The following is a 72089-nucleotide window of genomic DNA, read 5'->3' on the forward strand; positions in this document are numbered from 1 at the left end:
AAGCAGCGTAACCGATCTTTGAGTCGGTCCCCTCTTTTGGGTGAAATAAAGTTTTGATCATCATCATCACCCGTTTTGCAGGGTGCGTCGCCGGCCCATGCGTGGTGGCTCTTTTCCTTTCGTCGTTGACAACCATCAGTCACGGTTTAAGTGCTCAAGCATAGGCGCGTTGCCATTAGGCTGTAATCATCGCGCGGATGGGCACGGCTGCACGGATGTGTGTCGGGGGCCAAAGAAGACTCCCATAGGAAGAAGGCTTGATTGTGCTTTCAAGGGGGACGAATAAAGCTATTGATTTTGCTTTGCTCTGTGTTATAGGTCGGGCCTTAAACTGGGCCTAAATTTTAAGGTGGTGGTCACCTTTAATGATATTTGATTGGCTGATCTTCTGGTGGCATTTTTGAATAACCGTCGCCACTGGCTTGTTAACCAATTTTTTTTTTTTTAACGCGAGCGAAATCTCGATAGCCAGTACAGTCTGAGCTGAAGCTCCATGCAAACCCTGTACCACGGCTATACTTACGCTCTAACCGAATGAACAATGAGTACAGTAGGTAATGCAAAGTTAGTCCTTTTTTTGTAAATTAATTTCTGCTTCTGATTACATAAATATATCCTCCGTCGTCAGTGTCGTCACTTCCTACGAGTACTCATCATGTCGCCTTCATACACGCTGTACTTCACGATTCTTTTATCAGGGTTTGGACACATTCCTAAAAAACTAACATCCACATGCAGTAGTATTTTATTTTGAAATGTTAGCGATGCGTATGACATTGCCGTAACATTAACTAAACATGTAAGCAACATAAATACATGACTCCCGAAAATGGTAAGGCGATTTCGTTTGCATGAGCATGAAGGCCCGCTGTTGTGAAGGTATAATCGACGCCTTATAAGGACCAACAACAAGGGCAATACTTGAGCTCCACAACAAAACACAGCATGCAACTTGTACAAGCCCACAAGCTTTCTGAGTGACCGATATAAAAGCATTGTTTGGGAGCTTGGGTGGTGAGAGGTGCGACGCCATGGGATATTGCTACAGTCTTTTAACGAAGTGTAGCGGTAATGATTTCTTGCTAAATGTACCCGTCAATTTTGTGAGAACTGAAGTTCTTGTGTCATTCTGCGTAAATCTCTTAGTTCAGGAAAAGAAAACATGAAACTTGTACCTCAGAATTATTCGCTATCTTCAATAGCCATCCCAGGCAGTCTCACAGCAATGACTTCACGTCTAGATTTGTCGTAGTCTGTAATGTGCTAAATTGGTTCGCAATCCTGAAAGTTCTTCCATAGAGATATGCGAGACCGAATAAATTATCCCTATATATATATATAGGTATGCCCACACATGGTCACAACGCGTGAATCAAAAGCAAACTTCTCAGATTTCAAATTCAACATCACCCAAAACCTAAATTGTGACTCCAGCAATGTGATATACATGTTACATTGTAACGTCTGCGGGCAAGAATACATCGGCCAAACGGACACGCCATTTCGGCTGCGGTTTAATAATCACCGGTACCACGCCACTTCACTGCCGAAGCTACCCTTATCCAGACATCTGCGCTTGCCAAACCACAGCTTTGAAAATATCAGCGTAACTCTTTTACAGTCCGGTTTCCAAAACACGCGCGCGCGCGAACAACGTGAGGCATATTTTATCTTTAAATTTAGAACATTAACAGCCGGCATCAATGAGGAACCTGGAAGACTCTCCTGCCTCCGAGAGATAAGCCAAAATGAATTTGGCAACACGGAATCATAATTGGGACCATGCCTGTTTCTTGACTGGCTCGTACGTGTGCAGTGTCGTTTACTTGCTTGCTTTTCTTGCTTTTCTTTCCTTTTTTGTTTATTTTTCGTTCACGTTTTTCAATACTTGTACAATGTAAAGCGCTCAAGAGCCCAGAAAAGGCAGTGTTAAGCGCGAGTGCGCCCTGAAAAAGTAATTACAGTATGTTTTTAAAAGCTAGTTTCGGTTCCTACTCTACCCTGACGTCACAACACGGTGTGAGCTTCTCGTCACGTGCTCGCACAATATATAGTGAGGTTTCCACGCACAAGCGGCCGTTTTGGAAGTTTTGATGACGTACAAGCAGCTATCTTGGAAGTTTCGGTACCTAACGTCATCACAACAAGCCAGACTGCTGCGTGAAGTCACCAGAATTTGTACTGTACCCTGACGTCAAGCTAGTGTCGATGTCGGTAGGTGCGCCATAGAAAAATTGACTTTAATATCAAATTAAAATATCTCATCGGCATTTGCTGAGCTTCAAACTTGCTCAGAGCCGTCTTTGCATACAGGAGATATGTGTGGCAGAGTAAACTCGCCTTCGAAAAAAGGTGTCAGTACCCCTTTAAGGGGACACTCTTCCCTCATGTGCCTCATTCTGCCCTCCGCGACAACAATTTTGGGTGGCCCTGCGCCCGACGCGAACCGACAAACACCTTCAACGACTTCATGCCATACACAGTTAACGTTTCCTTTTTTTTTCGTTTCCTCGTCTCGTTTTCTGACTTCGTCGGTGTTCTTCTCTCTCCTTTTTCTTTTTTCCTTTTTTCTTTTTCTCGTAATCTGTCTCCCCCACTCTCTGAAATGTCCTTGAAGGCGAGAGGGACGCGGCAGGAAGCAAGATCGAACTTGGACGTCAGTTTTAACTCATCCCCCGAGGAAGGGAGCCGCATGCAATAAGTAACGCGATTCATTATTGGGGAATTTCGGCATCTAAGCCAATGGTATTGTTATATTTTTACCTCTGTTTATCATCTCCTTGATATGTAATATACATTATAAAGTACTAACAAAAGGAGCTGAAAACCACGTGCTACGAAGACACTACCTCTTTTTTCTATGCAGTAAATTCAGTCGGTTTGTACTGCCCCCATAGCAAAATAATACTATGACGGGACTAAACTTCAAAAAATTTCTCTTGACTATAACAAAAACTAGTTCGATTAAACTTTTTGTGGACGAAGATGTTATGAATCTCAATCGTATGCGCTTTTCTGCTTATTTTTTCTTGGACCACCTTAAGGGGTATTCAGACGGGGGAGAAATGCTCGGGGGAGACGGGGGGATTGCGGATCACGTGACCGCGACGTCACGGATTAGCGAGTGGGCGTGCCCCCCCCGCGCCTCCTCGGGAGAGACGGGGACCTTTTTCCCGAAAGGACAAACAATCCCCCGGCGGTGGGGGATATGGCGGAATTTCGGGCTCTTGTTTGGCCACATTGTTGTACTTGCTCCTGCAGAGAGCGGCAGCGGTTGTACAGTCTACAGATGTATGGTCGTCTGCAGCTCGTCAAACGGGTGGTGCAAGCCACCAGAGTAGTCCAGTAACACTGGTCTCCCCCTCCGTTCGCCTCGTCCGTGTGAGTGGGGGGCATTTGTGGAGACTTCTCCGCGCGAGCTGACGTCACTAGGATCCGCCTTTATCCCCCGAGCATATCTCCCCCGTCTGAATACCCCTTTAGGGTGATACAGACGTCTGTACATAGGCCAGTGTAGCGTTTTTTCCAAGTTCAGGATTTTATTTTAGAACCTGTGCGCCGCACACAGGCAAAACAAAAACTTTAAGAGATAGTACGTTTTATGGAGAGGTCTATAAAAATAATTGATATATTTGGTCTACAATCTTATTTTGCAAAAAAATTCCCGAAAAAGCAGCAACTTACTCAATTTTACCTACGCGCCAAGGAGTGAAAAATATAAAGCTACTCTAAGCAACTGTCCTATAATAAAAGCGCGATGCTCTGAAAACACAAAAAAGCAAGTTTCGGATGAATGCGTGAAATGGTCTATTTATCGCGAATTTTTCTTTCGTACCTGGTCTTCCACCATATCGAGAAGTTCAAATGGCGCTCACGTGCCCGAAAAATTTTTGCCGCTCAAAATATTTTGAGAAAATACTGTAGAAGTAATGTCTATGTGTGTCTAATTTTCTCAGATTTTTTCAGAGAACTCGATTTTTGTCGAACGCCCAGACTGGGACAGTTGGCGTGGAATGACCCTATATATATACCGAATTCCAGGGGGGGGGGGGGGGCAGATGCCCCCCCTTGCCCCCCCTTGCGGACGCCCATGGTCATGTTATTCATACCATAACTCGTCCATCATGTTCATCATACACCCATGCCCTCGGGCAGCAATTTATTTTTGTTTATACCAATCAAGGAGGCAACCATGAGAGTGCTCAGACATATGCGGCTAGATAAATAATTAAATAGATAAATAGAAACGGTCAAAGTGACTTTGGTTCACTAAGAAATGCTTCGCATTAGATAATTGTTGGGATTTTACATCCCAAAACCACAATATCATTTGTCATTGGCTGCTCTGAACACTGGATGATAGAGTAAACATGCGTGGGATATGTCCCACACGAAGCAAAAATAAGCCGAGATGGGAGTAAATGGCTTGTCCTCTAGCGCACGCCCTGATGGGGGTTTTAAAAACACCGTCCGGACGGAGTAAAAAATTTACTCCCCAACAGGACGGGGTTTTTGGATGGACAGAGGGGAGTTTTTGTTTACATCCATAGGGGAGCTTTTCCAGGTAAATATGGGAGTAAATTTTTATAACCATCAAAAAGAAAAAAATGCTTTTCGCTCTTTAATTAAATTAGCATCGAAACACGCAAACTGGATCACACGTACACAAACATGCACACAACGTTCGCAAAGTACTACAACACTCACACTGACAACAACTCACCACCAGCGCTTCACAACCAAACTTTGGTCACCGAGTATATATAGGCACCACATCTTGACCTCCAATGTGGCTCAGATGGGACACTTCTTTCTCCGAAATTAAGCAACAAACATTCATGGCGTACGTGTAAATTTGTGAGGAGCTTATAGATACCACTGAGGCACACCTATCTTTTACTATAAACCCGCCTAACGTTCAACGCCTTCTTAATTAGCGAATTTTGATTATCAGCTGGCACTCTGTCGCATGGGATGTATCCGCCTTAGCAGTACTGTGCGTGAGTCTGTAAAATGCACATAATCGTACACGAACCACGAGCGGCCGTGCACGAACGCTTCGGCGGCACACATTCACGAGCAACACCGGCGAAGAAATGCGTCGCCCCGCCGGTATATACCGCGTTGTGGCCGACGGCGTCGCTAGGCCTCTCCCAGGAGTACGGCACGGCTATACGATGAACGACAGCTCGCGATCACAAAATACTTGCTGCTGTACAGTTTTCGTCGCCGTTTTTTTTACACACACACTGCCGCTGTCCGAGTCCGCTGTCCGCGTTAAGCTACGGAGCGGTGCACTTACAACGAACGAGACGGCTCGTAGTCGCGGTTCCTGTTGCTCGCAGTACATCGGCGGTCGCACGTTGGTTCAATCTGTCTCGTATCGGCGCTCGCCTTCTCGCTAGACGTTTGACAGCGGTGGTTGCATGGCGCAAAAGAGACAATTTAAGCTTATTCATTCCAGCAGCTTTTATTTTCTGTGAAACATATTCTTTGCTTCACCGGTGGCCGGTGCGAGCTCGTAGAACTCACCACGGCACCGGTGTGGCGGTGCGAGTTCGCTACGTCGCCGGCTTGGTACCGACGACGTAGCGAAGCCTTCTTACCGCTTAGAAGTTGCAGCCGGTGAAACATCGTTTCGGTGACACTCCGAGAAGCAAGCGTTGCCGGTGGTCGGAGCGAGCGCGTCGCCGGCGCAGCTCTCACACCGTCCGCCGGCCGGCTTGATGCCGACGACGTAGCGAAGCCTACTTCTTACTGCTTCGAAGTTTTAGCCGGTGAAACTCCAGAAACAACCCGCTGACGATCGCAACAGCTTACTTTTGTTACCGATGAAATTATTCTTCGCACTTCTTCGTAACTCGGCACGTTGAAGCGAGGTATCCGTGGCGTGTCGGAGGCTTGCACTCGTGTGCATGGGCATTGCCGCTTGACGGGAGAATAAACACGGGACAGCCAGCTCGATGTGTTCGCGGTCGGACGCTGGCGCGAGTTGAACTTGTCTCTGACCAGAACGGTTCAGTGGAGAAAATAGTCCTACACGTCTACACAAACCAACCGGCCGTTGCAAATCCTCGCTGCACTGATAACTTCGTTGTCTGTCGACAAATGCTCACACGGCGACCCACACAAGGCACTGGAGCTTCACACCGGCGTGCTACACGCACATTCACACACGCACGCACGTCACGACCAAAAATGGTTTTTAAAACTCCCATAGGGAGTTTTTAACCACGGCACGCACGTCACGACCAAAAATACTTTTTAAACCTCCCATAGGGAGTTTCTAACCACGTGACCTAAAACTCCGTGGGGAGTTTAACAAGGTCATGTCGTTCATAAACTCCCTCATTAAGCACGGGGCGTTTTTCGACGACATGTGCCGACTTCACTCCGCTACCACGGAGTAAATGATTGGGGCATGGGGGTTTTGGGGGCTCATGTGCTGGAAAAGCTCCCATCTCGGCTAATTTTTGTTTACAAGGGTCGATGTCCTCTGCTTCTTGGAAGCGTGGATAGACGCCCGCCTATATCAAGCTAGTGTTATGTAGCGGCCGTGCTAGTGGCTACACCGGCATTACTGTAATAACGTGGAAGCACGAGCAGGTGGGGTTGCCATGTACGTTAAAATCGGCAAGCCCGTCATACCGTTTTGAATACCTGCTCCAAACATGTGGATATGTGGGGCACAGCCGCCATCAAGACTCACAACAGCACCTTCATCGTCACAGTGTGCATTCAGCCCGTATCACCCAAACATAAAGAGAAAATTTCATCATTGACACCTGTTGCAACCTGACAACGACGATCAAACCTTTAACGTAGTTGTCAGAGATTTCAACGTGGACGTCTTGCCACTCAAAGGACGTTGGCTCATCACATTCATGTTAGAATGTTTCTCACTTCAATGTTACTCGCAAGCTAACATGCCCGTGACCCCAAGACGTATACCTGTATAGATTTAACATTTGCAAAGAATGTGTGCAACATCCTTATGCCTGAACCTCAATAGCGACCATAAGGCTACTTTACTAACTTGCTAGGTGAACCCATTCCTCTAGTGATTTGTGATTAACATTCTGCCCTTCCCTCATTGATGGCTCTTTCGCGAAGCTTTATGGGCGGAACTTAAATAAACATTGGGATAAATCCAAGCCAAAACATGTCTGTCTTCATTGCTCGGCATAAATGGGCACGCAAAGTGACGCATAACTGCGTAACACACTTCAGGAACACTGTAATGTACCCGTGTGATAAACCTCCGCTTCCGGTTGGGAGAGGCCGCGGGCGGCCCGGGGACGGCGGCCCGCGCGCTCGCGGGGGTGGTGTGTCAACAAAACCGGGTTTTTATCATCTTTTTTTGGCAGCTGGGCACGCCGGCGGCTATTCGAACACGTGTTTCTGTTTGAAAACAAGCACGCGGGATCATTCGCGTCGTTTTTGCGGCCCAGTACTCGTTCTACCGTGCTTGTGTAAAGATGGCTACGTGGAGCGACGATGCTACGTTATACTTTCTCCCATTGGTGGAGCAGTTCCCGACAATTTTGAACGAATATATCTGCAGATCCTCGTCGTCCTCAACCGATAGCGCGAGAGCCATAGCCGCCAGGGATTTCTTTCGCGCAACCTCCATGTTCAAACTGAGAACTTCCGTAGCGGTACGTTCTTTCCTCTTAGCTTTCGTGTTGTCACAGCTGGTATCAATTAGGTCTTTCGCGCGTCTCGCGCGGTTCTTCTCAGTGCATTTCTTTCCGTCACGGCATTTTTTTCTTGTTCGCATGTGAAGCGCTCCCGACTTTCGCCTGTGGGCAGTGCCTTTTCCAATTTTCCGGCGCTTCCTATCCTCTTTTGTCTAGCTCCGTAGCCTTCGCTGCTCTCCCCTCCCCCTATTGTGACCTCTGTCAGCGACTAACCACACGCCAACCCTTTGACTGACGCCACCAACCTCTTGGGAAGCCACACACCGTGCTCTGCCCGCTTTTACACGCGTTTGTTGATGTTGTTCGTTTCCTTAGTTTGTCAATTTTTTTTGTACCATCACTCCTGGCTTTATTTGTTTGCTTCTTTTGCAAAATAGGCTTTCTGTTTCTGCCAGCTCTGTGTGTACTGCGCGAATAGACAGACGGCTGAGCGGAGCCTGGGGTCTTGAGGCGTGTGAGAGGCACGCGCACCGCCTGTGAAAGTCACTGTCGCAGCGTCGCCCACTAAGCTGCGGCGAGAGGCTTGAACTAGCCTGGCCCACGCATCTCCCTCTCGTTTTGGTCCTCGCGTGTGTACCGTGTGTACGGCGCAAGCGGCCGGGCCCCTCGCGGCCCCGGCGTCACGTGACTCAGCCGCCCCATAGAATAAAGAACCGCCGCCCGCGGCGGGCGGCAGTTTGGCCCGTCGTCTGGATGCACCACGGCATCCGCGCTCCTCCTCCTCTCCCCTAGCAACGGCGCGAGGAGCGGAGAGGAGCGTCTGTAGCAACGGCGCCGCAGCGACGTCACGCCCCACGTGACTGCGCGCGCTCCGCCAACACCACCTCCGCTCCGTGGCTGCGCGCGCCCCGCGCCGGCACCGCACCGCTCTCCGCGCCGTGACGTCACAGCGCGTTGTGCAGCTGGCGCCGGATGGATGGATGGATGTATACGGCTGTGCCCTTTAGATCGGGCGGCGGCTCACGCCACCTAGCCATAAAGTTAAGTACTATCACTATGTATTGAAGGATTGCAATTCACTCGTGCCTTGATTGTAGCCACCAATCGGTTAGCCTCCTCCTGGTTATTTCTACTCGTTTAAAGTCTATTTTGCCTTCACTGTCCCTAAACCCCAATGCTTTGAAATATTCCGCGCCATTATCTTGGACTGTAGTTTGAAGCCCTTTACAGAACATTATCAAATGTTCAGCCATTTCCTCCTCCTCTCCACACGCACTACATAACGTGTCTGTGCCTTCGTATTTGGCTCGGTACGTCTTGGTCCGCAATACTCCCGTCCTGGCCTCAAACAGCAGAGAACTACCCCGAGAATTATCGTAGATCTTTTCTTTTGCAATTTCCTGCTTGAAAGTTCGGTAGGTCTCCAGTGATGATTTCGTAAGCATCCCCATTTTCCACATGTCCCTCTCTGTTTCCTTCACCTTCTTCTTAACCGATGTTTCCTTTTGGCTTGGTATTCTGCTGTTGTCTAAATACTTGCTTGACAATTTTCGAGTTCGCTTCCTCCATTTAGTATCAACATTCTTCATGTACAAGTAGCTGAAAACTTTCCTAGCCCAACGCTCCTCTCCCATTTTTCTCAATCGCTCCTCAAATTCTATCTTGCTGCTAGCCTCCCTGCCCTCGAACGATGTCCATCCCATGTCACCCTGTACCCCCTGATTTGGGGTATTCCTGTGTGCTCCCAAAGCAAGCCTACCTATGCCACGTTGTTTAATTTCCAATCTTGCTTGAACCTCTGATCTCATGCACAAGACCGCATTGCCGAACGTCAAACCTGGGACCATTACCCCTTTCCAAATCCCTCTCGCAACGTCATACCTATTGTAGTTCCACAGTGCCCTATTTTTCATTACAGCTGCATTCCTGTTGCCCTTAGTCATTACGTATCTTTTGTGCTCCCTTAGGTACTCATCCCCGTTGTTTATCCATACGCCCAGATATTTGTATTTATCCACTATCTCCAGCGTGACTTCCTGTATCTTATGCTCACTGCCTTCATTATCATTAAGAATCATGATTGCCGATTTTTCCCTACTGAACTTCAAATTTAACCTATCTCCTTCATTACCGCAGATGTCTATCAATCCCTGCAGATCTTCCTTGTTGTCGGCCATTAATACTATATCATCTGCATACATCAATGCCGGTAATGACTGTTCAACGTGTTTTCCTTGCTTGGCAAAAGAGAGGCTGAAGCCGAGTCCACTCCCCTCTAATTTAGCTTCTAATCCTTGTAGATACAGCATAAATAACAGAGGTGACAAGGGACACCCCTGTCGAAGCCCGCATTGTATCTCTATAGGTTCGGATACCTGTTGTTCCCATTTTATAACTACCCTGTTACTTTTATAGATGTCCTTTAAAAGATTAGTTATTCCATCTTCCACATCTAGTGTGTCCAGTATTCTCCACAAGTCTTCCTGAATCACACTATCGTAAGCTCCCTTGATATCTAGAAATGCCAGCCACAGGGGCCTGTGTTCTTTTTCCGCTATTTCAATACACTGCGTCAATGAGAACAGATTATCCTCCAACCTCCTTCGTTTACGGAACCCATTTTGTAGTTCCCCCAGCACCCCCTCATTCTCCACCCATGTCTGTAGTCTTTCCTTTACGATCTGCATCACCAGCCTGTAAACTACTGATGTCACTGTTATAGGACGGTAGTTGTTTATATCAGCCTTGTCCCCCTTTCCTTTATAGATCATGCTCATCCGGCTTAGTTTCCACCCATGGGGGGCTTCACCATCCATTATTGCTTTGCTCGTTGCTTCTCTTAATGTTTGCTTAGAGTTTGGACCTAATTTCTTTATTAGCATAATTAGGATGCCGTCAGGGCCTGTTGATGTGCTATTAGGAACCCTCTTCTCTGCCCTTTCCCACTCTCGTTGTCCCAGTGGAGCCACTGCGCTAATTGGTCTATCCTCATCCGTTAGGGTGCATGCATCGCTTCCTTGTTTAAATTTTTCTGTCATCATTGTTCTTATAAATTCAATTGCCTCATCCCCTTCTAGCCTAACCCCTTGAACTGTAGTTATAAACCTCTGTTCCATGCTTGTCTTATTACTCAGAGAATTGAGATGGTTCCAAAACTTTGCAGCTGCCTTTCTATCCTTTTTGTTTACTTCCGCCATCCATTGGGCCCGCTTTCTTCTAATCTTTTCATTGATCAGATTGGAAGCTTCCCTTCTGCAGCTCAAAAAGTTGCCCCATTTTCTTTCGACATCATCTTCCGGTTCACCCCTCTGTTTAGCATGCCTGTGTTCTCTGGAGGCTTCCTGACGTCTTACTATGGCTCTCATAACTTCCTCATCCCACCAGCTCTTGGGTTTGTGTCTCCTTTTCCCGGTTGATTTGGCTCGTACCTTAGCAAGCTCCAACTCAAACAGTCTAGTTAGATTTGTGTACGTCCACACTGTTTTAGTATCCTCGGTGATTACTTTCTCAATCTCTTTAGTTGCTATTTCTATTTGCCTTTCTGAATAAATATTACCCTGTGGTTGCTCATATTGCCTCCTTCCTATTTTCATTTCTCTTCCAAAACTCAGCTTGATACGTTTGTGATCACTACCCAAGCTTCTGGAACCATATTCATCTATGTTCATCACCCTTAGCCTATCATACATCCTATGTGACATCAGTGCGTAATCTATCGTCGACTGCAGCCTTCCCACCTCCCATGTTATCTGCCCTTCGCACTTCTTGGTACTGTTGCAAATGATTAAATCATACCTTTCACACATATCCAGCAGCATCCTGCCAGTTGGGTCAGTATATCCATCCATATCTTCTATGTGCACATTCATATCTCCTAATATAATTATCTCGCACTCTTCTCCTAGTTTATCAATGTCCTTTTCTATGCACTGCACCATTTCTTGGTTTTCCTCTCTGGCTTTTGCTCCTGTCCACAAGTATACAAAACCCAGGAGTGTCATCTGCCCTGCCACTTTCCCTTTTAGCCATAAATGTTCCCTGCACTCCTGCTTGACCCTTTGCCAGTCTGTACTTTTATGAATAAATGCCCCGATACCACCCCCCTTTCTGCTGCCTTCTGTTCTATTGCAATATTCCCATGCTTAGTCCGGATTGCTAGGTGGTTGTTCCATGTCCCTAAGATGTGTTTCTACAAACCCATATACCATCAGCTTCTCCTCCCTTAGTTGCTCTTCTATCTCTCCCCACTTCAACCTATTCCTGCCACCCTGCATGTTAATATAACCTACATCTGAATTTGCTCGGCCCTGCCTACGTCGATTTCTTCTCCCCCGGACTCTACGTGTCTTGGATATTGGTGCCACTTTGAAATCGTATCTGTCTACACTGGTGGCCTCAGGGCACTGGGTCCCCCTAAAAAAGCTGTGGCTTGGCGACCCATCCTATTACCTACCCTCCTGCCCATGGCACCACTGTAATGAATGCCATCTTGTGCAAAAGGGCGGAGGCCGGGTTCGTACACGTCTTTGTTTACCTCCATTACGCTGTAGCTGAGCTGCCGGCTCATAGCTCTGATGCACGGTGTAAGAATATTCAGGTGTTGACACTGCGCTCGCATAAGCGGCCAGAAAATGTTCGGTCGTCGGTCCGTTGAGCGGTGCGCCATCTAATGGCTTGAGACGGAGAGCGCCCGCGAGTAGCCGAATCACGGTGGTGTTACGTCATCGCCGCCGTGCTCGCCGTGCCCTCTCCTGTTGCTCTCTCGATCTTGCCCCTCGACGCCGCTTGGCGGATGCACATTATCCAGCAAAATGGCACAGAAAAATTCACGTTATCAGCAGCATGCGCGTTGCTATGGAGACGACTGCCCCGCTTTTCGTAGCGCCCTCTGCAAGTCATCTGATAAGAACCCGAACATTATCTGGACGCGCGTGGATTGCGGTTTCCCATGCATTGGGGGAAGAGTGTCATCACCTGAGTATATTCTTACACCGTGCTCTGATGACACAGTTAGCCTCTATCACCCTCCTTTCCATACCGCCAGATTGCCCCCAGACTTCCGCGCCGTGGCAACGCCACCTAGACAAATTTGTCTAGGTGGCGTTGGCCGTGGCTGCGCGCGCCGCGCCGGCTCCTCGCACCCTCTCCGCGCCGTGACGTCACGGCGCCATGCAGCTGGTGTGCCTCTCCCCCCGTTAGGTCAGCGCCCTCTAGAATATTAGGGGCGAAGCTCCTTAAGGCGGCACCCGTTCGTCCCTCGTAGTCGTAGTAGTAGTCGTAGTGCGTAACCAGTCTTACGCTTTGTCCTCCAAGGTGGTGCCGGTGGGAGATTTTTCCTGTGCGTTGTTGAACAATAAAAAATTCGCAGCGTGCGCGTTAACTAAAAGCCGAATTCTGTCTCTCATTCCCCATTAGCAGCCATTGGCATGTTCCAGTAGGAAACGTTAGTAGAAGTGTAAGTGTTAGCTAAAAGCCGACTTCTTCTGTCTCTCATTCCCATTAGCAGCCATTGTTTACCTCCAAGGTAGTGCCTGGTGAAATTTCTCCTGTGCGTGATTAAACAATAAAAATTTTGTTCAAAACGCCGTTGATTGATGAAATAAACCAACGAAAGACGCCATATGTTTTGTAAAAGCAAAACGAAGGAACGCCAGATGTTTCTAAAGCAAAACGAAAAGACGCCAGCTGCTTAACGAAAGACGCCAGATGTTTTCTAAAGCAATGGTTTTCTAAACAATGAAAATTCACAGCGTACATGTAAAATTAAAGTGAGCTGCAAGTCGTCATAACTCATCGAACCTTTAGTATAAACGCGCCCGATCTCACGTCGGTGATGATGTACTGGGCAGAATTCACGGAAGATTCACGGTTTACCGATGAGCCTCCGCAGCTTCGCCCACTCATCATCATTCACTCCGTGGATATGCTGTGATTTTTTTTTTTTTTCAGGCCTGCTCACTACTCCGGGCATGGCCTCTGACGTCAGTCATTTTTGACCCTCGTCTCCTGCTGAGTAGACGTGCGCATGCATGCTCACGCCGTTCGAGAGAGCAGGATTGCTAAGACTGACGATCGGCTTGAAGACCGTGGTATGCGTTTGTGAAGTGCTGCGTGGTGATGTGATGTGCTTCGTTCACGGAATGTTGTACACCTGCAAGCTCTCCCAATGGAGCAGTGCTGTGGACCCAAGTGTCGCCGATATTGGCGATGTACCGAAGGTTCCAGTGGTTTCATTCTCCCAAGGCGACAAAAAAAGAGAAATGAGAGCGTGCCGTTCATCGGGATGACATGCATTCTCTCCGTGATTCAAAGGTATGTGTAGTCTATGCTACTTGCTTTTCAGATGTTTTAAAGGCACCTCCTCTAACACGTTCAGTTATTTCGATAAAATAATGCCGTGTGCACTTCTGACTTGTTAGCGTAAGCCTTTACATGAGGCACATTTAGCTGAGCTATGGTTGAGCGTCGCAGACGCTCACCCCCGCGATGATGTAGCGTCTCTAGAGAGTGCATAGATTTCCCGTTTTTGACGAGCGCGTCTTGCCGAGACGCGTTGAGCTGGGCTGCTAAACGACGGCGAAACGAAGTAGACGCACCTTCATGCTTGCTCCAATCAAGCGACTTCACAAGCGGTGCGAGAGATGCCTTTTGCGTTCCGCTGCTCGCACCCCGAACTCATAAAAATTGAGCAATAAACGCGCGTGGCAGTATATTCTCAGAACAGGCGTTTTTTTTCCTCCAGGGTCGGTAAACATTTCGCTATTTGCGCGTATACTCGCGGACAACTTTTCTTGGCAATGAAGGGAAAGCTACAGGGGCGGAGCGTCTGCACATGTAGTGCTACGCGAAGTAGTCCGGTTTGGCGCGCGTCTCGTAACGCCGTGGAAAGTGATGGCTAGCGTTGCATTTCGATGCAAACGCTGCTTAGCGTCTAAAGTACGGGTAAAAGGCGCGACTTTTTCACGCACGCAAAAACTCAAAGTGACAACGTATAAAGTAAAAGAAATGCAAATATCTCGCTTGTGTGCGCTGCGTTCCGTCTCAAGAAGCTATATGTAGAAAATGAAAGAGTATTTTATATATCTCACGTAGAAAATACGGACGCAATTGTGGGACTACATTCCTTGGCGGTAGGATACGTGCATTGTGGCTCTGTAGCCTTCGCTTCATTGCCAAGAAAAGTTGTCCGCGAGTATAGCACCTCGGGCTTCTTTTGACTGAGAAACGCTAAGCAGTGGCGGTGCGTGGCGTCGTGCATCTGTTTTGTGTACATAGTATTTCTGACCGGTGCTCCGACCACTTTTTGCGGTATTATAATTATGCGCCAGTCTCGCAAGCACCTTCGCCTAATTTGTTTCCTTGAAATGTGTATTGCTGCAAGTCAGCCGAATTGGGATGCCTGTAGACACCTCATAGAATTTGTTGTTTTGTAACTGAGCAAATAAGTATCACAGTTGAGCGGAAAGCCTGTGATAAACCGCTTTTTTAAATGGTTTTCAGGTGTGCGAGCTCGATTTCAAGCCAGAACACTTAAGGACGACTACCAAGTACACCGATCCAAGAACCGGCAGGACAGTAGTAGCTCCTATGGGGCTACTCGGCTGACTCTGGACCTCTGGACGCAGTGCCGACAATGTTTCTCAGTTTACCAAATAAATAGGAACAGTTTCTGCGCATCTTATGGACAGTGTGACGTGTGTGCGTGTGTGTGTGTGTAAATAAAGAATGAAGTATGAATCAAACTTGCCTTATTTATTTCGTCACTTTTCGGGGCCATCAACCTTCGCATTTATAAATCGGTGACATTTTCGATAGCGCACAATCTTTTGTTATTTTTAAGTGGAATAATAAGTCGCTTACAGACCAATCACCAAAGACTCTAAAGCGTAACACATTCCTTAAGCCAGCGCCAATCCCGACGCAAAAGGCAAAATAAAGCTGTTACGCATGTAAAACTAGCCGCGAACGCTTTATCATTTCATGGGAGATGATAGTGGCAATGGCTTCACTGTCTCCCGCGCGTTCGCTCGCTCGGTCAAGACGCGTGACGTCACGGCGGCAGTGAGCAGGCCTTAATTTTTTTTCTAGGTGGCATTGGTTAGGTTTGACTGGTCCACACGGTGCACGGTGCAGGAGCAGCGTACAAAGAGATAAGTTTTTTTTTCTTTTTTCCTTTTATTTGTTCTCTATATTGCTCGTTGTGTTGTTGTGGTTGTAGAGATAACCGATGTAAGAACTATTATTTTGCGGTTTAGTGCATCTTTGGTAACACGCGAGTACCGTGCGCCACGGGCAACGATGCGGGAACGTTGACCACGTCGTGAACGGGGTAGGCGGCAGTTTTAACCCGTAGTAGGGTGTTTGGGTGCGCCTGTTTAATTATATTAACGGTGTTAGACTGAACTTTGTGTGTTCTGTTCGATGGTCGGGCGGGCGATGGTTAAGCGGACTGAAAAAACCACGGGCGCCAGTGATCTCGTGCAGTGCGGGGAATGCACGCGCTGGTGCTACCTAGATGAGACGGCCTTCACAAGTCTAGCCGACGCTGAGGAGGCGAGCTTCGTGTGCAAGCTGTGCGAGAAAGTGAAGGCGGCCGTGCAGCGCATGGAATCTTGCATTGAGGAGCTAAAGGGGGAGCTGAAGGTGGAGCGAGTAAAGAGAATTGAGCTCCAAGCGCAGCTCGGAGAGGCACGTGAGCGTGGGGAGGCTACCGCCAGCCTAGTAGAACAAATGGAGGCCGATCTAAGGAAGGAACGGGAAAGGCGGGCCGAGCTCGAAGAGCGAGTAAAGGTGCTTATGGCGCTTGACTCCGGTCCCGAGCAGTGTGAGGCAGGGGCGTAGCCAAGGGGGGGGGGGGTTCAAACCCCCCCCCCCCGAAATTTTTCAGTTTTGCTTGCGTACATAGGCATGCACACATACAAACGCACGCACGAACATACATAAAGTATGGTTGAACCCCCCCCCGAAAAAAATTTCTGGCTACGCCCCTGGTGTGAGGCGAAAGGCAAGGGCATCACGGAATCCCAGGCAGAAACAGGCAAGAAAGGGGACCTAGGGGCTGCAGTGGCACATGTAGGAATAGGCGACAGCAGGAGAAAAAGCTACAGCGATGTGGCGCGACAGGCTTCCGGCGGGGCAAAGCAAGGAGCACCGGCAGCGGGCTCGTTATCGCGAGTCGGGGACACTCAGCGAACGGGGGATCAGCGGGGGAGAACAGGATCACAGCAATCGCAAGCCGGAAGCCAACGACTGGACCGTAGAAGGGTCCTAGTGGTGGGGGACTCCAATGTAGCCAGAGTCAAGCAGGGAGTCCTTACGACAGTGAAGGCAGACAGGAGGGTAAAAGTGGAGGCCCAGTCAGGAAAGTGCATGACGGATGCACTGGCCAAAGCACAGGAAGTGGTGGGGGACAGCATGGAGGGTGAAAACCTCGTCATCATCCATGCTGGTCTCAACGATGTCCTGAAGGGAAAGAGCCAGAACCTTCAGAGACAGTTAGAGGATGGGGTGCGTAAGCTTCGAGAAGCTTCTGGGGGTGTGCATGTGACAATATGCACCATCCCAGAAGTCTGGGGGCAATCTGGCGGTATGGAAAGGAGGGTGATAGAGGCTAACTGTGTCATCAGAGCTATGAGCCGGCAGCTCAGCTACAGCGTAATGGAGGTAAACAAAGACGTGTACGAACCCGGCCTCCGCCCTTTTGCACAAGATGGCATTCATTACAGTGGTGCCACGGGCAGGAGGGTAGGTAATAGGATGGGTCGCCAAGCCACAGCTTTTTTAGGGGGACCCAGTGCCCTGAGGCCACCAGTGTAGACAGATACGATTTCAAAGTGGCACCAATATCCAAGACACGTAGAGTCCGGGGGAGAAGAAATCGACGTAGGCAGGGCCGAGCAAATTCAGATGTAGGTTATATTAACATGCAGGGTGGCAGGAATATGTTGAAGTGGGGAGAGATAGAAGAGCAACTAAGGGAGGAGAAGCTGATGGTATATGGGTTTGTAGAAACACATCTTAGGGACATGGAACAACCACCTAGCAATCCGGACTACGCATGGGAATATTGCAATAGAACAGAAGGCAGCAGAAAGGGGGGTGGTATCGGGGCATTTATTCATAAAAGTACAGACTGGCAAAGGGTCAAGCAGGAGTGCAGGGAACATTTATGGCTAAAAGGGAAAGTGGCAGGGCAGATGACACTCCTGGGTTTTGTATACTTGTGGACAGGAGCAAAAGCCAGAGAGGAAAACCAAGAAATGGTGCAGTGCATCGAAAAGGACATTGATGAACTAGGAGAAGAGTGCGAGATAATTATATTAGGAGATATGAATGCGCACATAGAAGATATGGATGGATATACTGACCCAACTGGCAGAATGCTGCTGGATATGTGTGAAAGGCATGATTTAATCATTTGCAACAGTACCAAGAAGTGCGAAGGGCAGATAACATGGGAGGTGGGAAGGCTGCAGTCGACGATAGATTACGCACTGATGTCACATAGGATGTATGATAGGCTAAGGGTGATGAACATAGATGAATATGGTTCCAGAAGCTTGGGTAGTGATCACAAACGTATCAAGCTGAGTTTTGGAAGAGAAATGAAAATAGGAAGGAGGCAATATGAGCAACCACAGGGTAATATTTATTCAGAAAGGCAAATAGAAATAGCAACTAAAGAGATTGAGAAAGTAATCACCGAGGATACTAAAACAGTGTGGACGTACACAAATCTAACTAGACTGTTTGAGTTGGAGCTTGCTAAGGTACGAGCCAAATCAACCGGGAAAAGGAGACACAATCCCAAGAGCTGGTGGGATGAGGAAGTTAAGAGAGCCATAGTAAGACGTCAGGAAGCCTCCAGAGAACACAGGCATGCTAAACAGAGGGGTGAACCGGAAGATGATGTCGAAAGAAAATGGGGCAACTTTTTGAGCTGCAGAAGGGAAGCTTCCCATCTGATCAATGAAAAGATTAGAAGAAAGGGGGCCCAATGGATGGCGGAAGTAAACAAAAAGGATAGAAAGGCAGCTGCAAAGTTTTGGAACCATCTCAATTCTCTGAGTAATAAGACAAGCATGGAACAGAGGTTTATAACTACAGTTCAAGGGGTTAGGCTAGAAGGGGATGAGGCAATGGAATTTATAAGAAAAATGATGACAGAAAAATTTAAACAAGGAAGCGATGCATGCACCCTAACGGATGAGGATAGACCAATTAGCGCAGTGGCTCCACTGGGACAACGAGAGTGGGAAAGGGCAGAGAAGAGGGTTCCTAATAGCACATCAACAGGCCCTCACGGCATCCCAATTATGCTAATAAAGAAATTAGGTCCAAACTCTAAGCAAACATTAAGAGAAGCAACGAGCAAAGCAATAATGGATGGTGAAGCCCCCCATGGGTGGAAACTAAGCCGGATGAGCATGATCTATAAAGGAAAGGGGGACAAGGCTGATATAAACAACTACCGTCATATAACAGTGACATCAGTAGTTTACAGGCTGGTGATGCAGATCGTAAAGGAAAGACTACAGACATGGGTGGAGAATGAGGGGGTGCTGGGGGAACTACAAAATGGGTTCCGTAAACGAAGGAGGTTGGAGGATAATCTGTTCTCATTGACGCAGTGTATTGAAATAGCGGAAAAAGAACACAGGCCCCTGTGGCTGGCATTTCTAGATATCAAGGGAGCTTACGATAGTGTGATTCAGGAAGACTTGTGGAGAATACTGGACACACTAGATGTGGAAGATGGAATAACTAATCTTTTAAAGGACATCTATAAAAGTAACAGGGTAGTTATAAAATGGGAACAACAGGTATCCAAACCTATAGAGATACAACGCGGGCTTCGACAGGGGTGTCCCTTGTCACCTCTGTTATTTATGCTGTATCTACAAGGATTAGAAGCTAAATTAGAGGGGAGTGGACTCGGCTTCAGCCTCTCTTTTGCCAAGCAAGGAAAACACGTTGAACAGTCATTACCGGCATTGATGTATGCAGATGATATAGTATTAATGGCCGACAACAAGGAAGATCTGCAGGGATTGATAGACATCTGCGGTAATGAAGGAGATAGGTTAAATTTGAAGTTCAGTAGGGAAAAATCGGCAATCATGAATCTTAATGATAATGAAGGCAGTGAGCATAAGATACAGGAAGTCACGCTGGAGACAGTGGATAAATACAAATATCTGGGCGTATGGGCGTATGGATGAGTACCTAAGGGAGCACGAAAGATACGTAATGACTAAGGGCAACAGGAATGCAGCTGTAATGAAAAATAGGGCACTGTGGAACTACAATAGGTATGACGTTGTGAGAGGGATTTGGAAAGGGGTAATGGTCCCAGGTTTGACGTTCGGCAATGCGGTCTTGGGCATGAGATCAGAGGTTCAAGCAAGATTGGAAATTAAACAACGTGGCATAGGTAGGCTTGCTTTGGGAGCACGCGGGAATACCCCAAATCAGGGGGTACAGGGTGACATATGGGATGGACGTCGTTCGAGGGCAGGGAGGCTAGCAGCAAGATAGAATTTGAGGAGCGATTGAGAAAAATGGGAGAGGAGCGTTGGGCTAGGAAAGTTTTCAGCTACTTGTACATGAAGAATGTTGATACTAAATGGAGGAAGCGAACTCGAAAATTGTCAAGCAAGTATTTAGACAACAGCAGAATACCAAGCCAAAAGGAAACATCGGTTAAGAAGAAGGTGAAGGAAACAGAGAGGGACATGTGGAAAATGGGGATGCTTACGAAATCATCACTGGAGACCTACCGAACTTTCAAGCAGGAAATTGCAAAAGAAAAGATCTACGATAATTCTCGGGGTAGTTCTCTGCTGTTTGAGGCCAGGACGGGAGTATTGCGGACCAAGACGTACCTAGCCAAATACGAAGGCACAGACACGTTATGTAGTGCGTGTGGAGAGGAGGAGGAAACGGCTGAACATTTGATAATGTTCTGTAAAGGGCTTCACCCTACAGTCCAAGATAATGGCGCGGAATATTTCAAAGCATTGGGGTTTAGGGACAGTGAAGGCAAAATAGACTTTAAACGAGTAGAAATAACCAGGAGGAGGCTAACCGATTGGTGGCTACAATCAAGGCACGAGTGAATTGCAAGCCTTGAATACATAGTGATAGTACTTAACCATGACTTAACTTTATGGCTAGGTGGCGTGAGCCGCCGCCCGATCTAAAGGGCACAGCCGTATACATCCATCCATCCATCCATCTTCACCCCTGCTCACGGGAGAGTATTTCGGCCGCGCGTTAAAAAAGTCACGTGGTACACAGAGCTGCTCCGCGCGCGGCGGTCGCGGTTGCCTAGACGACGAAGACGCGGCCGCGGCGGCACTCCGACCGTCGTTGGGTTCTGCGGCAGTGCCATGTTTCCTTTGGTATTACAAAGTATTCAGTGGGCATTGCGATGAAGCAGTGACTGCATGAGCTGCACGTCACAGCGCACAAATGCAACATTCAAGGGTAAAATTTAGCACAGCTTCACTGACTTGGCGTCGCGAAGACTGATGAAACTGCGGAGCTGGTGGCTTTTCCTTGGCTTTGGGGTGCGTTTTTTACTAAGTACTATTTTAGCTGTCGATACAGCGATGATAATATGACGCCGCTAAACGGTCCGTGAGCTCCTGCTTTGGCCACTCGCAAGTCAGGATCGGATTCCCTTCGTTGCTGGGCGGCCGACGTCTCTCTTCCCGACGAGTTTTGTCGGGCAGTGTCTCCTTCCACCGGGTGGAAGGAGACGTTAGGTGGGCAAAGCGTTCGGTTCACCCATATAGCCGCTTAAAACCGGCTTGACTTGGCTTGAAGTGTATAAGTAGGTGGCGGCAGAGTAGCGTTCAGGCCCGTTTGTATGGCTTGCGTGGTGAGTGTTGGCAGAGAAGGCACACTACTGTACTGATGTTGATATTGAGCGTGAACTGTGTGCATTAACGAGAACTGTGTGTGTTGTAGAAGTCGTAGCAAATCGTTGCCGCTTTTGTTGCGATGTCCTCCGGTTCAGTGGACCACTGCCAAATCTATAAGCAATGATAACGAGCTGTACGAGCATGAGATAAAGGCCATATGTTACGCGATTTGTGAAATGTGTCTGTTTGACGCACAGCTTGTACTGTGGCGTACGTGTATGTGTGGTAAGTGCGTGCTCTGCGTGGCCCGTTTGTGTAGCTTGCGTGGTGGGTACTGGCAGGGGAGGCACGGCACTACGCACTACTGTACTGGTGTTGATATTGAGCATGAACTGTGCGCATTAACGAGAACCACCTCTGACCGTAGGGACGTGATCGCGTTGTGTATGTTGTAGAAGTCGTAGCAAGTCGTTGCCGCTTTCGTTCCTGCGATGTTCAGTGGACCATTGCCAAAACGTTCAGTGGACCATTGCCAAATCTGTCAGATATGATAACGAGCTGTACGAGTATGAGATAAAGGCCATGAGTTACGTGATTTGTGAATGTCTGTCTGACGCACAGCTTGTACTGTGGCGGACATGTATGTGTGGTAAGTGCGTGCTTTGCGTGGATCCATCGCTTACAGTTGGAAAGTCATTTGGGCGAAGTGTACTTGAACCATCACTTTTATTTAACGATGCGTCTAGGGTTACGTCCAGACGTAACTGTAGCCGTCGCTATCGTTACGCCCAGACGTAACTGTCCACGGGGTCCACGGTGCAATTCTGCCTCCGTTGTTACGCGTCCTATGCGCAGACTAAAACAACTCCTTGCTGTTTTTAATCTACTCTCCCTGAGAATATTTGACGTAAGTTATGGGTGGTCACCTTGTGGTCGGTGTGAAAGGTTAGACGTTTGCACCTATCCACTGTAACTGTAACGTTCAGCACGGCCGCTCGCTGAATTAAGCGGCCATACATTCAGTATCACTGTCGTATCACCGATTTACCAGCATCACTTATGTATTGAGACGTGCGTGGCTTGTTTTGCCGGACTGTTTCGCGTATCAGCAGCTCTGTTGTCGAGACAGACCAGCTGACGCACTTTAGGAAGACGTTAATTTCGGCCTCCGCCGGAGCCACGCTGCCTTCAGCCATCGTCTCGGGTGCTGCCTTTTCCTTAGCTTCGTTGAGGCGGTAAACCTCAGTTTGGGGCGATCACGGTTAGTGAAATAAAAGTGAAATAACTGCAGGTCTCCATCGAACTTGATGTAAGTACGGTTTGCGTGCCCGTGTTGATGTATCACACGTCCATTAGGGTTACGTCCATACAATAACAATCTGAACAGCTGCCCGCGTGTGTACATATAAATGTCGTCTTTAGAAAGCCTCCTTCCGTCCAGTTATGTTGGTGCAGCCTACTTGGCCTACTCGCAACACATTGTTGCGAGATTGGGCTCACCGTCGCGGCGTTAGCAGTGTAGTATGGATGGGCGGTCGGCGGCACATATCCAATTAAGTGTTGCACATATCCAAGAAAGCGCGTTGACTACAGCCCAATGGTGGTATATACGCCCTCCATTGCCACATTAATGCACGAAGCCGTCCTAACGTTCCTATTACGTGTGTGAGAAGTGCAATCCGCCAATCAATGGGGTATTGGCCTTCGGCGACAGTCGTGTTTTCCACTGTGCTCGATGTTTTACAGCGAAAGCTGTTATGAGATCATTTCACCGGCCGTTTTTGGCGCCGTAGTTGTCCGCCGCCGCCGCCGCCGCCGCCGCCGCTGCCGCCGCCGCCGCCGCCGCCGCCGCCGCCGCCGCCGCCGGTGTCCGTAACCAGTATCGCTCGAAATAAGAAAAAAAACTAAATAAGAAAAAAATTCCAGGATGGAACGAGGTTCGAACCTGGGCCCTCTGCGTGGGAGCCCAGTATTCAACCTCTGAGCCATGCCGGTGCTTGAAACTGCTTTGCAAAAAGGTCCTATACAGGCTTCATGTCGGGAAGGAACCACATTAGCATATGCAATATAGCGTGGTAATAGAGTAGAATAAGCACCAAGCGTCGCACAACGCCAATTCTGTAACCAGGCGTCACACAATGCGAATTGCGCAACGAGTAGGTTGTTGAATGCTTCCAACCCATTACAAAGAGCTCTGCCATAATTCTTCATCGTCATCACGCACAGCATCAACAAAGTGCGCATAATGCCTTACATGCGTTTAGCAGGTACCAACGCTCTCCGTAGAATGACGAAAAATGGCACAGTGCCTGCTGCCCTACTTCTAAAAAATTACAATGATTTATAGCGTAGTGGGTTCCTCGCAAGTGCACTTCTGTTGGTTGCCAAGGAAGCCCACAAGGCTCCCATGATCCATTTCCTCAGGGTCTCAATAAAGTCAATTCTCTCTCTCTCTCGCTCTACGTTTCTGCGGTTAACGTATGTTATAAAGCGTGGTGGGACAGTTAAATAACGACCGGGCGTCACACAATATGCATTACGTAACTAGTGGGTCGTTTAAAGCTTCCAACCCATTACAAAGGGCGCAACCATGATTATTCATCGTCATCAACCGCCGCATCAACAAACTGCACATAATCGCTTACATATGGTACCTCGCTTCTCCGCAGAACAACGAATAATGTCGTGCTGGGTGCTTCCCAACTTCCCAAAAATTACGCTTTGTGGCGTAGTGGGTACGTTGCTAATGTACCTGTATTAGTAGCCACAGGAGAGTTTATAACGGGCTCTAGAAATGCCGCTCTTCCAGCTTTCGCTGTGACTGTGCTGCGCTTTCCGCGCAGGCCTGGCGTTTTTTTTTTTTCTTCTTGCTTTATTTGTACGTGCTTAGGTTGTGTTCTGCCCATACTACAATATAAATGGTGTTGTGCGACTGAACCAATATACTTCTTGCTGTAGCGGCTACAAAAAAAAAAGCCTGTATTTCTGTGTAATTATAGTTGAAGTGGAACTCTGTGCACTCTGCTTTTCTGTTTGCATGATTCCGTGTACCTCTCTAGAAGCGCGTGACTTGAGGTCTTTTTTACTGCTAACCGGCCTTTGCAGACTATAGTTCATGCTTGGTATCACAAGGATTTCTAAATCGCCAACACTTCACGAGATTGCGAACAGTCATTTACGAAAAGTCCTTAAAACACAGTTCTCTCCCGACTGACTGGAAAATGGCATCGGTTGCTCAATCTGGCCCGCGCAACGTTATCAATAACTACCGCCCCATTTCACTCACTTCTGTGTGCTGCAAAATTCTTGAACACGTTTTATATACCGCCATTGTTAAGCATATAGATAGCAATTCTTTATTGAACTCAAACCAGCACGGATTTAGACATGAACTATCGGGCGTCACACAACTGGTAGAGTTCACACATGTTTTAGCAGCAGCACTGGACGATAACTCTTCGGTTGATTGTATTTTCCTCGACTTTCAGAAGGCGTTCGACACCGTTTCGCACTACTTATTACTGCAAAAACTGTCCAGCTTTGACATTAATCCCCAAGTTATTGCATGGGTTGCTGTATATTTACGTGAGAGGCGACAATGCGCAGTTGTCAACGGCGAACAGTCTGCAATGACTGATGTTACGTCAGGGGTGCCTCAGGGATCAGTACTGGGACCACTTCTTTTCTTACTTTATATCAATGAGATTAACGAAAACGTACAATATCATATTAGGCTATTTGCAGATGACTGCATATTATACCGCAAAATTCCCTCTGAAACTGACTGATCTGTGATCCAAAACGACTTATGTGCGATACACGCATGGTGTGAGCGATGGGAAATGAAACTGAAGCTTAAGAAACGGTGTGCATGAGGTTCACCAGAAAAAAAAAAAGTCCAGGTGAATTCGAATACACAATAAACTGCTCACCGGTAAAAATGGTGTGCGAATACAAATACCTAGGCGTTTACTTTTGCCCCTCTTTATCATGGCGTCGGCATGTGGATTATACCGTAGGTAAAGCTTGTCGGAGTTTGGGATTTTTGCGACGAAATGCACGTGCATTTCCGCAGCAAACCCGGGAGTTATTATATAAAACATACGTAAGATCAGTGCTGGAATACGCGTGCTGCGTGTGGGACCCTTCAACAGCATCAAACAAAGAAAGATTAGAAAAAGTTCAGTCCATGGCGGCAAGATATGTGCTTAATATACCCATGTATGACAGACAGTTTAGTTCAACGGAATCTAAGGCGATATTAAAATGGAAGTCTCTGCAGCATGCGAAGAGCGTCATTTCGACTGAAGCTATTACACAGCATATATCATTTTCATACGCGAGTTCCCCGTGACGTATACATTAACCGGCCTCACTACACATCAGCACGCAAAGATCACGAACACAATTAAGATAAGAAATGCAATACATCGTCCTTCAGCAACTCTTTTTTTCCCAGAACTATCAGTCAGTGGAATCGACTTCCTTCCACAATTGTAGGAATTTCGTCTAATGACGCATTCTTTTCTGCAATAAAAATGATTGAATCTTTTGACCACTGAGCCTTAAAAGAAATCATGCGTACGCCTGGTAATCACCATGATCTATACTGTATCCCATTTGTAAACTGTGTTGTTTTCTTTAGTGCTTCCTTTGCATCTTGAGCTGTACTATATATTTACCACTGCCGCGCTTTGTTGTAATTACTGTTCGCATTGCCATTAACTATTATCACTGTGCTTTCTGTTTATTTTAGATTGTTTTCCCAATGTATACGACATTTTTGATGTAGCTGTGTACGTTTGTGTCGGCGTAGAATAATCTACATTTTCATTTGCACCTGCAACTTTCATGCTTGTTCTTCTTCTGTACCCCCCCCCCCCCCTCCACTCTACGTAATGCCTGTATGGGCGCTATGGGTATTAAATAAATAAATAAAATAATAATTGTGTCTCAAAAATTCTGCATTCACACCTCCATACCGACACGTGCATGCACTCACTTATTAAAAATATAAAACAGCGCTTTTTTAAACACAAGACGAAGGAAAGAAGAGACGTATATGTCCCTCCATTCCTTCGTCTTGTGTTTAAAAAAGCGCTGCTTTATATTTTTACCATGGAACCTCACCAACTCGCCCAATTTGCGTGTCTTGCTCACTTATTAGTCTGCATACAAGCCTTGGAAATTGAAATGCTTGTTTATATCGTGCAGACATACGTACAAGCATTTGATGCTGTGCTAACACAACGGAATAGGCTGCCCTCTGAGGACGCGCGCAGGACGTTCGCACACTTGCGAACACGGTGTGGCTAGCAGACGACGCAGGGAGCCATAATCAGCTGCTAGTTACGTCCATCGTGTGATTCACAATGCGCACTTAAGTTTAATAATTATCTTGCCAGTCTCAGTGGTTGGCTCGTGTCACTGGGACGCTGTCGCTTCGCGGTGCGCCGTCGTCGCTCCACTATTTTGCTCGAGTGGCTGGTGTCACTACAGCAAGAGTACGGAGCGCGACGTGGGCTGGGGCGTCCACCGCTGCCACCAAGGCGATTTCCTTAAACAAAAAATATTACGGCGCCCGTGGAGCACTTAATAAAAAAAGGGAGAGAAGGACAACAGCGAGGTTCGAACCAACGTCCTCGCAGATCCGAGCACGACACGTACTGGCCCGCTGCGCCACTAGAGCCGATCGGTTCGGTGCGTCTAATCTCACGCTGGACGTAACTTTAAGATTTGTTATTCTTACGTCCAGACGTAACTGCAACGGCTCCTATAGTTACGTCTAGACGTAACGCGCTGCTAAAGCGTTCTTCCTTTCCATCAAGAACCACTACTATTACAGACATTCACAAATCGCATACACATGGCCTTTATCTCACGCTCGTTATCATTGCTTATAGATTTGGCGGCGGTCCACTGAACACGGGGACATCGCAGAAACAAAAGCGGCAACGACTTGCACACGAATCACTTTCTACAACACTCTACAAAACGTGACCACGTTCCACGGTAACACCACGGCCAGAGGCGGTTCTCGCGCACACAGTTCACGCTCAAAACCAACACCAGTAGTGCCGTCTCTGCCAACACCCACCACACCACGCAGAAATAAACGGCGGCCTGAACGCTACTCTGCCGCCACCTACCTATACACTTCAAGCCAAGTCAAGCCGGTTTTAAGCGGCTATATGGGTGAACCGAACGCTTTACCCCACCTACCGTCTCCTGTCACCCGCCCGCCGCGCCGCTTCTTCTCCCGAAGACAGAACCTTGTTCGTACTCGCCATACTCGTCGCCGAACGTCGTAATGCTCTGCGCCGACAGTGCACGCTTTTGTACTGCTTTGTTCACTCAGAATTTATACTTGCAGCAACAACGAAATGAAACAATGTTAGTGCTGTTAAATCAAGGTGTGCGGCCTAGAGGTAGGGGGCACTCTTGTAAGCTCAGTGCGAGCAGTCCGGCCGCATTAGAATTAACACCACAATTAAAGCACGATATGCAACACGTACGAACTGACGGTCGGATGTCAACAAGCATGCACGCTAGCAATAAACAAAGATAATGATGTGCGTCTATCCTGGCCTCTCCTAACTCCATCGCACTGTAGTCAGGGATAGAGCACTGCACGGGCCGTGATTCTCGGCCCGGGCCCGGCCCGGGCCCGGGATTCGTTCAAATTTACCCGCCCGAGCCCGGCCCGACAACTCAAAAAAGAGACCCGGGCCCGGCCCGAACCCGAGAAAAAATTTCGCCTACCCGGCCCGGCCCGGCCCGACCCCAGATCGGGCCCGACAGAGGCCCGAGCCAATAATCTAGGTGGTGTTGCCTGAAGATAGAATCGACCGCAAGGGTGTTTTAAGCGGCAAATATCTACGCATGCTTGGCGCATGCTTCGCTAGCAAGTATACTTTAACCTATGGTACTTACTTGTAAAAAGGGGCTGGCTCACCGTGGAAACTGGTGAGAGGACATGTTCGGCAATGGTGTACTGTTACCCAATTTTCTAGGAATGCCATCGGTATCATCAAGAGCGTTTTGTAGCAGATATTGTAGGAAGAAAAGCGATTTCCAGCATGAGTTCGGTTCTGATAAGGAGCGCAATAAAAACAGAGGGGACAAAGAGCAGAACGCTCTCTTCACTTTGTTTTTATTGCGCTCTCTATTGAAATTTATATGGACACGAAAGTGAGACAATGAATCGGCTTAGATTGATAAATTGTACTTTTAGAAATCTAATGTCTTTAGTTTCACCAACAGAGATTCATTAATAAAGGAGAAAATCAAGGTCAACGTTTCATTTTTAAATTTCGCGACAAAATCTCACGCGTGACAACACGGATTTCAAAGCGTATTTTTCGTATTTTGGCGACTTTGGCTTGTCGAAATTTCCTGAAACTTCGTATGTTAAGTCTGTGGCCCCCCCTCGGAAGACAATGCACTTCATTTTTACCGATTATAAACTGCGTGCGATCTAGTAGACGCCGTCACAATCTATGACGCGTTTGATGAGGGAATTTCATGGTGGCGTACCAGCCGTAATTTCTTTTTGCGCGTTTTCGCGCTTCCCATGCGTCTTCTCGCGGCAGGCGTGGTGATTTAGAGTAATTTGCTAATGCGACAACAATCGTTTCCTCCTTTAGTGTCCCTCCAAAGCATGCTGTAACGACAAAGTCCACCCTTCTGGATGTGTAGCACATGTATCTTCATCGTAGTAGCACCTTGCCAATCAAAAGAAGTACAGGAAAAAATTCAAATTTATTAGATTTCCTGTAAATACACTAACCTAGATAAAAATTATAACGAACCGCGCGCAGCACGTGGACTTTGGAAATATGTAAAAGATGCCGAATGGAAAAAAAGCAACTATTTGTCACAGCATTTTTTTGATATACCCCACCACTGCTATTATAGGCAGTCAATAAAATTTTGTGGCAAAGTTTATAGCTTATTTGTTCGCATGTTATTGTACAAAAAATCAAATTAAAAAGAGATTCCACTTAAACACACCATGCGCCCTTGCATCACATGTCCAGCCACACTAAAGTTTCTTGCACTGCTTGCGCTAGCCGCAGGGGCGCACATGTGCCTTGAGAAATGTGAAGGCGTCGGTAGTCGTAGTTCTTAACTTCCACCACTGGAGCAAATAGCTGTCCAGCTGATCCCTTCATTTCTCTATTCCCGAACGTTGTGCCACTCTTCATTATAATCTATAAATGCCTCTGAGGGCTTCTCCTTGCACTTTTCAGCAGTATTTGTTATGCACGGCTTGCACAGGGCTCTTTTCTGTCTGTATTATAATGGTGTATGCCTTCCTAACGATTTTGTACCTGTAAAGGTGGCCTACGCTGGTAAGACTGCACTGGTAGGACTGGCAATAGGCGGACGAAGAGATTGCAATCTATTTTCGGGGTTCATTCCAGTTTGGTAATAAATGTGTGAATAAGCTTCGTGACGTTTACTCATTGGCTGCATATAATTCGAGGTAAGGGGACATTCCCCGGCATGGAATTCGTGATTCTTATTTCAAGCCTGATATTTCGTCAAGGTAATATACTTTGCCTTTAAACATGAATGTACATGTTTGATGGACTTATGCTATTCCTGAACATTCGAACGCTGCTGTGGCAGTATCAAGTAGCATTCGCACTATATAGTGCAGGGGTCTCAAACACGCAGACCGCGGGCCTTTCGCTAGCGGCCTGCGGCCCGCACATGACTGTCTTCGTCCTATTTTTTATTCTTTTATTTTATAAGTACGTTCTCGAGCTACACAGGCATGCAGGTCTAAAGCATCTTTTTCGTGAGGCACCACCAGCAGCCACCATGTGTGATACATAACCGTGAAACAAAACTTTGTGTTGCAGAATTGGCGTCCAGAGTTTAGTCATTTTAGAGATAGGTATCTATATATTGGTGGAAACTTGCCGCCAAATACCCTTCAGAAGTGACCCATATATGAAATCTGGAAAAAAGGTCTTTAAAATTTCAGCGTTAGCTGACATCTGCTAGAACCTATTCTGCCCTCCCCTCCTTCCTTTCACTCCTACCTTCGTCACTATCCTGGCCTTTGCGGAAGTAAATTTTCGTGAATGCGGGACACACAAAGCATGCTGTGCATGTCCAGCTTGCGTCACATGATCTCAGGGAGCCTAGACGGAGCCACGGAAAAAGAATGTCTTTATAGGGATTTTATTTTAACTTTATTCAACTTTATTCTTCTAGTTACCGACTAGAAACGTCCTCCGGGGCTAAAAGCTGCCGTGAGCAGCTTGACTGGACCCAGGAGGCGTTGTACATGACAGCGCGATAACAGTAAACGAGACTCCGCGCAGTCTCTTCGTTTTAGTGGAGGGCTGGAACTTGCAAGAACGCTTGCCCGCCTTGGGCCTCCGCGATCGCACTTGCGATGATAAGTTATAGCTATAAATTTATTATATTACATTTATCACTGCGACTACAGAATAATATTTGAGATATAAAATAATAACGAATGCAAATAAAGCACGGAATAGCGAGATGTTAGCTATATAAGCGCCTGGTCTATTTACTTTCAGTTTGCTCATTTTAGATAAATCAGGTAGCTCCGTATGCAAGAAACGAAAGAAGATCAGTACTTGTCGCTCATAAAACTTCTCCAAATAGCGTGACCCACATAAAAAAAAGAATCGTTTTATCGAGATGAAATGTGAAACGTATATGTACGCGCAACTTATGAGGAACGCACTTGAAGGGACAGGCACTTCAAGAAAAGAAAATGCGGGGGGGGGGGGGGGGGGGGGGATTCGAAGATCTCTGTTCGTTCCGCGTTCGTTCTGGCGGTGTTGCGTCACAAAAGTGGGCCGTCCGCAGCTCTCTTCCGCCGAGAGGAAGAGGACAGCCAATCGTCAAGCGGTGAGCGGCGAGCTTTCCGGAAGTAGACGCGCATCGTTTCTCCTCGGCAAGGGGACCTTATATTTCAAAACGAAGTGTTTCTCGCCTTCTCATATATACAGTTGTTATACGAAAAGAAAAGATATTGTTTTTCTTCTCAAGCTCAAACAGTTTCTGAAACAGCAACAGGTTTCAGTGCTGATATTTATTGGTGTTAATTTTTCTAACCTGCTCGCTATGTGAAGTCGTGCACGCGAAAAAAAAAAAAAAGTAGCGGTCGGCGCAGTTTTTCAAAATGTCGTCCCACCGGAATGTCTGGCTTGGCTCCCGGGTGTCGGATCGTCAAAGGGAGCTTCTGCTGGCTTTTATGAAAGAGCACCCACAGATCGCTACGCCGTCGTGCCCACTGGGGCCGTCGTACACGAGTAAGGACCGGGAGGACACGTGGCAGTAGCTGGTAGCGCTTTTGAACTAAGAAGTCCCTGCGCGTAAGACCACAGCCCAGTGGCAGGCCCGTTCATTTCGTTCGCACTGTTCGTTTCGAGAACCGAAAGCGACGCCGCACTCGCTCATGTCTTCAAACGCACCTCGCACCTCTAACCGCAAGAGAAGCACACGTCGCAAGCGCCATTTTCTCAAAATCAGCTCTTGCGGCCGCCGCAACCGCTGCATCATGCCGTGCGAAGCCATTTGTTCGCTCGAGAGAACGCGTGCGAACGGTCTCGCGCTCCGTTCGTTTGTAGCAGACGACATGCTCGTTATGACGCGGTATGACGTCATCAAAAAATAAAAGATCAAGCAAAAAGAAAAATGGCTACGCCCCTCAGAGACGTAGTTTTTTCTGGCTTCGGCCAATCGCGTGCGCCGCCAGAATGGGCGCAGAACGAACGGCGCAGTACAGAAATCTCCGATCACCCCACTCGTTATGACGCGGCATGACGTCACCAGAAAAGAAAACCTCAAACAACAAAAAGAAATGGCGACACCCCCCCGGCCTTGAGTGGCATCTCCCGCTTCAGCCAATCAGCGCGCTTGTTCTTCCCCAGGAGAATGAACGAGCGGAGCGAACAGATCTCCGATCGCCCCCCGGGTTCCGACGCCAGGCCTGCGCTGAAACCGCAGCGCAGGCACAGCGAAAGCTGGAAGAGCGGCGTTTCTAGAGCCCGTTTTAAGCTCTCTTAGGGCTACAATACAAGTACACTAGAAAGGTACCCCCTACGCCATAAATCACAATTTTTGTGAAGTTGGGAAGCACCTACAAAGCCATTATTCGTCATTCTGCGGAGAAGCGAGGCACCAGCTGCACGTCTGTAAGGCATTATGTGCACTTTGTTAACGCGACAACTGATGACGATGAAGAAATATGGCTCAGACCTTTGTAATGGGTTGAAAGCTTTAAACGGTCCACCAGTTATGTAATTTGCATTGGGTGACGCCCGGTCGCTGTTTCCCTCTTCTGTCATGCTGTATAACATACGTTCACGTGGGAGAGAGACGGGGGGGGGGGGGGCGAAGAACTTTACTGAGACTCCAAGGAAATAGATCATGCGCTTATGGGCTTCCTTGGCGACCAATACAAGTACACTTGCGAGGAACCCACTACGCTCTAAATCATTGTAATTTTACTGAGACCCCGAGGAAATGGATCATGCGCTTTTGGGCTCCCTTGGCAACCAATACAAGTGCACTTGCGAGGAACGCACTATGCTCTACATCATTGTAATTTTACTGAGATCCCGAGGAAATGGATCATGCGCTTATGGGCTTCCTTGGCAACCAATACGAGTGCACTTGCGAAGAACCCACTACGCTATATAATCATTGTAATTTTTTAGAAGTAGGGCAGCAGGCGCTGTGCCATTTTTTGTCATTCTACGGAGAGCCGTGGTACCTGCTAAACGCATGTAAGGCATTATGCGCACTTTGTGGATGCTGTGCCTGATGACGATGAAGAATTATGGCAGAACCCTTTGTAATGGGTTGGAAGCATTCAACAACCTACTCCTTGCGCAATTCGCATTGTGCGACGCCTGGTTACAGAATTCGCGTTGTGCGACGCTTTGTGCTTATTTTGCTCTTCTACCACGCTATATTGCATATGCTAATGTGGTTCCTTCCCGACAGGAAGCCTGTATAGGACCTTTTTGCAAAGCAGTTTCAAGCACCGACATGGCTCAGAGGTTGAACACTGGGCTCCCACGCAGAGGGCCCAGGTTCGAACCTCGTTCCATCTTGGAATTTTTTTCTTGTTTCGTTTTTTTTTTCTTATTTCGAGCGATACTGGTTACGGATACCGGCGGCGGCGGCGGACAACTACGGCGCCAAAAACGGCCAGTGAAATGATCTCATAACAGCTTTCGCTGTAAAAAGCAGTGATGTCGTAGCTTCTGACGGCGACTACTGGGATCTACGTACGGTTCCTAATCGGTAAAAATGAAGTACATTGACTTCTGAGAGGGCTATAGACTTAGCATACCAAGTTTCAAGAAGTTTCGTTGAACCAATGACCCAAAATTACGACAAATACAGTTTGAAATCCGTGACGTCACGCGCGGAGATTTCGGCGCGAGATTTAAGAATGGAACTTCGCCCTTGATTTCCTCCTTATGATGGTGAACCTAATTACATTCGAGTTCTCAGAGTACACTTTATCAGTCTTAACTGATTCGTGGTATCACTTTAGTGTCCCTTTATGAGCTGAGCAGAGTCCAAGCCCGGCCCGACCCGAGCCCGCCACCTCAAACCCGGGCCCGGCCCTAAGCCCGGAGCCTCAGGCCCGAGCCCGGCCCGGGCCCGCCATGAAAACTACTTTACCCGGCCCGGCCCGGCCCACGGGCCGGGCCGGGCCGGGCCCGGGTTTTCGGGTAGGCCCGAGCCCGTGCAGTGCTCTAGTCAGGGAACACCAAGCCCAGCTTTTTACTCTGCCGAAATAACATAAGACTACCGCAGAAGGGGAGCGCATACTAAAGATACGATGGCCGGAGCCACCGCGTCTACGCGTCTCCGTCTCGCCGGTCTCGCTCGCCTGGCAACGGCCAGACCCCCGCCAGAGGGCCGCACCGGCCGCACTTTTTTAACGCGCGGCCGAAATACTCTCCCCCTGCTCACTCTCGGCCGCCGCCTCTCCCCTCGCCCTGATAGTTCCCTCCTCTCCGGTAACAGCCCCTCGTGTGCGTACTCTCCCCACCGCTCACCCCCTTTCCAACCGCCTGACGTGTTTCGCTCCGCCGTCACGTCGTCACGTGTTGTGTGTGTGGCGCCGGCGCGTCATACGTCCGGCGGTTGCCGCTCGCTCTCACTTCTCGCTCGTGGTTTGTGGTGAACGCCGTCATAGGTATGGATCCATCGCTGGCATCAACCTCGACTGCGATACCTCCAACAACTAGTACAACACAATCGAATGCGAGCATTGCACGCGTCGTTGAAGATGCCGCATCGGCTGAAGACAAGGCAGCGCAACGAAGGGCCCGTGATGCTGCGCGTAAGCTGGCCGCCGGATCCGAAGCTAAGGCCCGTGCTGCCGAGCGCAGGCGGGCGAAGCGGGCTGCGGATCCCGAACTCCGCGCTCGAGAGGCCGATGAGAGACGTAAGCGGCGCATTGCCTGTGGTGATGACGGCCGGCGGCGAGACGCCGAACGAAAGCGTGCGAAGCCAGCCGAGCACCCCGAAGCCGATCTGGCGCGGGGACGCGCGATGCGTGAGCGAGCGCGGGCCCTCGAATTCGATCGGCCGGACGCGCGCTTCAAGCGAGACTTCCTGGACCGCAGCTTCGGATATAGCTGCGCGGTGTGCGATCGACTGTGGTTCGACGACAACCTGAGCCCCATCTCGGGCGTGCGCAACGCCGCCAACAAGTTGAACGCGTTGCGGGTTCTTTGGAACGAGTTCGGAAGACAGTCGGGCGAGCACCGATGCGACGACATTGATGCGCAAGACCCGCGGCTGGCTCCCTTCGGTGCGTTCCGGGTGTGTGCCTTGTGCCGCGAGTCCCTGCTGGCCGGACGGGTCCCGCCGTTGAGTAAGAGCCACGGCTACGCGTACCCGCCTCGTCCCCTCATAGCATCACACCGTGCTTCGCACTTCCTCATACTCCCCTTCGGGGAAATGCGGGTTTTTTTTTTTGTCTGTGTTGTGGCCTTTGCGTGTTTGTGTGCATGAGAGAATGTGGACAGCACATTCATGCACTGCTTTCGACATGTTTTTTCAAAAACGTAATTGCAGCATGCTTGGATCACAGCATTATTTCACGTTCATGAAGCATTACGACTTGCTCATAGTGACCACTTTTGATTGAGCACAAACATATGCTGCACAACACAAGAAGGTTAGTGCCTGTACATATATAGTCATGCGAGACATTTGATCTGGCGAATGTATCTCTGCTCCTTACACAGCCAGCCTTTATACAGCTAAGTATGTGTGGTGCAAAGAAATGTGGACAAAAGAGGATGCATAAAGGACATAGACTGGCCCTGTCTATGTTTATACAATAAAAGCTTGCTAATTCGGATTTCACGGGACCGGGAAACTGTCTGAATTGACCATGCAAATGCCGAATAATCAAAATTATCAAGAAAACAACGAATGCATGTCTATCACATCAATGCACTTTCATTTTCTTGAGGAATACGTAAGTCCAGTAATTATTTTGCATAACAGCAGTGCTGAAGTCGCAATTATAGTTATTTGCGACTTCGTTCACAACGTGAACCCTCGTGTCCTAATCCGAAACGTGCTCTGAACCCGAAACGAGATTGTGGATGGCGACCATGACTTTCTTAAAGCCTGCGACCGTTTCGGCTGTCTGCAAACGTTTCCTTTCTTTGCATCGCACATTTATGGCGCTTCGCACTCGGCATGCCCCGAGGATAGTCCGAATTACCCGGGTTGCGGCCAAGTATGACCGAATTAACGCGAGTTTGATGCCATTAAACAATGCATATGCTGGCCAGGACCAGGGAGCATGTCCGAATTATCCGATTTTCCAAATTAACAAGCTTTTACTGTATCTATACAGCTGCTGGTGTGGCTCACTGAAATGACTCGATCACATTGTCTGTCACTGGCAGTATGAAATCCAAGTCACAGCTCCACTGACTGCCGAAGCTGTAAAGTTTGTTGATTAGAAAACGTGTTGGAGAAGACTATGCACGAGTATGCACACGGCCAGGTAGATAAGCAGTGTCAATGCAGGCGTACTGCGTATATGCAAAACTGTTGAATAGCAGCAATTTGCCAAACCTGAGACAGCTATGCGCGCAGTGCAACACATAGCAATACAAGCTGTCCTACCACCGTGTTGATCATAGCCAGCATTCTTGCTTTTGGCCTTTGCTTCTAGAGGTGCTCTCCCATCGTGAAAAAAGATCCATTCACATCTGTGCTAGATTTCTCCATAGTATTTTTCTCATATAGTTGTGATGCCTTGCCACTTTAAAGAAGGGAATGAAGCTTATGTTTGTAAAAATTGTCTGCAGTGGCTGCCAGAGGAGTACTGCTGAGGAGGTGCCCCTGTGGTCAAGTGGTCAACACGAATGATGCAAGCCAGTCAAGGGGTTGGAAAGTGCAGAGGGACGTGTCTATCCAGTGCGGCCTACAACAGATGGCCCCTCTGCCGATGGAAATCTGTATGTACCATGTACCCATGTTTGACGAATGCCAATGGTGCAGCTCAGTGCTAGAAATTTTGAAAATTGTGAAAGGAATTCAGCAGTAAAGTGCTTTCCATTGCAGCACTACTTTTTATGTTGACCAGTGGCGATGTCTGTGGCTGTTGAATATCACCACCATTAACAACAGAAGTAGACAGCCGGCATATTACTGCAAACGAGTTCATAATCTGAGTTGCCACATTTTGTAAGAGAAACAGCATCTGCAAAATGTGAATAAGTAGTTAAATGCTAACCACACTGTCTATGTATAGCAAAAGTGACAGGCAAATCAGTACAAAGATTGTTGACATATTTATTTACTATCAGTGAGCTTGCAATTGAATATTGTGGCTTGTCAGCTTTGACTAACGTTGCCTGGCTTTTGTATTGGCCACCGTGATGACTTCCGTGCTGTCACTCAAGACATTTCTCAACAAAACTAAGCTGCTTATAATTTGAACTATGAAAGGTTTCTTCGTAAAAAAGCGTGATTTACTCTGCTCTATGAAGAGCTCTGCTTATGCTATCCAGGAAAATATTTACACTGTATGTAACAAAATATGTAAGAAGCAAGAATAGGGGGGTGGACAGGTAATGTCATGTGCACTAAAAAAACCTGCTATAATTTTCGTATATAGTATTTGAAACCAGGCAGTACAAGCTCTGATGGACAGTGTGAGTGCACAGGTTGCCCCCACTCTGTCTTTGTTCCAAGATGGCATTTTGCCTGCACTCTTTGCTTCATCCAACATTCTACCATTTATTTCTAAGGCTGCTTTACCATCATGCCTGAGCTATAGTGTTTCGAATTTTAATAGCTTTGTATTTAGACTGCAGTGAAGGTCATGAGCAAGTTGCCTTGAACATATTGGTCTAATAAGTAACAGAATGGGTTTCAGAAGAAGGCAGGTGTCATTGACAGAAGGAAAGTCACAGCCATAGATTTGGATTGGCCTGTGTGGACTAGTGACAGAGCATTGAACATAAGTGGCCTGAATATAATGCAGCGATGATATTACATGTGCAGTGCAAGCACAACTGTACAGTCATCAGCAAGCTTAACTCGAACGCTCCACAGCACGTCCTGAAACGGTTTGATTGACTCCAGCGCAGCTGGCATCAGTCAAACCAGTCCAGACCATGCTGCGGAGCGTTTTAGTTATGCTTGCTGACGACTGTACATCACCTTGTGTTTATAAATAACATTCCTTGAAAGACAAACCCTTAAAATTCTCATTGTAGTATACGAGGGATTATTGGTCAGCTGCCAGCTCTTAAAGAGATCACGTGCTTCGTGACGCCAGCAGACAGAAAAAGTGTTCCACACTTGCCGTCATGGCTACTAGCTGCGCTGACTAACACTCCCAAGTTAAAATGCACATACCGTAAAATGCCGAGCAAGCGCCCCCCTCCCTTTTTTGGGAGATCTGAAATAAGCGCCAATGACCGAGCAAGCGCCCCGCCCCCTCCCTTTCCTCCCCTGCGGCCATTTTTTTTTTTTTCAAGACGAGCATCGCTTGTGCAAAAAGAACCACAAGAATCAGTACACTCAGTGCTTATCTAATGTTTTTTTATGAAATTCTGTTGTCATGTGGCCAGTCGTATACTGATCAAACCGGTCGCTGCTTCAACGGTTTGACAGTGACGAGAGGGAATGAAAATAGTAAGTAAATAAAGCATTTCATTAGAAACATGGATGGGCATTTTTTATTTTTAGGGGCTCCCCCGCCGCCATCTCGCATTTCAGTGCGGGACCGAGCAAGTGCCCCCCTCCAAATATGGTCGGATTATCCTTCACCGAAGGGGGGGCGCTTGCTCGGCATTTTACGGTATGTACCCCATAAAGCGGATGGGGGGATGACCGCCACTGTAGCTCAGTTGGTAGAGCATCGGATGCATTATTCAAAAGTCACAGGTTCAGTCCCTGTCAGCGGCAAGTTATCTTTTCGTCCACTTTACTTTCTTTACATTTACATCGTAATTACTACAAAGTAACACCCCCTATACTTTCCTTGGCTTTCTTGTCTGCTAGTTGTAATTAATGTTGTGTCTAGCAAAGCAAAACGAGGCCTTTGAAATTGCCCTTCCTTCGTTCATTGCTTCAAAGTGAAATTGTTACAATAAATTGTGTGTCATGGTCTCTTTTACAAATTGCAGCTCCATCAGCGGAAACTGTGGAGAGCACAGGGACAGGAAAAAGTTGCAACCAGGCTGGAAGTCTGAGCCGAGTGCCCTCTCTGTTTGAGAATGGAATAGAACATGGCACAGGCACCGCAGTGGGATGTGATCGGCTGTTTCAGTGCCATCTCTGCCAGTACTCCACACCCAAGCCTCAAAATCTAAAACAACACTTGGTATCACACAGCACTGAGAAACCTTTCCAGTGCGAGGTCTGTCCAGCGGCATTCAAGAGCTTGGACTCCTATAAAGCCCACATGTGCAAGCACACGGGAGAAATGCCATACCAGTGCCATCTTTGCCCGTATACAACTTTCTACAACAAACGCCTGTTGGATCACAAGAGATCTCACTTGAACACCATGCCTTTTGCCTGCACCATGTGCACATATAGAACTAAGCGCAAGGCAAACCTCCATATGCACAAGCTCAACCACACAGGCAATAAGCCTTTCAAGTGCAAAGTCTGCTCTTTTGGTTACATTCGAAAGCAGTCCTTAAAAACCCACATGCAGCAACACTTGGAATCATCATAGCTGTGCCAGTGATTGTGGGCGTTCATCGAAGCACCGTCTACCATCACGCACCTCGAAAGATGAACAGATGCCAGGGACACAAGTTGAACAAAAGGAGATAGCTCTGTTGATGCCTATTACTGTTCATCTGAATCTCTGCATTCATTGGGTCTGTTATGCATCACTAATGGGCTGAACGTTTCAGACTGAGGGACCTTCCTAGGACATTTAATAAACAAGACAGTCATCTGCATCACACATTTGAACGCTCATATAACAAAAGATGGTGAACTTTGTTGCACTCTAGTGTGTTCTTCAGTTGCGCAAATGATGTTGCACATACCCAAATCATTTCCATTCCTATGTATCTTGCAAACTTGTGTTCATGAGGATGCTATCACAAGCAATATTGGAAGTAACGCCAATCGTCCCCTTGCCCCACATTTGACCTGCTAAAGTTCTGGAAAAATAAGCAACCAAACAAAGCATTCAAGTCTTGCTATACTGTCGAAGATCTGGGCAATCCTGGCAACCCGTGCTAGCAATGAATGAGACTTTGGTTTGGTGGCATTTGTAATGCAAAAAGTGCCACACTTCTTTGAAGGACGAATTATGGGACAGCTTGTTCATTTTACATAACTTGTAAGGTTTGTTTTGCAACTGTAATAAGTATTCTATGCTTATGATGTTTTACTTCAGTATGTCATTCATAGGAAATAGTAATATTTTGTCCCCTCAACAAAGCAATCATTATATCGAGTTGGCAGGCTCGGGATTCGTTTTTTTTTTTGTTTTTTTTTTAACGCCGAGCTGGGTGGACCTATTGTCCTTTAGCACTGGACTCGAGCATAGGTCGGCAAAAAATGTGGACCTCACTCAGACTCACTCATGAAATATATTTTGCCTTTCGGACTCACTCGCACTCGCACTCACCAAAATTTTCCTCATTCCGACTCACTTGGACTCGCACTCACTGAAATTTTTCTCAACCGGACTCACTCGGACTCAAACTCGCGAAAATATTGCTCGCTCAGACTTACTCCGACTCAGATTCACAGATCGATCTGAGTCTGAGTGAGTCTCAGTGAATCCACTCATGAGTCCATTAGCGTATAATTTACTTTTTTGACCATAGTGTCAATGCTCTTTAACATCAATACCTCGTATAACAAGTGTTCTACTTGGCGCGTTTTCATCTCATACCTTCAAATGCGAGTTATCAATGGTTACAATGCAGTAAGGACATTTTTATCGAAAGAGATGACTCGCACGGGATATTTTAAGGCCTTCCCATGAAAGATTTTGCCAGAGGGAGGTAAAACCCCCCTCCCTTCGCCCCCCTCCGTAACTCGCGCCTTTGGTCAATAAATATTCAGATGGAGTATGAACGCTAGCGCTTTGAAGTATGTGTGAGTAAACGTGAGTCATCTCAAAGCTGATGGTAATGCTGAAGTAGAGTATATAGATAGGACCATAGGTCGGCAAAAAAAATGTAGAGCTCACTCAGACTCTCTTAAAATACATTTAGCCCTTAGGGCTCACTTGAACTCAGACTCACCAAAATTTTCCTCATTCAGACTTACTCAGACTCACTGAAAATTTTTTCAACCGGACTCACTCGGACTCAGACTCACAGCTCGATCTGAGTCTGAGTGAGTTTGAGTCGACTCATGAGTGAGTTTGCCGACCTATGGGCTCAAGCAGGCTTTGAATACGAGCAGCAGGCCCAGACCTGGCTCAAATTGTGGCCTGTGCCACAAGTGCCACATTTCAGATGGCTAATCATAGTAGGTGCCATTCGAGCCATGGTTGTATGGCCTCTTGGTTGAATGCTGTATGGAGTTTAAGGAATCACAAAATTAAGCGCGAAGGTTGGCCCTGCATTTAGTATGTAGCAGAACATACCCTGTAATGCGGTCTATTACGATAGGAATGCAAAAGTTTAAATTGAGCATCGGGCACCAAGAGTGAGCGAGATGATGGTGGAAAGGTGCCTAATCCTCTTTGCTACAACCCTTTCAAAGGTTGACACCACCTTAAAACTGCATGGGCATGGTATGAAGGCTTCCTAGCAGCTTAGATATTACAAAAGGTAGCGTCCCGTTCTTGTCCACTCATCCAGCAAATAAATTCTTGTGAGTGTTGGCTAAGTGCAGTGCAGGCAACAAAGATGAGAAGGTGCCAGAAATACGATGCAAGTTTCAGTTGCTTAAAGGGTTCATGAACGACTTTATCAACTACTAATCATGATTTCAGTATCGGAGTTTATTGCCTCACAAATCGATTGCCGCAAAATTTTTTTGAATCTATCAAGAACGAGCAGAGTTATTGGGATTTGTCGCATGCTTTGAGTGGTTTCTCTTTTCTCTTGTCAGGATGAGCGCACTGGAAGCTACACAAGGAGGGATGGCATGGGGGAAAGAAGTTACATCAGCACGCGGTATGACACATGATTGCTCTCTCCTGTTGTGGTTCCTGCGTGCAAGTGTGGCTCACTGTTTAATGTTGGCAGGCAATGGAGCGCAGCACCGGCACGTGGCGGCACTGTGTGACAAGAAGCACATATGATCCAAATGCCGCTCTTGATTTATGCAAGCTATTAGCCAGTAGCAGCCAGTAGCATTTTGAGCGCGAGCACCGCGACGAGCATAGCAGCACAACGTCCATCGTCAGTGTCCAGCTTCATTGACATATGCACCCAGCTAGATAGGGTGATGCAACACAGACAGGCAACAAGGGAGCCACCCGATCGTCTTGAGAAGCCTCTTTGTGGCCACAGTACCGAGAGTATGCATTCCAGGCAAGTCCCGTCAACGAAGCCCCCGCTCTGTATAGTTCAAGGCCCAGCCATGTACCTCAGCCTCGTCCTGCTAGTCCTTCACGTAGCCATCGCATAGCAGATCTACCGCCTACAGAACAGGAAGCTCGGTATTCAGCTTTGTCAGAACGTTATGGTGTCCCTTACTTCCGTCCTGGACAGTCGTTGAGCGAAGCTGTTTGCTTCAAATGTCGTGAAAAGGGTCACCTAGCATCGAAGTGCCCAGCAAACCAAAAAGCTGTAACACAACACCCAGCCACGGCTTCCACATCACACCATGCAGCAGCCCCTGCATTACATACCAGCCCCTCAGAGGTCGTCCAAGGCTCTCAGCTGGAGTGCTCATTCTTCACAGCCAACATTCCACTCTTAGGCTCCTACGATGCCTTCTCGGACACAGGGTCCAAGGTAACCCTAGTGTCCAAGTCCACAATCAAGAACCTTCCACTCATGCCCTGGACACATGAGCCTTTAACAGTTGTCAATGGTTCAAGTGTGCACCCCGAAGGCACAGTCTACCTGAAGATCTCAGTGGGCCCCATCATAGGTCTAGTGAAAGCAGCTGTAATCAGCAACAACGTCTTACTGGTAATACTCGATGAGGATTGGTTTCGTGCCAGCAATACAGGACTAGTGTTTGAACCTCCCAATCCGGCCGAACTCCACCATCCAGCCTTGGGTACAGTCGTACAGGCCCATCAGAAGCTGTACCCACGTGCCTCATGTGCAGTGATTCTTCGCCAGTTTTTCCTGGCTCAATGTACTGAAGTGCCAGGTTCATTGTCTCTCCAGGACAGTCCGCTTCCGGAAATGGAACCCCTTTGGAAACCTTTATGCATAAGCCAGCCCGACCGAGCCACTGCTGCACCTGAAGGTATGGTAGCTGTTGCGGTCCACCATCCCGATCTTCCCTCTGCGTTTATTGCAAGGAACCTCCCAAAGATGCAGCAAGTAGCTCTTGCAACAGTTCTTGCAGCCAATCAGCTCACATTCGCTCGTGACAAAGAAGACATTGGCCATTTCCAAGGTGTGGAACATTGCATTGATCTAGTGCCCAACGCAATGCCATACAGCAGAAGCCCATACCGGTACTGCAAAGACGACCGAAAGTTCTTACATGAACAAACAGCCAAGATGTTGCACAAAGGCATCATCGTGCCTGCCACTGGGCCATGGGCCTTCCCAGTCATTGTTATGTCTAGAGGACCGAAGAAGCGCCTGTGCGTCAACAATATTCCACTTAACAAGCTCACTCTTAGTGTGGTGCACCCTCTGACACATGCAGATGATATCATGCAGGATGCCGCAGGAGCTTCATACTTACACAGTACAAAACACAGGACCAAAGTAAGGCAAGGACAAGCTGCATAATATGCAGATGTAGTACAGTGACTTTCGATGGCTACAACTTTCTTGGTAGCACTTGTTCTCTCTTCATTTGGTCGTACGCTTTGCCCTTCATTATAAAAGAGAGAAATAAGAGCAGCCCGGAAGGCAAGTGGAGCAGCAGATTGCAGTTCTTTCAGCACCTAATCTCAATTTAGTGATCACTTGTTAGCATGCAAGTGATAGTAATCATTCTTGAGTCAGTTATTCTCTTGCACGTAGGTCAAAAGCAAACGAAACATTTAGAAACGTAACAGCACATATAAAGAACATCGAAATCGTTTGTCAATAACATACTGAGGTTGACTCGAGAAATAAAAATTGAATAACTGGTTAGAAACATTGAGATGCACACAAAATAAAGAGCCAAGAAATTATTTCTCAGCTCTCCGACAAAGTTTCTTTAGTGTGTGTGCAAGGTATGCAGTCAGCTACGAGCAAGGCCATTTGCACGTGTTACATTAAAAACATTCTCGATTGTGATGTGATAAACATTCAAAGAAAAAAGGACAAGTTGCTGCCATGCTTTTGCTCATATTGTAAAGCGTGCACAATTTGAAATGTCACTGCATCAACAAAGTGCTATGCACTCATGTTATATCAAGCTCCATTTGCTGTTAAACTAGCTAATCCAATTCATACTACTTACACGCAACTTGTATTGCTTTAAGGAGTCTGGACATAATTTTGATTCACTAACGAAAATTGCAAGCGTCTTATGTAACATTACATGGTCTGGCCTTTATTGTCAAACATAGTACACACATTATGGGCTCTCAGACTGCACAGTCTGTGTATTGCTAACAGTATGTCAGTATTTTGAAAGGGACCGACAACTGGCCAGAACAGGGGGTTAGATCCTGGTAGAAATGAAAAGACCGTGAAATATAGTGTGACAGATTCCAGCATCCTTTTCACGTTATGAGTAGGATTTATATGTTTAAATCGTGTTTAAAAGTAACAAAAAAACGGTATGTCGCGCAGCCTAGCGGAAGAGCCTTGAAGCTGGATTATGGAGTTGATCACATTGTTGTACGTAGTCACGTAGTCTGATGCTGTGATGCACACCATAATTAGCCCTCAAAGTTAGAGTATGTATACTATCATCTGTCCCCATTCTATTCGGTGCTGCTTACGAGGTAAAAGGAGTTGCACAGTGAGAAGTGGCGCTGCCTTCGCGGCAGCCTGTGGACCATGTCAAGCCACGGCGCATACGCGCGGAGTGCATGCATGCGCACTAAACCTCTGCGCTCGAGTACGAACTGCTTTCGCGCTTATTGTTTGCAGCATGTGTTGTCACATGTGTATACGACTTCATATTCGCCGCAGATAGAGAAATTCTGAGTACAAATGTCTCACGGCGCTTTCTGCGTTACCATTTCGTGATTAGACACTCTGACCGGTAAGCTTTCCGTTGCACCAAAGAAAATAGGTACCATAAGAATTGGTTGTCGGTCCCTTTAAGGGAACAGTTGTTGCTATAAGTGGCATATGTGTTGAACGGTAACAGAACCACGTAGATGCTAAAAGCTAAGTCTTGGCACATGAGACGTAAAGGTCATACTTCCAGTGGCGTTGCCACCACAGCATTGTGTCCAAAACATTACACAATTATTTCAGGTTTTCACATTCCAGGCTACTTGCTGCGATTATGGGCTAAAGTAACATGTAGAACCTGACAAAGGTAAAGAACACACCCAAAATTATGCATGTGACTAGAGAAGACATAGGAAAACATGACACAACTCCATGACTGGCTTGAGATACAAGGTGTCCCTCAGCACAGAATATGAGCTCGTTATTGTAATTATGAATAGCCTGTAGAGAAACACATCATAGAATAAGAGAGAGCTGAGCTAGTAAGTATTCATTCTAAAAGACAGGGCGTGCAAACACAGACACATTTTGTGGTGTTTGTGGCGTCTTAACTTCTTTCTTGTGTCCATGTTTGCACGCCCCATCTTTTAGAATGAAATACATCATTGTTGGCAGGAATCCACACATAAAGTAACACTTAAGTTTGGATCAGCTGCAAAAAAAATCGTAAAGGACTAGTAGAACGCTGGTTATTACAGCCATATTGTGCTGCCTCCCACGTGTATTTAATACCGAGACTGGTCTCGAGCCTCTTGCTGAGCTTTCCTGGTTACTATCACATAAGTTTCTGCACAGTGAATAATTAGTATATGCCACAAGAGAGGACACCAATCTAAGATATGTGCACACAGCTTGGATAGTTTATTTTATTTATTTATTTATCAATACTGTAGGTCTTCTGCAGACCCATACAGTTGAAGGCATTTAGTCACCAATAGCCTGTCCCAGCTAAACTGCATTGTAGCCTTTTTTTCTTTTCCACATTAAAGAACAGAATAGCAAGGAATAACCTAACATGACTTTTATGTTAGGTTATTCCCCATGTTAACACATGTTAATAACTTAACATGAGTTTTATGCGCCAGAACCACATGATATAATTATGAGGCATGCTGTAGCAAGGGACTTCGGATTAATTCTGACTACCTGTGTTCCTTTAATGTGCACCTAAATATTAAGTACACGGATATCCTTGCATTTTTTCCCCATTGAAATGTGGACTCGCAGCTGCATCCTTCAAGCAAGGAATGACCTGCTGTGCTCAATTATGCACTGCAAATGGCAGCCAAAAGTGATGCTTAGGGAAATTAACTGTCTGCAGAGATCAACGGTCAAAATTAGTAGACAAATTGGTACTTGGCCAAATGTACTTAGCTAAAACGCTAGCTTCAGCACAGTGATCAACATAAGGCTCACTTTTGCAAGTGTTAAATGAGCTTTCTGTCTATTGATGACCAAACTAGAGCATATTTAATCACTTGGATGAACTGTCAGTGCTCAAAGATAATCAATTACAGAAGTAAGCATATAAGAGGCACTTATCACAGTAACAAAGTTGTCAGGCTTTGCTGAGTCACAGAGACAAGCAGAAACAAGAGGCAAGGACTTTCACGAACTGTTCATACAACAGTCGGTAGATCCACCTGTACTTGTCTATTAACTTCTTGAATCCTTGTCTAAATTTCTGCACTAATTTCATCAGTGATTATGTCAGATCAACAAGCCCAAGAGTCCATTTCTCTGAAGTGTGCACTGTTCTACATTTTGTAAATAGCACACTACATGGCATATTTTTTTTACAGCGTGCACATGTTACATGAGCACCATGACCAACAATGAGCAAAGGATACAGTCATCACTTCCTTTAGTCCACAAGGCTCTGAAGACAAGTCACAACATGCCCGAGCACCACACATTTCATGGCACAGACAAGTAATATGTGCCACTTAAAGCGAGACTAAAGAGCAAAACGACTTCTCTCGTATTAGTAAGGTACTCTTTCATGATACAAAAAACCCCACGCTTGCTGCGAGAAGACGCTTAGTAAGAGAGAACGTGCAAAAACAAAATGTGGGTGGCAACGCCACCTTGAAGTTTCCGCACCATTCGCCGTGACGTTGCATGTTTTGACGGCGCTTACTAGGGACTACGTAGTTCCCAATCGGTAAAAATTAGGTACATTATCCTCTGAGGGGGCCGTAGACTTAACATACCAAGTTTGGAGTAATTTTGTTGAGCCAGTGGTGCCAAAATACGATAAATACACTCTGAAATCTGTGACGTCACACTGGGAGATTTCGGCGCGAAATTTAAAAATGAGACTTTGAACTTGATTTTCTCTTCTATTATTAAACCTATGATGGCGAAATTAACGACATTAGAGTTCTCCAAGAACAATTTATCAATATAAACTGATTCATTGTTTCTCTTTAGTGTGCCTTTAACATTCGCCAAGCTACACCGAATACACCAATGTGCGAGTGCTCATTGCTACATTACTGCATCGATTAATACGTACCAGCTACGTGTTTTTGGTATATAACATACGTTATGTGAACTTCAGCAAGGCAGTCGTATCTTCCCTTGATGTGGTTTATCTGATTCCTATGAGTTGTGGAAAAGTTTATATAGGTCAGACTGGACAATGTTTCAACGATCGCGCGCGTCAGCAATGCAATAATGTAAAAAATGGATATGGCAGTCATTTAGTTGACCATTGTAAGAAGTGCGCATGTGTTCCCATGTTTGAAAAAACGAAATTTATAGGAAACGGAAAATCTAAGAAGGAAAGGGAAATTTTAGAGGCCTTTTGGATCCATAACGAAGGTGATAAGTGTATCAGTTCGCCCTCTCTTCTACTCTCGGAGGGAGAAATAAACTTCTTAAAAGAAAGATTGAGAGTGTGATTAGCGAGTGTCTGTTGTGCGCATGTTCATTCTGAGAATGTATAAAAGGCTGGTTTTTCTTGAAATAAACATTCAGTTACAGCGCTTGTCCCGTGGTCTTCGTTCCTTTGTCGTCCTTGTTTCATTCGCGCTGTTACTTTATTTGTTCCCTTGCACATATTGCTACCACAGTGTTTCATGCAGCTCTAACAGAAGAAATGCACATATGCTCAAACTTATAGGAACCATGGACTTGTCCAAATCAGAATAGTGGATTAGTACAAGGAGCTGCATGCAAAAAAAAAATAAAAAATGCAAGGCTGGATGACAGGCTATGGTTATGTTCAGTTGCAGATGAGTAGACATTGTGCTTGTGCACCATGCACAGTTTTAGTAAAGCACAACTAACAAATTTGGACTACCATAAACTTTTTCCTTTCCTTGTTAATTTTGTCTTTCCGGGCCTTTTTATTATCTCTAACTGGTATCTCAATCAACACAGCCAAAACAGGCCTAATATCGTTCAGTCAAACGGTAAGAACATGGGGATGTCAGTAACGAAAGAATGCTTGGAACATGGACAATTGAAATGCTTTTGCCTAGTGGATCAATCAAAGGAATTTTCATTTCTCCACGAGAAACATGGGGGCGATGGGAAAAAAAAAGCCGCAAAAGCTGCAGACAAGGATCCGGCCCACACCAGAGTTCAGCAGCACATGAGCACGCCACAAAATGTAATTGTGAAGGAAATAAAGCATATCTAGGTGTGGGCACTCTCACATCATGATGATGCTCTCTCGTCAACAGTTACTGATGGCGCTGTTCCTTACATGTAGTGTTCCCTAAAGTTTTGTTGCAATTTCCCCTAGTTCATAATTAAGTTCTCGTTACTATGAACAGAGTGTGCCTGAACAAGGGAACGTCATACCCAGTTTTCAAGAATCCCCTGGCAGCTAGACTTTAAATGAGTGAGACACTGCCGCTCCTGATAAAAAATTACTTGGCACGACACAAGTACATACAGAAAGAGACAGCACGCAAAACAGGTTCCTGGGTTCTATGAAATACAGATTTTCATTGATCACATAGGAACACCTACTGGCAGCATGATAAGTGGCTGCTTCCAATGATTTAAGAGTTGTAGTTCTTTTTACAAAGACACCAAAGCATTAAAAATTAAAAAAGCAGAGTAAGGGAGAGAAGAAAGTCCTTCAGAAAAGAACCTCGCCACGCGACATCTTGTTCCTCAAAAATAAAAAAAACTCTGCAGGAGACATAAGCTTAAAGTAAAAGGCTAGCCTAAAATGGCAGATTTAGTTTTTTTTTAATGTTTGGAGCTTCCAAAAAACCTGCCAACCTAGACTTCTTCACTATGCCAGATGGAAACCCACTTTCCATTACATGGTCGTTAGCATAATTAATCTGCAATTTTCAGTGCATGGATTATGTAAAATACATAAGCATAATATGGCTGCAAATAAATGCTTCATAAATAGTAAGCTATTTGCTGTCTGGACTAGATGGTTGTTATCATAGGTTATGATAATTAAACAAGTATTAATTGTCTCTGAATAATGTTCCATAGTGCTGATGCAACAAAATAAAACAAGAGATGCGTGCAACAAGCATGATATTTTGCTGGTATAGGTGCAACTTACCATGCAGTTTCAGTTAATATGCAACGATAACCTGCCACTGATATCATACACTGACAATCACATGCCATCAATGGGAATAACTTGCTGCCCATAACAAGACTAGCCTAGTGACTTGAAACAAATTGCAAGTGTGTTAAGTGGAACGTCAAATAGGTGGCACCACTGAAAATCTACAGTACCCTGCCAACACAACTGACTAGTGGCTGCAAACTTTACAAATTCACGTACACTGTTGATGCCTGGCATCTGGCAACAGCCTCTATACATCATAGTGGCCTCTTAGTTTCGCTCAAAATGAGGTTTCGATCTCACAATAGTTAATGTACAGTTGAGAGCATAATTTTGTAGGCCACAGGTTCACAGTATAGCAAGTAAAAAGACATAATGTAATCTGAAACAAAAGCACACAGGTGATATATTATTTCTGTCCAGGTAAGTGAATGAACTTGTGAAGTTCTTTGGGTAGTAGAACTTGGAGAAGGTGGGAAGGGGCTGGGGCATCACTGATGCGACCACAGCAAAATACGTCTGGAGAATCTCTTTCTGGTTATTAAAGCGTTTCGCAAGGCTCACAAAACTGGCAACAATGTAGACACCAACTTGCCAGAGAGATTGCGGAGCTATGCAGTATCACTCACACCAACAAGAAGAACTGTACTTTACAGTCACACTTTTGAGAGCTCTCTTCAACGAGAGATTCTCTCTTGCAGAAACTGCCAAAAATCTTGGGTGCTGCTACAAGTGAAGCACATGAAGTGATGCTCCGCCTTGGTCGTCCTTGCCCTGCTTGTGCACCTGCAACCTGTGACGCACCATCGCAGACTTCTGCGTAAACTGACGCAGGCAGATGTTGCACCTGAACGGTCTCTCTCCCGTGTGCGTGCGCATGTGGTCGATCAGGTGAACGCTTTTGGAAAATGCTTTCGCGCAGACGGTGCAGCTGAAACATCTCTGGTTATAGTGCTTCGAAAAGTGTGGCGTTAAACGGAACTTGCTGGTAGCCGAGAGTGGGCACGCATCACGGCGCCACCGCCGCTTGTCGTATCTATTTCGCGGCTGTTGCTGGTCTGTGCAAGGCATGGAGCTGTCTGGTGGCCTCGTAACTGCATCCTTGTTGCTGTTTCTCTCGACCGTTGTGCCTTGCAGCTCAAGTGGTGTGCTCAAACTGGGAGCTGTCACGTCATACATCTGGTGGGCAAGATCCCCATAGAGCCCATCATCCTTTGTCTTATGACTTGCTTCGTACAGAGCTGCATTGCATGTGGCCGCTGCTTGAAGGCTTGTTCCGTAAAGGTCTGTACCGTGGACAGCGTTTCCCACTCGAAGACTTGCCACACTTGAAAATGACCCTGACAAGAAAAAGAACATTCAGTCAAGGGCTGCCAGGCAATTTCTTTCGGCTTGATTGCAAAAGTAGATGCACACACGATAAGAACAGCTAAACAGAAAGGCCAAGTTGGTTACGTTACAATCTGACACAGTTAAATAAGCCTGTAACTTTGGAATGTCGAACACAATGACACCTATTGTGACAGTACACATCCTGTACCTTTTGTGAGATGTCCCAAAAGTTAATGCATTAAGTCAGCAAAAAAAATCAGTTTCGCTGCAAGGGCGAAGCAATGAATGCAGTAGCAACAAATTGGAATGTTATACGAAGTAAGCCAATACCTTTGGATCCGATCTCGTGTTACTTTACAAAATGCTGGTGTAAGGAAATATGGCCATTCCAGGGGAAAAAGTGGGTTTTGTGCCGTGTGTCGTCTTGATGTAAGCGTGACGTAAGCGGTGGTGAAAGCGTACCACATACAAGGATATACCAGCCATCTACTGATGTCTGTCGAGATAGCACATGCGCAAGCGCTCGTGGCCGTGCCCTTTTGATCAATGTCCTCAGGTGCTGCTTGAGCAACACAGCCACCCTCTCCCACCCCACTGATGCCCTTACATGCTCCTTCGCCTGACATAAGCTGGGCAGGCCGTTTTTTTTCTCTGCTTGAGGAGCCATCCATGGGAGACCTCATACACGGGGCAATGTTATCACTTGCGCCCTTCACGCTACGGAGATGGCCCGCTCGTTTCGCCTCTGCTTTAGCCGCGTTGGCCACCAGCACTCGCATGCTTTTATTGCTTGCACGTAGAACATGCGATTAGTGGGGCGATGTTATCGATTTGGACTTTATATGGAACAAGACAGCGATGGCAATGGCAAGAGCCCACCAAGAGCGCCCATATAATTGCTATTGCAATAAAAAGAGGAAGAGTGGTTCCACTTTACATCTCTCCACTGGAAAAGACCTGTTGGGATATAGCACAATAACCAGGTTGTTGCATGAAGGTAAGAGCATTTTATACGTGCACTTCTACTACAACCTTTTAGTCAGTCAAAACGGAGACTCGCAAGCTGAAGAAATGAAGGACCTAAATGAAGTTTCTTGTGAATTGACATTATGGTAGCTTGGAAATTCATCAAATGATGCAAAAGGCCCAAGGAGAGGATGCTCTAAATAGGAAAGAACTGTGTCCTACAGGATACAGGTTTTTGGGAAGGCCATGATGACTTTGAAGACTGAAATATCGATGACACCTTTGTACCTTGCAAGTGATGAAAAACGTAAATTGTGTGCACGACTGCAATAATGGTAGTGCAAGCACATGGTTTCAGACGTCCATTTACAGAATTTTAACTGAAAATTGTGAACTCGGAAACATAGGCACGAGCATAGTACTGCCAATTTCTTGAGCAATACATGTGAAAAGAATGTCGCACTTATTGCGAAACTTTAGATGACAGTGATGACTTCTTGAAAAAGATCGTCACCAGTGACAAAACTTACGTTTGCAAATATGACAGCATGCTGAATTCGCAGAGCAAGGAGTGAAAAAAGAAATATATACACGGGGGCTACATGGAGAAATACAGCCCTAATGGCATTCAGCCACTGTGGCTGGAAATCAAACCCAGTACCTCATGCTTAGCAGTGCAGTACCATAAGCATTAAGCCACCGTAGCTAGTAATCACGAGTTTGAATATCTCTTGGAAGAGTTGGTTCAGTATTGTGGCCACAAGAATATCAAACAAAGGACAAGAACGCAACGGTAAGCTTTGTCTATCTGTGCTCACTGTCTTCATAATGCGCCATATCATTGGACCAAACTGATGTGAGAAACCAAACTTGTGCAAACAAGTAGCATCCTTAGACATGCCATGCACATGGCAGGAAATGTCGTAAGGGTTCGCATGAAAGTGTGCAGAAAAACAAACCCTTGTGATAACGTTGGACTAATTTATCTACATGACTGTTAGTGGTTACTAAGGTGTCACACATTTCTTCTACACAAAATGAAAATAGGGGACTATATACGTGCATCATAATAGCATCATAACAGCTAATGTAAGGACATAGAGAAAAATCAGACACATGTGATAATAGTTGTTCATCTAGTATAATTAAGTGACTGTTGGCGCTTGTAATATAGTGAAAATCGTGGCTCAATATAAACCAGCTGCACGTGCTAAACTGGTAAGTTATGTTAACCAGAAAATGCATTTGATTCTAGAAAGACATTGTACGCACGAAATCCTTTGGTCACCATGATGATACATACAAAAAGACATTGATCACTTGCAGTACACCAAAGCATGGCAGGCAGTATTTTAGCAGCTGAACTAATTATGTAACACAGTGCATATATAGCTGAACAAACACTGGTATTCTGCTAGAGCTACTATAATTAATTAAACCTTGTTAGAATATAATTCTGTCTACCCATATTCAGTCCAACGCAATGGATTCACACAAACCTTCAACACTGTGTTGCTGACTTCAACATGAGAAAAACAAAACAGTCATTCACATTCGCTGCAGTCAAAGAATGTAACAATTCACGTAAGACATTAAATTATAGGTCCAAAACCACTCTCCTGGTGACACTGTACTAAGGTAACATGATCTCATAAGAACTTCCAGAACACAAAGGCACTGTCATATGCACCAAAAGAATCTTGGTTGATAATAAACAGCAAACAGTCAGGCATAAAAATGACGACACATTAAAATTCAGTAAATGCAAGTAAAATACCCAAAAATTCAGAAATGTTTAAGAAAGACATTAGAAGCATGTGCTAGCTTAATTCATGGGTTAAACTAATTGTTCTTATCAGAGGAACTGGAGTCAAAAGCTTTTCACACAGTACAGAGCTTCCTATTGTCACACAGATTGTATTCACATTCTGCAGTCACCTGAGAGCATTAATCAAGGAGTCCATGCATACCTTACACATTATGCAAGATACATATTGTACGCTGGCACATTGTTCCTTCTGGAGCACCCCAGATTCACCACCGAGAGGGGTTGTCCATAAATTCCAAAAATAAAATAAATAAAGCAACATAAAAAAGAAGCTGTTAATCATTGTATATAGACATCATATAGGAGCATAAGTTTACTGCAGAAAATGGCCAATTAACCACCTCGATGATTAATTAAATTGAACTAATTGGTGATAAGTGCACATGGAAACTACACAACTGAATCGAGTGGTTTGCCCTAGGGGAACATCGTAAATTGACATTTGGTGGGTACACAGTAGCTAAGTGTCCTACGTAAAACACGTCGAATAGTTAATCAAAATTAACTGAGAGCCTAATTAGACTGTAGAAAGCCCATAGCTAGGTTCCCAATAGAGTTAGGAAGACAGCGTCTATGGATGTTGGGATATCTCGCTCTGCTGACTAACGTGCACTTCGCACGACGCTCCAGTCTCTTCCGCATGGTGGCACTCACTCTGCATGCTCCTCTGCGCACTAAATGCTAGGGGCTAGCACCATTCAAAACACTTAAGTAAACATTAAGGTCTCCCGACATTTTCTTACAATGCTACAATCAAATGTGTGATTGATGGTGAACACCTGCCTTCCTGCACAGCTGTTTAATGTTCTAAGCACTGTGCCAATGTTACTCATTGAAACATACAGCACACAATTTATAGGCCGATTTCTCAAACTTTTTTCCTTATGACAGCTGGTACTTTCAGAATACACTGGCTTTTGAGAATGGGACATATTTTTCCTTGAACAAACAGAATGCTGAAGTAGGTGAAGTTCACCTATAACACTAATGCATTAAAGATGCGCACCTACTTTCACTAATGTGAGCCCTGTTCTCTGCAGAGGAGTTCGCTAAATCACAGGATCATCAGCTGACCATGGTTATTTCAGATCAGGGTTATGGACATCCTGGTTTTGCGGAACATGCGAGATGGACAGAACAAGGGCACACTGCTTTTGCGGCTCTTTGTAGAAGGCAGTGTCTTGTGGACCAGATGGGAGGGTACAGGCCCCCATTGAACTTTGATGGCTCCCCCTGAAAACAAAGCAAGAGATCAAACTTCAACTGCGAGTGAGAAGAATCGGGGCATTCGTTTTCTCAGAAGCAATCCCCATTAAACGAACAGATAATGAAACCAAGAGGAAAATTAAGTGTTTTTTAACGTAGGAATAATATATAGACATGAAATTAGAAAAGCTTGCTCACACGAGCCGAATTCACAACCTCCATACAGTAAGTTTCCTATAAAAATACCTAGAGGTGACTGAATCTGAATGCAAGGGAATCTATGTACATATCTGCCTTGAAGCGAGGAGGATGATGTTTAGGCAAATTCATCAGCAATGATGACTGCGATGCCCACTCAGCCACCCTACTTGCAGCTCCAATACGCACTAGTGCTGGAATTACCGCTAGTGGTTTCTGTGGGAAGCTATGCTCCATACAACACATAAGGCACTATTACTCTACATGCTGAGCTATGGTGCCGGCCTTCTACTCGATTATTTGTGCATCTGCACTAGATAAAAGGTTTCCTTTAAGTGAATCACTTAAAGAAAGTCTAGTTATTGAACATGGCAACCTTGAAAAGTTCAAATATAAAAGACACACCACAGATTACACCAACATTTCTCGGAAAAAATTCACTGCAGATTATCAAGCAACTTAAGCGAGAAGGTTATGAAAAAATATTAAAAATATATTGGGTTCCATGTCGAATGTCAGGCAAAAGTGAAGAAATATGTTTTTTCGCACATCACATTTTTCTCCTTCTTTCCCAGTGCCATCTCGTAGCTGCAACAATGCATAAGAAAAGACACACATGAGGTTGAATCAACTGTCTTCAGAGCACAATCACTCTTAAGGCATCCTACCTTTGCTTGAAGCTGGAACATTACTAACCAGCTATACTTTACCAAACATCACAGCAAAATCACCTTAGCATTGTGCCTGCAATTATTAATATTGATTTACAAGATAATGCGGGCCCATCTGGACCCAGGCAATACGGGTAATAGTGCAAAACAAAGAATAATATACAAGTATTCAGAAAACAATCAGAAGACACACCACAGATTAATGTTAATTGTGAAAGCAAAACATCAAAGATTAAACAGTTACGATGAGTCAGTACTGCTTAGTAATGGTAATGGTAGCGTGTTTCACTCACCTATAGTACGCAAGGTAAAGGGAAATTTGAAAGCTCTTGCTTGATAAAGAGCCTAACGCGGCGATGCCTGGTTGGTCATGTAGCTAATGGATGGACATATTGGACAAGGTGAAGTGGGAGCTTTTTATTTCTGAGAAGCCTTACAATTTTCTGTCAAACCAGTGTTGTCTGGAGTCTGCATGAGAGCTGTACATGAGTTCTGGGCACTTAGAAAAAAATTCATTTAAGCGCTTTAAGCAGAGGCATTATAAGTACGTCAACGCTGTGTTTAGCGTGAAGAGGTGAAGATTCCAGGTGATGCAAGCTTATTCCGCAGTAATCCCAATGATTGTGCGTAAAGTTTCGTTGAGAGGCTTTAGTTAAGAAATCTTGCAAAATGAGGCAGAATGTACTCTGAGACACGAGAGATGCACATTAGGCAATTATTTCACTCACGAGATAAAAACAGCACAAATAAGGAAACGACTGTAGAAAGCATTTTGAATTTACTACTGCAGATGAAAAAACAAAGCCACGCATATGAAGCGCATGGTGACCCTAGAGAATGCAGTTCATTTTGTCAGCTGTCAGTGTTGCCAGATTTACAGTTCAACAACAAGATAATCACTGCTACATCAAACAAGCTAAAGTACTGCCATCTGCCTGTCGGAGATATACATTTAAGCATGCGATGTGTAATTCAAGCTCAAAAATATTGCCCCTTTAAGCCAGCAAGCAAGGCGAGCCAGCTCTCGCATATAGGATTACTACGTCACATCCTGCAGCTAATGCGTCGCAAGCCCAACGTCAAGGCTCCTGCTGAAGTCGGTAGAGCCATTCTACTTTATGTGTGCAAACTAAAAGCCTAACAGCATGTGAAGAGTCAAAAGGTTCTACGCGAGTTATTGTGGTTATCCCAACTAAATTACCTGAAAATTCCAGCCTCCCATGTGAAGCACCTGAGCTAAAAATTTACATATGAGTTACCTTTTCTTGAGGCCAATGTAGTGTGCCATGCCGTCACCAATATCCACATGGCGCATCAGGTACAATGATTATGATGTAGCAGGATTAGTGCACCTTTAGAAGGTACAAGCACTCTGTAGGCTTGATCCTGGTCAATGTCTCCAACTAAACCATGAACACAGCTTTCAAAGCATTAACCCTGACAATGCTGAATTGGCCAAATGCAAAAGTAGGAAGCCTGACACAGAGCCTTGCATTCACAACAACTTGCTTATATTTTATATCCAGCAATACCTTAGGTGAAGTTCGCCACTACCAGGCACATCTTAAAGCTTGCAAGAAGCATAAACCCGTCCTCTTGCCCCGATTTAGAAGGCACTCAAATGATCTAGGCACAGCCTTGTCACCGCTTTCTCCAGGCAGTTGCATGTGTTATCCATGAAGAAAATTATTCTCTATTGTTGCATCCTACTTCTGCTACAACCAAGCACAGAGATTAGGTGACAGAGATTTTGTTTGATTTTCTACTGTTTAGCTTGCCTTTACTTTTGTACAGAACCTTGTACAGTTCTGCAGGAATATCACGATGTTGGAGCACACCTATGCTCCTGAATTTAAATGACTTTGTACAAACGAAGCTCACTTAAATAGAAATGTCAGATAAATGACACAACGGAATCATCTTTGGTTGGCTGCCTGTAAGCACAATGCAAACGTAACAAGGTTTAACAAGCTTCATCTATAGCAAACTCTGGCTAAACGGGACATGATACAAAACTTCCAGCTATTTACCTCTTGTACAAAGCGAGACAAATACATCAAAAAGTGATGCCATGGATAGTAAATGCATCAACATCTATGGGAACGTTAATGCAAATGAAAGATATTGAAGCCATCACGAGGACTTTAGTATGGAGTAATAACAATCCCCGAGGAAAAGGCGAGCACTGTGAAGTACCATGCGGCATTTAGCATTTGTGATGCGACAGCTGCTTTGTTCACAATGACAGCAATAGAAGACCCAAGATTACGCCCTTATTGCGAGCTGAAGTCGAAAATATGACCAATGATGTTTGTGGTGAACACTACGTGATTTTCTAGACTAAGATATTGCTGTTCCAGCGTAGTTTACTCTTTCAGATGTCAAGAGATGCACCGCACTGTTTTTAAAGTGATTGAGAAAAGAAAGAAGCAAGGTACTATAAATCCTTTTCCACCGCAGCAATATCAAACAATTGTTATAGCTTCTCAATAAAGGCATCTGTTGGTGACTGTGTTCTTAGGTTCAAATAATAGTTCAGATAGACAGAGCAAATTTTTCTCTACGTTTAAATTCTGCTTCAAGAAGTACTGACACAAAACTTTCACATCTTTCATTTGCTCAAGAACACAGTGATGAATTATCTGGATGCAGTATTTGGATGGCAATTTGCATGTGTTCCAAATCGATGAAGTGCATCTTGCAAACTTGTTATATTTAAAGTTTGCATATACATATTTTCATTACACTAAGGACATACCGCTGCTGCACGTCACAATACCATCGCTCTAAATAACAGAGTGTTTAAAAAAACTGGGAATGCATCCCAATCAGTACCTATCTGACTCTGAGTCAGTAATTTCTCAAGGATCAGTTCTGGGCATCCTGTTCTTCATAATCATCAGCCTATCCACAACAAGATCAGTGCTGGGCAGTATCGAAGATACATGTATCTTCGATACTATCTTAGATACTCTTTGGGTATCTTGTATCTGTATCGCGATACGTCTTGCAAGACGTGTATCAGTATCTGTATTTCCGATACATTGAAGAATGTATCGTGTATCTTAATATACAAGATACTGCGATAGCAACTCTGTGGTGCGAAACAATAAACGTTCGTTGAACTCCGCTTCTCAAGCGGATACTGCTCCCACTAAGGCAGCAGAATTAAACTAAGGAAAATGACATTATTTTATCTTTCCACCAGAGTTTTCCAGCGAGTGCAAGTCATGACCTTTGAGCGTCCCTATTGAGGGAGCAGAGTCACGTGGAGGCGCTAGCGTCGTCTCGATAAACGCACGAACGTCTACGCCCAGACGACATTTTGTTTTCACGGCTTCTTTTTTTTTAGTTGTTTCGGTGCTATGGCACTTGGCTCTTAGCTACTACACTTTGCCGCGTACTCCAATGCGGGCGGTGTCTTGCACAAATTCTGATGCTGCTGTAGTATCGCTATCGAAGTTTCTCTTGCGTTGTGCGTCGTTACGAAGTCTGAAGAATCCAAGAAATGGGGTTGCTTTGCGTCTCGTGGCTTTCACACATCGGCGATTTGGAGGACTTCGTCGATGCAAGTTTGACTTACATGCAATGAGATGGTATTATTGAGAATTAACAGACAATAATGCCAAGGAAAGTATAGCGGGGTTATTCGCAGTAATTAGAATATAAATGTGAAGAAAGTAAAGTGGACGAAAAGATAACTTGCCACTGGCAGGGACCGAACCTGCGACCTTCGTACAACGTGTCCGATGCTCTACCACTGAGGTACGGTCGCGGTCATCCTCTTGTCCACTTTATGGGGTATATATGTGAATTTCAACCTGGGAGCGTTAATCAGCGCCGATCGCAGCCGATCGCATTCGAAGGTCGCAGGTTCGGTCCCTGCCGGCGGCAAGTTATCTTTTTGTCCACTTTACTTTCTTCACATTTATATTCTAATTACTACGAATAACACCCCCTATACTTTCCTTGCCATTATTGTCTTTAATTCTCATTAATACTCTGCCTAACAAAGAAAAACGAGCCCTTCAAAGACACCTTCTTTCCTTAATGCAATGAGATTGACATATATGCAAATAAGATTCTAACAGCTACAGCACCACCGGTACCGATGCTGGATTTAACAGAACAAGCATTCACTTAAGAGAAGCTATCTTGACGTATGTCTCCTTTTCTTTTATTCAATGAGTTTTCAAAATCATAATTGGATTGTTAGCGCAAGTTCTTTCTATGCTGTCCTTTTCCATTCAGTACAATACCTATGTCCCTGTATTGCTTTTTTCAGCTCTGCTTACGGCAATATGTCTCTAACATGCTGGCAACGGAAGCTCTCTGCTTTATTCTTACTTTTAGCTGTCTGCATTATTTCTGCTACTGTTAACAGACTTATATTCTACATAAGTTTACTGTTATGTCAAGGCGACGTTGAGATCAAATATATAATAATCAGCACGTGCTTGGAGTATACAGTAACGAAAATTCTGATTAGTGCTTAGTAAAATAGCGAAATTGAGTTTTCATGATAATAACGTAAATTATTAGGGGCCATCTCAAAGATGTTAGCAAAGGAATTGGAGAAAAATTGCCATACGGAATGCTCCGTTTTTCTAATGAGCGTCTACACGAGTCGGTTTACGCTATTTTACACAGGCACTGAATTTTCTGTGCTCTTACCTCAAATGCCTAATTGTCATGGCTATTAGGGGTTACCCGCCGCGGTGGTCTAGTGGTTATGGTGCTTGACTGCTAACCCGTAGGTCGCGGTGGCCGCAGTTCGATGCCCGTGTGCTTATATTTGAGTTTTGTAACACTACGTGGTCGAAATTTCCGCAGCCCTCCACTATGGCGTCTCTCATCATATCGTGGTTCGGTAGGACGTTAAACTCAACAATTATTATTAGCTCTTGGGAATGCCGCCTGTGTCGTGTTCCTATACTAATTCGCTGTGTTTGATACAGAACCGCTTTTCCATTTTACTTAGTTATATTTGTTTTTCTTTCTTAGTCTACTTTAAATATTTTTACTGTTACTAATCACGAGGTAATCGGAGCTTAAGCGGCAATATAGTGTGAATAGCGGCGGTGTCCTGTGGCACTTCATGTAACTATAGAACACGTCTGACACGTTTTCTGGGCTGCAGATATTCTCTCATAAAAAAAAAATTGTTAGAAGATCGCGAATTACTGAGTACGTCGCTAACGAACGCTTTACGCCACCAGATAAGTAGAATATAAAAGTAATTACCGTTTTATGTCATCTACGTAAACAAGATGCGTCGCAAAGAATGTCGCTATACCAGCGTTCTCGCTGATGTACACCTGTCCGATGATCGGGTATTGCGAAAACCGTGATACGTTTACGGGCAAGGTAGAACTTAATGGTATTTGCACCATTGTGCCGAGGCATTTTATTGAAGATGGCAGCCCGCTAGCTGGTCGGCAAGCAGAGCATTGACTCTACCCAATTACAAAAGCGGGAAGCAAAAGCCGTTATCAGAGAAGTCTATAAATAGCTGTCATGGTAAGCAGCTAAAGCAACCCCATTAAGTTGTTTCGGAACAAAAGTAATATACCTTCAGCAAGAAATACAAAACTTTGGAGATACTAGCAGATATTTTATAGAAATGAAACAAAATTGGTCGCAGTTAATAAACTTTCAAGCGAACATTTTTGTGCATCGGCGTTTAGTGCTACATTACCGTAAATACAGATATATAATAACAAATTTCTGAATGTATCGAAGTATCTTAAGATACATTTTGAATGTATCGTATCGGATACAATCGGCGCTGTAGTATCTTGTATCTGTATCTCAAACACTTCTTGCCTGAGTATCTTGTATCGCATCGCGATACAATTTCAAAGTATCTTTGCCCAGCCCTGAACAAGATGAAGGCCTCTCCCAACGATCTCAGTCTTAGCCTAGCTTGTGCAAACCGATTCCACTTGTCTCCTGCACAGTTTTTAATATCATCACTCCAGCTAGTTCTCTGCCATCCTTCCATCTTTTTAGTATCCATTCCATCATTATTTCGGACCACCGGTTGTCAGCCTTGCGCATGATCATAGTAAATTTACAGCACGAAAAAACTGAGCACAGAAAAAGAAATACTACATAGGACAAGCGCTGTAAATTTACTATGAACGCTTACCAACTAGCCCGGCTTAGCACTCTTTTGCGCACAATGTGGCCCACCTAGGTCAATCTTACTTTTTACAGCGAAAGCTGTTATGAGATCATTTCAACGGCCATTTTTGGCGCCGTAGTTGTCCGCTGCCGCTGCCGCCGGTGCCCGTAACCGCTATCGCACGAAATATGAAAAAAAAAAGGAAATAAGAAAAAATTTACAGGATGGAATGAGGTTCGAACCTGGGCCCTCTGCGTGGGAGCCCAGTGTTCTACCTCTGAGCCATGCCGGTGCTTGAAACTGCGTTGCAAAAAGACAATATACAGGCTTCATGTCGGTAAGGAACCACATTAACACGTGTAATGTAGCGTGGTAGAAGAGCAACCAGGCGTCACACAAACGCGAATTCTGTAACCGGGCGTCACACAATGGGAATTGCACAACGAGTGGGTTGTTGAATGCTTCCAACCCATTACAAAGGCATCTGCGATAATTCTTCATCGTCATCAGCTACAGCATCAACCAAAGAGAGAGAGAAAGAGAAGAGGAAAGGCAGGGAGGTTAACCAGAAGAATGTCCGATTTGCTACCCTGCACTGGGAACAAGGGAATGGGGAATAGAAAGAAGAAGAAGAGAGAGAGAGAAGGAGAGCACTGCACGTGCAAAGGGGTACAATCAGTCACTGAGGCTGGAGCTTCTCTGACCTACATTACATCAGCGCTCTGATATTTCATTGGGGAATCGCGGCCTTCGAGAGGGCTGTGGGCCAGCCATTGTGATTACTGCAGCGCTGAAAACACTGGATCGAGAACCTCCAGCAGTTGCAGGGCAGCTCAGGGTGTCAGAGTGTTTAGCTTATTCAAAAGCATGAATGTGGTGTTCAGAAGAGAGCAAAGCATCGCAGCAATGTCCTTGTCTTTCTCGGGCAAGTCGTGGGGAACCAGCGCTGTCGTTGACTCAGTATGTGTCTGCTGTGACCATTGGAGTCGCTGTGTATGGTGCTGTGGCTTTGCATGTGGTTCTGGCTGTGGCTCTGGATGTAGCTTTGGCAATGGCGGCCATGCTTCAGTGTCCATGTGCTCTAATGCGGTCTTGTCCTCAGAAATTGACTCGGGCGTGTCTAGTCTAGGAAGCAGAGTCTAGGAGCATCAACAAAGTGCACATAATGCCTTACAGGTGTTTAGCGAGTACCACGGTTCTCCGCAGAATGACGAAAAATTGCATAGTGGCTGCTTCCCTACTTCACAAAAATTATGATTTATAGCGTAGTGGGTTCCTCGCAAGTGCACTTCTACTGGTTGCCAAGGAAGCCCATAAGGCTCCCATGATCCATTTCCTCAGGGTCTCAATAAAGTTAATTCCCCCTCTTTCTCTCTGTCTGTCGCTCTCTGTTTCCTTGGTTAACGTATGTTATAAAGCGTGGTGGGACAGTTAAAAAACGACCGGGCGTCACACAATATGAATTACGTAACTAGTGGGTCGTTTAAAGCTTCCAACCCATTACCAAGGGCTCAGCCATAATTCTTCGTCATCAACCGTCGCATCAACAAAATGCACATAATGCCTTACAGATGGTACCTCGCTTCTCCGCAGAATAACGAATAATGTCGTGGTGGGTGCTTCTCAACTTCCCAAAAATTATGATTTGTGGCGTAGTGGGTATGTTGCTAATTTACTTGTATTAGTAGCCACAAGAGAGTTTATAACGGGCTCTAGAAATGCTGCTCTTCCAGCTTTCGCTGTGACTGTGCTGCGCTTTCCGCGCAGGCCTGGCGTTTTTTGCTTGATGTCACTTATTTTATTTTTTTGCCTGACATCAACTTGATGTCAACTACTGTACGGCGTGGACGTACTCATAGAAGCTTGGGTTCAAGCACTGCCTGTAGGCGCAAAGCGGTCGGCCATGACGTCACGATGACATGGTGATGCCATTGGCTGGAGGGTGGTCCTTTGACGGCGAAAAGCCACTTTTCTCTTGACTTGCACCCGAGTATAGAATATGAATTATCCCTGTTTATTCTCCAATTCATTCTGCCATCTTCCGGTCTCTTAATGGTACGCCTATCATTTTAACAGCGAAACTCTTCAAGCTGGAGGTAACTCCACAGGGCGTTCGCATAAAACTATCATTATGAATGGCCTCTACCTTATACGGCACCTCACGTTGCCTAGCACCTGGCACAACTGCGCCTAGCGCGTGATATGCAATAACTCTGCCGGCATGCGCTCTCTTCGTTCTCTTCTTCATCTGATTGACTATCAGTAAAGACAGTTTGCTCTTCCGGCGCTTTTAACTATAGCGTCATATTGAAGTGATTACGTCCATTATATAAAATCTAGCTTTACCTGCACTAGTTCAAACATTGTCAACATGATCGAATGTTCATAATGTCACTAACGGTACACTGGCGAAACGGGACAGCCTGTTAATGTTATATTAAAAGGGCATCGCGCTGACACAGTGAAGAAATTACCGAAAGCAGTGGCACAGCATTTTAATGTAGCAGGTCACAACTTCGACGACCTCAAACTTTACATCCTTCAGTCAAACTTCCGGTTGCCAAGAGAGAGAAAATATAAAGCGCCATACCTTAATCACAAGTTTAATACACTCCAGGCAGCAGGTATAAACGTTTCAAAGGGGGCTCTTGAGTACATGCGATATGGTACGTACACAACAAAAACTGATGAGTGTTAAGCCCTTCTATGAATTTCCAGCCTACCAGTGTCAAGTGGTGCTTCCTTCTGACTACCATTATTCAGCGAAACGTGTACACCCCTTCTCCCCTGTTTCCTTTTCTTTTTTAACTGCATACTTCTTTTCTTTTCACTCACCCAATTCGTAACGGTGGACATTTGTTGTCCCCCACCCCCACTTTCGTAGTTGCCCTCTCCTCCTCCTCTGTTTGGATTGGAGGAGAGGGTATGAAGCACATACACACAAGCGCTAAGGAAATCAGTTGCAGCCTTGAAAAAGGTCAAAACGTCAGCTCCAGTACACACCCCCTGTTTACGAATTTCTCAACCCATTACAAAGGGCTTAGCCATAATTCTTCGTCATCAGCCACAGCACAAACAAAGTGCACAAAATGCCTTACAGATGTGCAGCGGGTACCACTCTTCTTCGCAGAATGATGAAAAATGGCATGGTGGGTGCTTCCCTACTTCACGAAAATTGCTATGATTTATGGCGTAGTGGGTGCCTTGCATGTGCACTTGTATTAGTTGCCCATCCCCCTTTGTGGGTAAGCGCCACTAGTAAGAGGTCATCATCATCATCATCATAATCGAGTCTACAACGAGCTCTGTAGAATACGCCGCTCTTCCAGGTTTTGCTGTGCTGCGTGTTCCGCGCAGGCTTGGCGATTTTTATTATTTATTTATTTGCATATACTTCGAATTTTCGCTAATGGACAATGCTGATTTTCACTCACAACCAAAGACACCGCCACTGCTGGAATTTCTGCGAAACGAGCTCTTTAATACTATCGCGTTAAAAATAAATAAAAATAAGCAAGGTCGTCCAGCTCTGCCGTTCGTTCAAGCTTGGCCCCACCAGTGCAAAGCTGCCTCAAGTGTTTTTTTCTCTTTTGATCGCATGCTGCATAGTCCTGAATTTTTTCTCAAGTTTCCTTGTTAGCATCCAGGTTTCAGCCCTGTATGTCAGTACTGGTAATACACAGCGACTGTACATATTTATGGTTTAGGGATGGCAGTTTGCTGCCTGTCATGATTTGGGAATGTCTGCCCTGAGCACTCCAGCCCACGCCTATTCTTCGGTGGATTTCTTTTTCAAGAGTAGGTGGTCGCAAATGTTCCAGCATGACGATATTGCAAATGGTTGCTTTTGATCATACTCGAAAAGGCGTGAAAAGGCAACCACAAAAGAAAGGCAAAAAAAAAAACAGGGCAATGCGCTCGTCCTGTTTTTCCGCCTTTCTTTTGTGGTTGTATTTTCGCACCTTTTCAAGTATGAATACAAACAAACTTGCCCAACTTTCTGTCGTTCTTTTGGTCGAAGAGCAGTTATTCTGTATCACTTGCACATTGCTTGACGTTGCAGTCACATGATAGAAGAATTTAACACTCAGCCAACACAGATGCTTTTTGACCAAAAACGCTCATCTGTGGCTGGTTGCTTTGCACCGTCAGTGAGTCAGAACATTTGCAACCACCTTGGTCATATTGCCACGAGAGTCAATGGTGTGGACAAGTACTCAGCGTTGGCTCTCCTTGCGTGCATACCTCGCACACATAAATGTGCTTGTTGCAATGGCTCTTAGCTGTTTCCCTTTGGTTGTAGGTACCACTGGCTCACAAAGCGTTGACCACATACGCTGCGTGATGCAGAGAGCTCCGTCATCATCCCAGGCAGGGCTTAATGTCAAGGAGGGGGGGGGGCTTCTCCTCCTCCATTTTTAACTGCGGAGCAGTTTAAGGGACCGCCCTGTCATTGTCTCATGCAGTCGTCACGCAAGTCCCACGTTTGATAGACATAAACTGAGCAGGCTGCACGACTGGAATGCCAGCGCACGCCTTCCCATGAACGCCAGCATCACCAAAGGGCAAATTCGTGTGCCCGAGCCAGTGAAACACCAGCATCAGGCGTTCAATGCACCGTGCTCAGAGCAGCAAACAGCAGAAAAACAGTAGAAAGGAGACCACAGAACAGAAAATACATGATCGCAACACAAATCAGATAATCACACAAAAATAACAGGAAAGAAATGAAAATATCACATAATCACACGAAAAAAGATTAGAAGAGAGTAGGTAAACACAAGAAAAGAACACGTTTATATATAAAGAAACAGAAAAGGGCAGAAAAATACAAGAAAAGAAGATGAAAGAACAGAAATGAGCTGGTAAACACAAGAAAACACAAGGGAAACACATACAAATGCTCAGCAGGTCGTGCAGCGTACAGGTGTGGAACTGGCATCGATTTCTAAGGAGGGGCCCGGCCCCCCTTGGCAGGTCAACTGTACCTCAGCAATACCCATTTGACAAGCGCTGGAGTTCATTTTTTTGCAAGTAGTGCTTTTGTGCGGGGAAGTCATAACTCTACAATTTTTCGAATAATGATTTATTTAGATTAATCGGTTGATGGGGCATCAGCAAAATAGAAAAATTCCACGCAGAATCTCCTTTGGTAGTCAGACCTAAGTGATGCATATGCGTAGTGTTTTTAATTCGGAAGCATGTCCATGTCGACTCAACGAAAAAGTACTGCGAGTCCGTCCGTACGGCCCTCTGTCACAAAAGTCGACTATTGCTATAAAGAAAACTCGGCAGATCCCATGCCTTGTGCTAATCGGTTTCATGCGAAGCAGTCAGCGAGTAGTTCTATGCTGCATTTTTTCGGCTTTGAGGCAACGTTACGAAGTGGATCGACGTGTTTTTTTTGTAAATGGAGTAGTTGTGTGCACATCGTGGGCTTACCAGGCATGTCGACTACAGTGGCGTTTAAAGGGTATCTAAAATAATGTCAGCACTCACATTAGAGCACAGACACCGGTATTATCGAAACGAAGTGCACTTTACGGTGCGAGGATGTGAATATCATATGTAACTTTCGTTAGGGTATTCCTCCGGAATTGAGCAACGTTTGCTATAAAGCTTGCTGAATCATAGGAATACAAATGTGATGTTTATTAGACTCCTATAAAAGCCCAGCCAACACTGGAACCACAATTGACATTGACCCGAAATGAGGTCTGTATCATAGCAGTACCTGTATCATAGCAGTAGTCATATGTAGTGTTTATTGCTTTTGTTATAAAATTAGATAGCCAGCATAACAACTATAATTGATGTTGCACCGACATTGTGCCTGCATAGGGTCTTTTTCCAAAGCAGTTTTTAGATCTGGCGTGGCTCTGTGCTAGAATACCTGACTGCCACGCAGAATGCTTGGGTCCGATTCCTGCTGGGATACTAATTTTTTATTCTTTGCATTTGTTAAGTCAACGCTGCCGATGTCGGTTTTTCTTAACACTCTCGCATTTAAATTACCAGTCTGTTCTCACTGTTCATGGGTAGACATAAACTGTCAATCACTGTGGCGCATACCTGTATACCGCGGCCCGACAGGTATGTGCTACACGTGTCTGGAGGAAAGGGTTTGACGATGTAAGCGACAGGAGTTTCATTTTCGTTATTCATGTCATGACCGGACAGTCATATTCGTCTAGCCCTCTTACCCTCATAGGCCAGTTTTGGTCTACACAGGTATCGTTGTACAGCTGAGTGCTATTCCCCGAGACACTGCAAACCACAGGTCTCCACCCTGTTCGACTAAGCTTCTTGGCACAGCATACTGTTTCACAAGGTGCCTGAGTGTAAAGCTACCTGCCCGTGAATCTACTGTCGAAAACTACCGTCGAGCTGTCTGAAATGTCTTTGAGGGCACATTTGTAGTAGAGCACATTTGATTGGTTCACAAGCTTTGTGAATGCACTCACGTGAAATCGAGCCACTTGTCCTACAGTCACATTGCAATCAAAGCTACCATTTGCGACCAACTTAGTCACTCAACATCTGTGAGTGGCCGGTGTGAATGAGCGTTAAGACATGGGCAAACAACATTATCAGAATCATTCATTTACTACTCGAAGCTAAATGGTCCAAATAGCGTACCTCAGGCACTATGTGACCAACTGAGGATTCCGAGATGGCATAGCAACATCGCCGCGGAAAATAATGTTTATAATGCATGGAGTACCTCTCAAAATGTTTCAGACTAGACTTGTGCTACAAACTAAAATAAGCTGTGTAAACTGTGCAAGAAACTTAAGTTGTAAGGTAAGGGTACGTGACTGTGTATGTCAGTTAGTTGAACTGTATTAGCGTCCTGAATTGGGCTGGTTGGTACATACCGATTTTGAACGAAGAAACAGCGCTAGAACAGGACGTAGATGAGAGGACCGTGTTTGTGTCCTCTCGTCTTCGTCCTGTTCTAGTGCTGTTTCTTCATTCAAAATCAGTTAGTTGACCTCGTTCAACGTGCTTTTAGTTTTTGGAATTAACGCAAAGAGGCATTTTTTAGAAAGTGACATCCTTGCACACTTAGCACAGACCACCACCAATTTACAAACCACTCAGCAAGAGCTCGCTGCACAGTCATTCGCGAGTTACATGGTCCCGCTCTACCACTGATTTTTTATGGGCTGAGCTACGTGCTCTACCACTGACCCGTAGCTCAGTGGTAGAGCATGGGATGCGTTATTCGAAGGTCGCAGGTTCGGTTACTGCCGGTGGCAAGTTATCTTTTCGTCCATTTTACTTTCTTCACATTTATATCCTAAGTACTACAAATAACACCCCCTATACTTTCCTTGGCATTATTGTCTGTTAGATATCCTTAATATTGTGTCTAACAAAGAAAAAACGAGCCCTTAAAAGTCATGGTTTTAGAAGGTTACAAAACTGTTTATGCAGTAGCAGCATGATAGGCGCTGAAATATTGCACGGAAACGCATGCAAGCAGAATTTTTTTTTTTGCTCTGCTTCTCTGTTCAATAATAACAAATGCAAGCTCCACCCACCGCCATCACTGTCTCAGCCAGAGAAAATTTGCACAGACAGTCCATCCAATCACACTTGCTCATTTTCGTGACGTCAAGCAGTTTTCGCGTGCACACGCTTGTTCATGTCGCTGGTTTCAAGCCGAAAACTTGATCGCCCTGGAAAATATTTCCTAAGCTTCTGAAATAACTTCTCAGCCAATCGCTAGGAACGGTCACGAACCTTTAGTTTACAATATCTGCGTGGTATTTACAAAAGCCCAGAAAAAGTGCTTACGATTCGAAAGGAAACCAGCTTGCACGACTCTCTTACATAGGTGATTGACAAGCGCGCCGCGGTTCTTGTTTTTTTTAGGTTGAAGCCGACCCCCAGCGTGTCAGTTAAAACCACGCAGCCGCGTTTTTTGTTCTTTTTTAACTGCGTGCGCTTTTCATATCAACTGCGCCCTTGTTTACGAATCCACCTCAGACACACGAGTTCTCACGAACTAGAGCTTGCCAAGATGAAGGGGTTCAACCAAAGGGCACTGTCGTTAGGTCGACAGGCGTCTCAGCTGTGTCAGCGCTTGGTTTCTGATCTTACATTTGTGCAGACGACTCCTTCAGGCCAGCATGGTTTGCGGCGAAGCCAATCGATTTTGTCATGACACCACACAGCGGCGATAACGCCAATGGATGACTACAGAACAACAAAATCACCACACAAATGCTGCAAATGTCCTGCGACGGAGTGCAACACGATCGACACGATCTATTTTTCCGACTGGAGTCCGGAGCACCGCAGCAGAGAACACCCATACACGCATACACTACCGCAGCGCATGGCAAAATATAGTGCAGTGATGATGATGATAATTGATGTCTATTTTCCCTCCCCAAAACAATGTTTATTTTATCCTCAAATTTATTGCACATGACGATCACGCGAAAAAATTTGCGGAAAATAAAGAACTCGTCAGATACAGAATGATATCTTGTGTAAAAAGCGAATCCGACACTGTGTGCCCACGTTTTTTTTTTGACTAGTGGAGGCGCCAATTTTTCAAAGGCCTCAATTTTCAAACTCGTTGACAGGCTCGCGCTGTGCCACTTGGTTAACTTGGTGGTTCTCACCATTTTGCCAGCATCACTATTGTCCCTACTACTAGAGTCGGGGTCAATGACGACCCTGGCTGTAGGGCCGTTTTAGGGGCGAAGCTCCTTAAAGGGGCCCTGCGACACAATTTGAGCATGTCTTTTTCATCGGTTCTTCTGGCACTGTGGAATGCACCGATATTGTTGCGCAAGTGGCAACGCCGAAATCGAAGCGGTTATAATTTTAATTCACGGGATAAACTACCTTAATTTCGCACTATGGCGACACACATCGGCTATTTCTGTGCGTTGTTGAACAATAAAAAATTCGCAGCGTGCGCGTTAACTAAAAGCCGAATTCTTCTGTCTCTCATTCCCCATTAGCAGCCATTGGCATGTTCCAGTAGGAAACGTTAGCAGAAGTAGAAGTGTAAGTGTTAGCTAAAAGCCGACTTCTTCTGGCTCTCATTCCCATTAGCAGCCACTGTTTACCTCCAAGGTAGTGCCTGGTGAGATTTCTCCTGTGCGTGATTAAACAATAAAAATTTTGTTCAAAACGCCGTTGATTGATGAAATAAACCAACGAAAGACGCCAGATGTTTTGTAAAAGCAAAACGAAAGAACGCCAGATGTTTCTAAAGCAAAACGAAAAGACGCCAGCTGCTTAACGAAAGACGCCAGATGTTTTCTAAAGCAATGGTTTTCTAAACAATGAAAATTCACAGCGTACATGTAAAATTAAAGTGAGCTGCAAGTCGTCATGGCTCATCGAACCTTTAGTATAAACGCGCCCGATCTCACGTCGGTGATGAATCTAGGGTGAATGCTAGGGTACATCATGATGTACTGGGCAGAATTCACGGAAGATTCACGGTTTACCGATGAACCTCCGCAGCTTCGCCCACTCATCATCATTCACTCCGTGGATATGCTGTGATTTTTTCATATCTCGCATAAGCGCAAGAAGCGCATCAAAGTTCACTATTCCAACTAGCCCATCAAGCTGCTCTTGCTCAGTGGCGTAGCCAGGGGGGAGGGGGGGGGGCGTACCGGCAGCGGGCTACAGCCCCCCCCCCACCTCCTCGAAATTTTTTCGTACTTTCATGTACCGCCGACCAAAACAGCCACTTGCGCCGGAAATTATCTGGATTTTTTCTAGAATTCCCTTCCACAGTCGAAAAGACACTTCGGTGCGAACATTGCTGATTTGGACTGGCTGTCCTCGCTACGTCCATGGTGGCCCTGTAAGTGGCTGCGCAGCGCATGAGCGTTAGAAATACCCTGCAAACAGAGGCGCAGT

General features: G+C 45.7%; 2 protein-coding genes and 1 long non-coding RNA gene across 3 annotated transcripts; 2 read left to right on the forward strand and 1 right to left on the reverse strand.

Annotated features, from left to right (window-relative positions):
* Nucleotides 1-16076: 16076 nt before the first annotated feature.
* LOC119406657 (uncharacterized) lies at nucleotides 16077-17457 on the forward strand. Its single transcript, XM_037673388.2, has 2 exons — nucleotides 16077-16464; nucleotides 16645-17457. Exons 1-2 carry the CDS (start codon nucleotides 16077-16079, stop codon nucleotides 17454-17456), a joined length of 1200 nt encoding a protein of 399 aa, XP_037529316.1. The 3' UTR covers nucleotide 17457.
* Nucleotides 17458-34683: 17226 nt separating this feature from the next.
* On the forward strand, nucleotides 34684-40156 carry LOC119372256 (zinc finger protein with KRAB and SCAN domains 3). Its single transcript, XM_037642734.2, has 3 exons — nucleotides 34684-35402; nucleotides 36862-37011; nucleotides 39193-40156. The coding sequence occupies exons 1-3, from the start codon at nucleotides 34721-34723 to the stop codon at nucleotides 39747-39749; spliced, it is 1389 nt and encodes a 462-aa protein (XP_037498662.2). The 5' UTR covers nucleotides 34684-34720; the 3' UTR covers nucleotides 39750-40156.
* Nucleotides 40157-47718: 7562 nt separating this feature from the next.
* On the reverse strand, nucleotides 47719-56406 carry LOC119372257 (uncharacterized). The gene is made up of 3 exons (XR_005179492.2): nucleotides 54998-56406; nucleotides 48382-51201; nucleotides 47719-47906 (listed from the first exon to the last, which is right to left on the reverse strand). It is a non-coding gene; the product is annotated as an uncharacterized LOC119372257 (long non-coding RNA).
* Between the last annotated feature and the right edge of the window lie 15683 nt (nucleotides 56407-72089).

Source organism: Rhipicephalus sanguineus, chromosome 10 (assembly GCF_013339695.2).
Source record: "Rhipicephalus sanguineus isolate Rsan-2018 chromosome 10, BIME_Rsan_1.4, whole genome shotgun sequence".
NCBI lineage: Eukaryota > Metazoa > Arthropoda > Arachnida > Ixodida > Ixodidae > Rhipicephalus > Rhipicephalus sanguineus.

Excerpts from the sequence above, each read along its gene's own strand:
- LOC119406657 (XM_037673388.2), top strand. The coding sequence starts at position 16,077 with ATGGTTAAGCGGACTGAAAAAACCACGGGCGCCAGTGATCTCGTGCAG. Across the intron at positions 16,465-16,644 it reads TGACTCCGGTCCCGAGCAGT|GCAAGGGCATCACGGAATCC; the intron begins GTGAGGCAGGGG and ends GTGAGGCGAAAG.
- LOC119372256 (XM_037642734.2), top strand. The coding sequence starts at position 34,721 with ATGGATCCATCGCTGGCATCAACCTCGACTGCGATACCTCCAACAACT. Across the intron at positions 35,403-36,861 it reads CGGACGGGTCCCGCCGTTGA|TGGCTGCCAGAGGAGTACTG; the intron begins GTAAGAGCCACG and ends AATTGTCTGCAG. Across the intron at positions 37,012-39,192 it reads CCCTCTGCCGATGGAAATCT|CTCCATCAGCGGAAACTGTG; the intron begins GTATGTACCATG and ends TACAAATTGCAG.